This window comes from Populus euphratica, unplaced genomic scaffold (genome assembly GCF_000495115.2).
Source record: "Populus euphratica unplaced genomic scaffold, PopEup_1.0 scaffold10.1, whole genome shotgun sequence".
Classification (NCBI taxonomy): domain Eukaryota; kingdom Viridiplantae; phylum Streptophyta; class Magnoliopsida; order Malpighiales; family Salicaceae; genus Populus; species Populus euphratica.
The window spans coordinates 595552-667640 of NW_011499856.1; the positions used below are offsets into that span (position 1 = coordinate 595552).

At 30.7% G+C, this 72089-nt stretch overlaps 6 protein-coding genes, 2 long non-coding RNA genes and 1 other non-coding gene across 10 annotated transcripts in view; 6 read left to right on the forward strand and 3 right to left on the reverse strand.

Moving 5' to 3' along the window:
* Positions 1-20614: 20614 nt before the first annotated feature.
* Positions 20615-24538, forward strand: LOC105123253 (cytochrome P450 85A). Its single transcript, XM_011022765.1, has 9 exons — positions 20615-21478; positions 21998-22319; positions 22421-22570; positions 22663-22908; positions 23018-23104; positions 23203-23281; positions 23895-24001; positions 24123-24247; positions 24340-24538. The coding sequence occupies exons 1-9, from the start codon at positions 21288-21290 to the stop codon at positions 24425-24427; spliced, it is 1395 nt and encodes a 464-aa protein (XP_011021067.1). The 5' UTR covers positions 20615-21287; the 3' UTR covers positions 24428-24538.
* Positions 24539-30922: 6384 nt separating this feature from the next.
* Positions 30923-34039, forward strand: LOC105123254 (UDP-arabinopyranose mutase 1). The gene is made up of 4 exons (XM_011022766.1): positions 30923-31501; positions 32895-33145; positions 33240-33408; positions 33498-34039. Exons 1-4 carry the CDS (start codon positions 31160-31162, stop codon positions 33834-33836), a joined length of 1101 nt encoding a protein of 366 aa, XP_011021068.1. The 5' UTR covers positions 30923-31159; the 3' UTR covers positions 33837-34039.
* An 809-nt stretch (positions 34040-34848) lies between these two features.
* On the reverse strand, positions 34849-42366 carry LOC105123257 (probable tRNA (guanine(26)-N(2))-dimethyltransferase 2). The gene is made up of 12 exons (XM_011022767.1): positions 42021-42366; positions 41289-41588; positions 41068-41155; positions 40719-40840; positions 40429-40568; positions 40272-40344; positions 40001-40089; positions 39802-39907; positions 38985-39197; positions 38213-38407; positions 35549-35626; positions 34849-35358 (listed from the first exon to the last, which is right to left on the reverse strand). The coding sequence occupies exons 1-12, from the start codon at positions 42117-42119 to the stop codon at positions 35113-35115; spliced, it is 1749 nt and encodes a 582-aa protein (XP_011021069.1). The 5' UTR covers positions 42120-42366; the 3' UTR covers positions 34849-35112.
* LOC105123256 (uncharacterized) lies at positions 35877-38014 on the forward strand. Its single transcript, XR_841826.1, has 2 exons — positions 35877-36941; positions 37252-38014. It is a non-coding gene; the product is annotated as an uncharacterized LOC105123256 (long non-coding RNA).
* Positions 42367-44969: 2603 nt separating the features above from the next.
* On the reverse strand, positions 44970-45719 carry LOC105123258 (uncharacterized). The gene is made up of 2 exons (XR_841827.1): positions 45303-45719; positions 44970-45215 (listed from the first exon to the last, which is right to left on the reverse strand). It is a non-coding gene; the product is annotated as an uncharacterized LOC105123258 (long non-coding RNA).
* A 5271-nt stretch (positions 45720-50990) lies between these two features.
* LOC105123503 (transcription factor MYB48-like) lies at positions 50991-52002 on the forward strand. Its single transcript, XM_011023138.1, has 3 exons — positions 50991-51129; positions 51408-51537; positions 51642-52002. The coding sequence occupies exons 1-3, from the start codon at positions 50991-50993 to the stop codon at positions 52000-52002; spliced, it is 630 nt and encodes a 209-aa protein (XP_011021440.1).
* Positions 52003-52675: 673 nt separating this feature from the next.
* Positions 52676-52749, reverse strand: TRNAI-AAU (transfer RNA isoleucine (anticodon AAU)). Its single transcript has one exon. It is a non-coding gene; the product is annotated as a tRNA-Ile (tRNA).
* A 189-nt stretch (positions 52750-52938) lies between these two features.
* LOC105123259 (chaperone) lies at positions 52939-55453 on the forward strand. The gene is made up of 2 exons (XM_011022768.1): positions 52939-53139; positions 54915-55453. Exons 1-2 carry the CDS (start codon positions 53027-53029, stop codon positions 55138-55140), a joined length of 339 nt encoding a protein of 112 aa, XP_011021070.1. The 5' UTR covers positions 52939-53026; the 3' UTR covers positions 55141-55453.
* A 6756-nt stretch (positions 55454-62209) lies between these two features.
* The window catches only part of LOC105123260 (developmental protein SEPALLATA 2-like), a 10812-nt gene continuing 932 nt past the window's right edge, over positions 62210-72089 (forward strand). Inside the window, exons 1-7 of one of the 2 annotated variants that reach the window (XM_011022771.1) lie at positions 62210-62281; positions 62579-62767; positions 69355-69433; positions 70587-70648; positions 70844-70943; positions 71640-71681; positions 71768-71809. In XM_011022771.1, the coding sequence (XP_011021073.1) occupies positions 62583-62767; positions 69355-69433; positions 70587-70648; positions 70844-70943; positions 71640-71681; positions 71768-71809 (510 nt within the window). In that variant the 5' untranslated portion in view covers positions 62210-62281; positions 62579-62582. The other variant, XM_011022770.1, reaches the window with a different exon arrangement.

The window sequence follows — 72089 nt, forward strand, 5'->3', positions numbered from 1 at the left end:
GAAGATTTAATTAAAAGATGTGGAATCTTGGCATCAACAGCAAAGTTTTCTGATTTAAAGACTTCGACGACCAGAAGGAAAGGATTTTTTTTATTTTTTTTTACTTTTTGTCTTTTGTCGGCAGGCTGCTAAAAGTTGTTCCTCAACTAATAAAATTGACAATATTTACTAGTTCAAATGATTGAATTTATTCATCTCTTAATTTCGTAAAATTTCTAAAATACAACTAAATATCTCTTAGTTCTTAAGGTTTCTATAATTCTACGGACAGTATAGTTTTTATCAAGACAAAGTTATTTCAATTTTGTTTTTCAAAATTTCTCTACTTTCATCTGAGCACCCTGCTGGAAAAGAAAAGGTTAAAGAGCAGAGGTAAAAATTAGATATAAAAGGGCAAATATGCTTGTCTTTTAATTTTTTTCAAATTATAAAAAAAGAAAAAAAAACCCAAAATATTACTATATGGCACTCAAAATCCTGAAAAAACAAATTTTATAGAAAATAAACTAGTTTAGAGCGGCACATTACATTGTAACTCAAATTTAAAAAATTAAATATAAAAAATAATATTTAGATTATAAAAAACTATTTGATGTTGTTATTGAACACAAACTAACAAATTTTGTTAATATTGAAACAATGATATATTAAATCAATTCAAATTTAACCTGTCAAATAAATTATCCGAATTATGAACTCCAATGTGTTTAAAGAATATATTTTTTTAAAATTATTTTTTTATTTAATTATATGATAAAAAAATAAATATTTTTAAAATCAAGCAGAAATCAAGAATAAACTAAATGTTAAGATATCTATTTAAAATTATATTAACGTCATAGAAAATAAACTGATATAATTTATAAAAACAAATATAAAAAATGACATAAAACAAGAGGAATAAAAAAAATCACTTCCTTTGCATATGAAGTCTTCTGCCTAACTATTCCCCCCCCTTTTTTTCAACTCTTCAAGATGTAGATCATTTTCTATGTTAAAAAGTTTTCCTCCTGTTATCCACGTTTCGATTCAATATCTTTGGCAAATTTTCAAAAATATGAACCATTATCTTAATGATTGAAAGGCACCAAGAATTTGTTGGCTAAGAATCATCGATTGTGATGGTTCATGAACCAACAATATCCGCACCAGGAAATTCCCATAATTTCAAAGAAATATTTTCCAAAGAAAGAAGACAGATGAGAATGCACGGAACCAGATAATAAGTGATGAGAGGGAAATCTCCCTGTAGAAAAAACCTAGCCAAAAAGAAAGAAGATCAGTCAACCGAATCTGAAAATAAAATAAAATAAAATGTCACTCGTTATGCAGTCTTTCTACAAGTAATCTTTCTCACCCTCTTTCACTATACGTTGGGTGCCCAATACCAGCCATGGAAGATGGATTGGCATGGCTTGTAATTAATACAGTATTTATGAATGTCATAATTCAACATGATAAGAACTTGCTGGAGGAAGAAGACAAGTGAGCGTGCGAGTGGACAAAGACAGGGAAAATCATTTAATATACTATAACATTAATGTCTATTGTATTGATGGAAGAGCACAAATAATAGCATAGTTTTTGTTTGTTCGTTCCGAAAAGGGTTTGGTCTGATCCCTTTGCTCCTTCCAATCAAATTAGTATCTTGATTAAAATAAAACACCTTGATATTTCTTATTAAAATTTCAGAGTTAACACATGGGGTGGGAGAAAAGTGAAAAGAAAAATGTTTAAAGTAAACATTGGAGTTCAAAGTTTGATATCTAGCTAATACCAATCATGGCATCAAATATTAACAAATAAAAAAATAAAAAAATTTGAGCAGTATTAAAAGAATTAGGAATCAAATAAAAAAAATATAACAAGGGACCAAATTAATATTAAAAAATAGGTAATATATGTAATACACGTGTTACTATATCAGAAAAGTCATTATGTTTGGGTAATGCATGTAATCTCTTACGAGTTTCGACAATAATCTTTCTTGATGTCTTTAAAATTAATTTATTAGCGGCTATCTCCCATGGAGGCATGTGGCGACGGCAGAACCTCGACTTAGCTTGAATATCTTTTTTTTTCTTTTGATTTTTTTTTTCTCATCAATTCTCATGAATGTCATGAAAAAAAAAACTATTTTTTCCATACAAATAATTTTAGTTTGCGAGAAAAGCCACACTATTTCTTTTATAGGAATTGAGATTTACAAAAAAAAAAAACTTTAATTTGATTTAATTTTAATAATGAGTAAATTTGCTGACTTTTTTTTATTTGAGTTTAAAATTGAATCCCGATATTATTATCAACATATTATTTATGCTTTCAACTTGTTTTCATGACAAATCACATTACTATTGTGCTCATTATCCATTTACCTTTATACAATAATATACATTTCTTTTTTTAAAAAAAAAAACGCACTCTTGTTTATTCTTATATATTTATATTCTCTCCTCTATATTCTTATGTCATTCTCGGACAAAAATACCTCTACTGCCATCAAAAGAAATTAATTTTGAAACACCTAAAAAGTCGAATTAAAAAAAAATCAGAAAGTCAAGAAACCCAAGATTATATAAATATTAACCAGAAAAAACCCCTCAAAAAAATGAAAAATGAAAAATATTGAATAACTAAACTAACTCTTAAACATCAGATTAAAAAACAATATCTATAAAGCCTTTGGAATAGAAATATTTTTATGTGTACAACAAAATTATTTCTGCAAGACATGGGTGGGTTTTTAAAAATTTCATTAGTTTTCAAATATTATTAATGGGTTATTTCATTTTCTTTTGGAACGTTCCAATGTTTTATCTTTCCAAGTTCATTTTCTTTTTCAAATTCTCAATTTTCAAGGTTTTTCAAGTTTTTTTAAGATTTTGAATTTAATCTTTCATTTGTTATCGTATGAAATTAATTTTTCTTTGAATATTATAGGGGCAATTTTGTGCATATAGCAAATATAAATTACTACCAGAAAATCAATAAATACAAACAAAAATACTAAGAAATATTTTCATCGATAACTTTCAAATGGATTTGACCAACAGACATATACCCTCGATATACACAAGGGAATTACAGTGAAAACAATTTAAACAAAGCAAAAAAAACAATGACATGTTGTTTTTTACTAACAGAATTACCAATAAAATTTATTTCATCAGTAATTCCGTAGGTAAAATGTTAATATTGTTTGTCATGTTAATTACAGACAAAATCACCAATGAAAAGTTTCGTCGATATTTTTCAGAAGGTTCTGAAACTATTCGCTTTCCAATTACATTGTTAATTATTATTTTTTAAAAACAAATTCACCGATGGATTAAAAAATTGTTAGTGTGATTTGATGGGTTTCTGAAATTTTTTGATTAAATTGAAAATTTAAATTAAATATTACAGATGAAATCAGCGATGAATTGAAAAGTCGTTGGTGATATATGATGGTTTCTGAAACTTTTTGATTAAATTAAAAATTAAAATTAAATATTACTGACGGTATCATCAATGAAATATTTAGAAATATTAATATTTAATTATTCGTCAATAAAACATCAAAATAAAAGGGCTCGAATCCCCAATTTCACAACAAATAAGGCTCCTTTCTTCTTCTTTTTCTTCTTCTTCTTCCCCATATTTAAAAAAACATCAATATCCATTTCTTTCTCTTCTCTTTTCTTTACTCCTTAACTCTTTCTCTTCTCCTCCATGCTTAAGTATGTATTTTTCTCCTTCTTTTTTCTTCTTAGTTTTTTTTAATTAATATAATTTATGATTTTTTTTCTTCTTAGCTTCACTTGCAACTATATTAAGGTAATATTTTTTTCTTCTTTTTTTGTGTTTTTTTCACTATATTTGTTTTTTTTTGTTCTTAGTAATTGTATAAATGTTGTTGTAGGATTTTGTTTTCCATATGAGATTAATTTTTAGTTTATTGATTTATAGGATTTTTAAATTTTTAGCAATTGCAACTTTGTTTTTTTCATATGAATTTTTCAGTTGAATTTATTTTTTCTTGTTATTTATTTGTTGAAAATGTGTTTGAGTTGATTTTTTTTTTCTTTTTCAAGTCTTATGAGCATTGTAGAGTGTTGATTTATATTAACTTAATTGTTTTATAGTTTTGTATAATAGATTTTCTTAAATAATTACTGATGGAATTACATACAAACTTATCGAGAGAAATACCGACAGAATGAAGTGGATAATTATTTTTTGCATGCTTTTTTTATTGATAAATTCATCAGTAAAATGATTTTTTATTACCAATGAACAAAAAATTATTGACGAAGGATTCATCAACGGAGCATTTCCATCAATAATTTCGTTGGTAAATTAATTGCCAATAGAATGATAGTGCTAATACCAATAAAAATTATGTTGGTAAATATAAATATTATGGTAGTGGATATATTGAATGTATGAGATTGAAAATCTCTTTAAATTGGAAAAATATTTCAAACATATAAAAATAGATGGATACATAAATTATCCATATGATTTTGAGAAACATCTTTAATTTTAATTAGTATCATTATTGAGATAATTAAGCAAAACAAACTTTGAAATTTATTTTTCTCTCTCTTAATTTAAGATGAAAAATTAAATTGTTATTTCTTATGCAAATAAAATGAAATTATATTTTTTAGCTGGTTTTGATATGTACTTTAATTAGATTTTTTTTTGGCAAGCAATACTATTTTTCATGGTGTTTGCTAATTGTTTTACCGTACGAGAATTCAAATTAATTTGAACATGTTGATCAAGCCATGATTACTAGTTGACCAACCCTCTTGTACTTTGCCATACAATAGTGTAGTACTTGTAATTAATTAATTAATTCAACCCCAAAAGGTATATATATATATTTAATTGCTGAATTTGATTTTTTTTTTATGTGCATCGTTTGTTTTTACTATTATGTGGTTGATAATATCTAAAATATTTTTTAAAAGTGTTTTTTAATTAAAAATATATTAATATATATATATATATTTATAATTTTTTTAAAAATCTTAATATCAATTCTTCAAAAACACTTTAAAAAACTATAAAGTTAATGATTTTTCAAATAAAAAGCAATGTAAGAAGTGGGATAAACAACAAGAAGATCTAGGTGCATTCAAGAGATAAAAACGCACGTGTAAGAAGCATGCACGTGTGAAAGTACACAAATAATACACACATGGAGAGGCAGAATATATAATGTTAAGAGGTAGAAGAAGAAGAGAGGGTACCAAAATTAATGGTGGCAGACCAAAAAAGAAAAGGCCATCGTGCTGGGCTATGAGTGCTTTTTAAATTTAATGCACATCATTTTTGTTAATTATAAATCAATCATATAGTTTGGCATGTGGTTAGATTGTGACATTCCCCTCCCTTGGATGTCCCCATGGTATGGAATGGATCGATGACCTCACCTCATCCCTCCCTTTCACTCTTTTTTCTAAACGTTGACAGACAGTAAGAACAAGATGCATCCTGTTCAAGTTTTAGATTTGAATCTTCTTCCTCTTCTTTTTTACCCCTCAAGAACACAGGCTTACGTGAAGGAGAGGGGGCATTGCCCCCTCCTACTTAGTTCTTACTGCATAAAGATGTTCATTATTGTTGGAGATTTCTGCTTGATGACAGCGAGCATCCGTGCAGATTGCACCCACTTTTTGGTGTTATCCTGCCAAAATGCGAGTTGTTCTTAGCTTCTTGCTCCAATTCCTATCTTCTTTGTGTTCTCTCTACATAATTCATTTTATTTTCTGAGTGTAGACAACATTTTGGTATCATCAATACCCTCCTATTTGTCGGCAATATCTCTCCATTGATGGGATTGATAATTCTCTCCATTATTAATGGTTTATTGGCAACAAATTATTGGCATTCAAAGGTGTTTATCATGCCATTTGTCATTACTTTATGGTGCCCATGTATACTATAATTTCTACCATGTATGTGGGGTATAATTCCCATGTATCATGAATAATTCGACCTTCTGATGCATCAAACATTCTTCCAGAATAAAGATTTTTACTTTGTTTTTCTTTCCCTTTATTTATTCGAGGATAGTCGGCTTTACTGTTTAGCAAAATATATGATAAGAAATCACCGATCGAAACCTTGCGCACGAATGGCTTCACTCGGGAAGAGTTTGTTTTTATATTTTAAAATATTTTTTAGAAAAATTAAGTTTTTTGGTATTTTTATATTGTTTTAAAAATAAATTTTAGAAATTAAAAAAATATCATTTTAATATATATTTTCAAATAAAAAAATTTATTACCGTAATATAAAAAAAATATCTCTAATTAACTTACACCCACAACACGATTGCTCCCATATTCAATCATCTGTTCTATTGCTAATAAAATCTATTTTGGTTTGCAAAGTGGATGCATCTTTTTGTTTACTTACCCTCGCAAAGAGGTGGAAAGCAGAACGCATCTTCTCAAGAAGAGGGAATGCAATTCTTTCGTTGATTTTTAAACCATGAATAGAACATATCCTTTTGGTTGTTGTTATATTTCTGTGGGCACCTCTATCGACGTCCCAAATGCCTAACCCCCCATCACTTTCTTCAATTGAATCCTCCCTTCTCATGAAAAGGATGGGTGAACAAATTTGTCGCTTTTGAAAATTTGTAAAATGGGTTTTTGCAAGATTGTGTCAAATCCTTTTCCAAGGATCCTCCTCTGGATCCACACTTTTCTTCAAGTCGCCATCCTATTCACCTTTAGTCCCACGTCAAGACAAGCTCCATAGGCTTAAATAAAAAAGTCAAAAACCAAATGAAGAGAGTAGCAGACGAAGAAGATAAACAGAAGTTCACAAGACATGCATGCCATGTCTTGTTGCAAACCATTTAACATGTTGAATAGACTGGAGGTCATGTACACCTACTGTACGGAGCCGCCCGTATGATACACGAGTATCCACCATTTGCGATGTAAATAGATGCAGAAACCCCACTTCTATCCATTTATCGAGCGGCTTTGTGGGTGTCCTTTACGTGGTTTTGACAGATATTTCTCTCTTTTGTAGACATTACATTTACTTTGCTCCTCCAGTGCGACTTGTGAGGAGGTCGGGTTTTTTTTCTTCTTTTTTTAACCTCATTGGGCAAACATGAATTGCAAAGTTTAATCCAAAAATGATACTTGAGGTTCAATTTTCTGCTTGCTCAGTGTTTTTTATTCTAAAAATCCGATAACCAATCTTTAATGTTGATGTTCCCATAAAAGGTTCGTTGGAATAGTAAATTAAAGATTCATTCAGCCTCCTGAGAAATTGGAATTGAGTCTTGCCACTAGCTACTTTCTTAAACTTGTGACATATTTAAAATAAAACTAATTTATCCAAATAATAAAATCTTCAATATTTTCACGTACTAAATCATGGAAGGAATCCTACGAAAACCAACAGATAAACTTAATTCAGAAAGAAAATGCGGGGATTACATTTTTGAATTTTTTTGTTCAAACACTAATATTTTAACCAAAATTTTTAGGAGATTGATTGTAGCCTTTAATTATAGATTGTTTAGGTAGAAAAATTGAAGTTTATACTCCTTCAGTGCAATCATGCACTTAGATATCGTTTAGTTACTGTTTTGGAAGAGAAAGAATAAAAACAATGAAGATAGAAATGTGTTTTGTTGAACAGATAAAAATAAATATATTTTTGGAATAATTTTAAAGTGAATATAATATCTTTTAAAACATGTGGTACAAAAAGTATACTTTCTAGAGATAATATTTATTATTTTTTATTTTTAAAATATCCTTATAAAAAATTCTTAATTTCACAATTATCGACCTATGACATATAAGAATAAAAATAATTATCATCATAGTTTTAATATTTAACTTGATTGGGACAAAACCCGGGTCGCTGGTCGAGGCATGGGTCACTAGTTAAGGTTCAGGTCACGAGTTAGTTTACTCGAGGCAGCTTAAGAATAAAAATAATTATTATCATAATTTTAAAACTTGATTTAGAAGTCAACTTGGGGCATGGCCGGGCCACAACTAGTTTTGACTTTTGACCTAAATCAACACAAAAATAAAAGTGCTTATTATTATTGTTTTAAAATTTAACTCGTTGGTCGACTTAAGGCAAGACCCAAGTCATGTGTTAAGAGGATTAATCTCTGTTGACCCAAATCAACACAAGAATAAAAATAATTATAATTATAGTTTTAAAACTCAATTCGGTAGGTCAACCCGAGCAAGGCCCAAGTCATGAATTTAGATGGTCAGTTCGAGTTCACTTGAGTCAATAAAAATTATTATTATCATAGTTTTAAAACTCGATTTGATAATCAAATAAGGTAAGTTTTAAGTCACAGGTTGAGATGGTCAATATGGGTTGATCTGGGTTAGATTATGGATAAAAGTGATTATTATTATTATTATTATGGTTTTAAAATCTGACAAGGGAGTTTACCTAAGATAATTTTTAGATCACGAGTTGAGAAGGTCAACTTGGTTAACCCAAAAAAATTAAAAATAATCAAAGCAATCTTGTTTTGACCAAAATTATTTTCAAAAGAGTCAACGTATTTTTTAATTATATTTTATCTTGGGTTAACTTGAATTTTTAATCGGGTCAGGTCAAGTCAATTCTTCCTTTATATTTTTTTTATACATGGACCAGTTTAGGCCCCAGGTCGGCTCAGTTTTGGGTCAATCCGCTAGGCTAATCCTAGTTTTATTAGCAGGGTTATTATAATATTATTAATTTCAACACTTAATATAAACTAAAGTGAAAAAAAAAACATCCATTTTCTTTTAAAAATATGTACTTTTAAAAATATGTAATTTTGACAATAATTCATATTAAGGGTAAAATAATTTTTTTATATATTTTATTTGATCTTTTCCATTTTAACCAACCATGATGCAAAAGAAAGTCACTTTATCTTATATACCACTACCAAATATATTTTTGTTTGTTTTCTTTATCTCCATTGTCTTTATCTTTTTTATCCTAAGATTGTAGTTAAACACTAACTTAAAGATGGGACACTTCTGTTGAAATGAGTTTATCTATTTAATAAAAAAATATTGAAAAACATTAAAATATGAAAATAATTATTTACAACAAAATGCTTTCTAATCTATATTTAATTGGTAAATAATTTATCAAAAAATAAAATATTCTTCTATAAAAGAATCTAGATTTCATTAATATAGCAAGTGTGAAGTAAATATATCAAATTTATTGTAAGTGTAGTTATGGTTATTTTTTTAAAGTGATTTTTTATTAGAGATATATCAAAATAATATTTTTTTATTTTTAAAAAATTTATTTTTAATATTAATATATAAAAATAATTTTAAAATACCAAAAAATTTTAGCAAGAGTGAAATAAATATATCAAATTCCATTTTACCATGTTGTTTCCACTTGACACTATTGAGCGGCGGCTTGAATTGTAGCACAACAGTTCATACAGGAAAAGTAAGCGTGTTTAAATTTCTTCGAAAAGTGGTCTTGGTAATAAAGGACAATGATAGGTTATCTTTGACTATTTCTACAATAATGGATTTGGCAAATATTGTTCCTTTATTTTATTTTTATTGAAAAGGTTTGGGATTACAGCAAAAAAAAAAAAAACAATATATATATATATAGAGAGGGGGGGTGATTATCTCATTAGTTGATGACTTGTATTAAGTTAAAAGTTTGATAATATTTTTAAATTTGATCAACTGAGTCACTCATGAAATTTCTTAACTCAGCTTTTATTTAAATTAAATATTTAATTAAACCATATAAAAAAGTTATTTAGTTATTAATTAATTAACTTAATAATTTAAAAATAATTTAAATAATCAGTTAAAATATAGCTTAGCTTTAAAAAAAATTAAGATAACAACTTTTAAATATTCAAATAATAACGTATTAAACCTTGATCACCCACAATACGTGTCATAAACTCTACTAGATTTAATAATTTTGTTTTTCAAAATTATTTTTGTTTATTTATATGATAAAGAAAATTAATATTTGTAAAATTAAGTATTAAGTCAATGCCTAGATACTTATGTGAGTCCGTAATAGCTTTATAGAAAATATACCAAAATAAATAATAAAATTTATTTTTTAATAAACTCAATATTAAATGATAAAATAAAAATCTAATTAAAGAATTAAAGAATAAAAAATTACACATCAAGTTTGATTAGTAAATCTAACAAATTTGTAAACCGAGTCACTCTGGTCATTTTGCCAACTAGGTCATGGACTCTATGGGATTAACAACTTGATTTTTTTAAATAATATTTTATTTAACTGTATGATAACAAAAATAAATAATCATAAAAATTAAGCATTAATTCAATATTAAAACATGTTTGATATCGTAACAACTTAATAGAAAGATAAATTATAAATTTTAATTACTAACAAAGTCAATGTTAAAAAATAAAAAAAAAATATAAAAAAAAATATAAGTAATAAAAGTTTAACTTATAAAGCATAATCTCAATTAACCTAAAATTAATATGCAAGGAAGTTTGCAGACTTTAAACAGTACATAAGAAGTCATCCAATTTTTTACTGGTGTCATGTTTGATGTCGTTGGAACCATCATCGAGTCCTTGTTCGTATATTGTGGTATGTGTTGCCTTGGAAATTTCAGTGTGGCTCCAACAACCCCCTCTGCTTTAATTTTTGCCACATGTTCACTGTGATTCTTTAAAACAATTTTATTTCATTTATTCTCAATCTTTAGAAAAATAAAGAATGCGTCCAATATTTTATAAAATCAATCACAATCCGATGTCAGGACAATTACTTGATACAATTGTGAATACAAAAAAAACATATTGGAACAAGTTATTAACAAAAAAACTCAATCAACATATAATAAAATGACAAAATTGAAATCAAAATAATTTGATGACTAAAGAAAACATAAAAGATAAAGGATTAAATATGGAAGCACCTTTTCTTTTTCTTTCTTTTTTTTTAAAAAATAGGTTGCCCTTTTGTTTCCTTTTTAATTTTAATCTCTTGATTTTTATTTTTATTGAGGCAACAAAATCAAAATTTTATTTTGTGAAATCAAGAATTAATCCAATGCTGAGAAGTTTTTATGCTATCATGATAATTATATAAAAAATAAATTCAAATAAATTATCAATTCAAATCCCAACAAACAAATTATCCAAGGATTAAATAAAAAATAAAAAAAATTAATAACTAAGGAAAAAAAGGAACCAAAATGCAAAAAAAAAAATAATAACGAAAAGCATTGAAATACCTTTTGTAATCTACAATATAATGGGTATGAGTGAGGAGTGCTTTCCTCACACTCTTTACTCTTTTTTTTTTTTTTCTTAATGCATATGTATAAAGGTTGAAAGTTTGAGTGCAAGAAAATAAAATGACCGTTGAGACTTGAATCTCATACAAATTAATTAATTGATACTTATATTTTCTCTGCGTATTTCTACTTGAGTTTGAGGCCTTATTTGAGTCTCATCTCGTTGCTTATACAATGATCCAATAAATATGGAAAATAAGGTGTTTTCTTGAACTTGCACTGGTGTGCCAAAGATGGATTTTTGGGGTACGTGATATGTGATCTGTTTTAATTTTATTATTTAATTTAAATTTATGGTATATATTTTTTAATTTAATTTTTATTTTTTTTGTTAAATTTATTTTTCTTTTCAATTTCACCTTTCAATTAAAATTTTATAGTTTCTCTTTAATTCATTTTTTATTTCAAATTTTATCCTTATTTTTTAATTTTATTTTTAATTTTTTATAATTAATTTTTTTTAATTTCATATTTGTTAGGGTTGAGTTCTATTATTTTTTTTTATATACGGTGCTTTCATTCTAATAATCCAACTCACGAGTTTGAAAAATTAATGTAAATTTATATTTTTTTTACTTATTTTTTTTTCAACTTTATTGTTAGATATTTTTTAAAAAAATTTCTAGCTTTTGTAGTTTTTTTTTAATTTTTTAATAGTTTATTTCGATCTCATAATTTATATAAAAAATATAGCTCGTTAATCTAAATTCACTCATTTTTTATTACCCAATTTATATTTTTATTCTACTATCTTGAGCTAATTTGTTTTATATTTTTTTATTTAATTTTATCTTTTCTCAGCTTTTCATCATTGTTTCTTATTTTTTGAAAAACCTGGTCCCTTTATTATTATTGTTTATTTTTTTATTATCTAATTAAAATAAAATCAATATATTTAACTTCGTTAAGGCTATAACCAAATCATAAATCTTTCTTTTCTTTTTAAACATTTTTGCGGCACTAAACATCAATTTTACAAAAACGACAAGATAAAAAGGAGAGGAATATTACAGCCCGCGGTGAATCGCGTGCCCAGATCCAGAACACCATGAGGAGGCGTTGTTAATTGCACCTCATTAATTGATTCTTCTAATCTAACTGGCAGGAGGACCGTCTGTCTATCCACCCTCCTATTACTAGCAACATTAAATACCAATGGACCATCTTACCACACAAACCAATGTACTACTTTGCCTAAGCTTTCATTTTTATTTTTATTTTTATTTTTATTTTTTTTTTTATTTTTTTGATAGATGATTAATGATTCCCATAAACGAAGAAGATGATTAATAGTTCCCATTAAAGCTTTTCACAGCTCTTTCTTTCCGCGTACAGGAGCAATCAATGGACACCTTCCCCGTCTTTCCTATTAATGTATCTTGGACCATTTATTTAACTTGCCTGCCAAACCATCAATATATGTGTGTGTGGGAATAAGTATTTTTGATGTTTTATGAAAAATCTTAAAAGATCTAATAACAACATGTTAATCTAATATTAATATTGACAAATATATCTGATGAGCTGCTAGCCCAGCATTCTTAAAATTAATTATATATTAAGTTTAAGTAAATATATATCTAGTAATTTATCAAACCCAATATCATTAGTTCAACTAAGTTTTGAACCCCACTAAATGTAAATCTAACGACTTGTCAAACTCAACATATTTAGATTCGATTATATGTTAAGTTTATGTAAACATGAATCTAACAAGTTATCAGTCTAACATTATAGGTTTCAATCACTTGCTAAATCCAAATAAGTATGGTTTGACAAGTTGCCAGACTCTTTTCCTCTAGACTTGGCTACAGGTCAAATCTAAATGGTCTAAAGGTTGTTACATACTCATGTGATATCATAAGACTCTATTTATTTATTCTTAAAACTTTTAACATAAATAATACATATCAAGAATAATTGTCTTCCTATATCTATAGGTGTATAATAAGCCTTCCAAAAGCTACTAAATTTAATCTCATTAATAATGTATAAGGAATATTTGTGTTTTATTAATAAAATATAAATTTTTTTTATCCCTCGTTAATATCATTAAAAGAAAATAATTCTCCAACCCCTTTACTCATTAAAACAACATCTTCATAGATTATAAATACCCTATGAACCACCAAAGTAAAAGGGTTCACATTTTATTTTTTCCAAGCATTCATACTTTAATTCTCAGAGTATTTTTCATATTAAAACAAGAACAAAAACTTTTGTTCTTAGAATTTAAAGTCTTTTCTTTCATTTATTACAATCTTTTATTTAAAATTATGTATTTTAAAGATTTTTAAACCCACCAAAAGAGATTAGCTTTGTAAGTGTTAGAATTTTTACCACTAATCATGCATTTTCTAAACTCTGGAGAAAGGAATATTTACCTGAACACATAATTAACTATTATCCATGCACTAAATAACTTTATTTATAAGCATTTTAGATTGTGGAACATCATTGTATATATATACAGACAACACATTAGTCATATAACCTACACTACATTACATATAGAATTCCAAGTTAATTTTGAATGGAAAATAAAATAGCTTAAATTATAAATGTGTTTTTAGATTTAATAATTTTTTAAATAAAAAACAAAAAAGATATTGTTTATAGTTAATAAAATAAAATAAGAAAAATAAATTGATAAAAACAAAAAACAAATGAACATGCAAATATTTTACACCGATTATTCTTTTTATTTTGTATATTTTTTATTTTATCTTAGAGGTTAATTCTGGTTAATAATAACAAACAATTTTTGTGTTCATAAATGCATCTTGCGAATACAATTAATTATATAAAAGAAAAAAGAAAAAAATTACAAACTTAAAATAATCACTTTGAAGCAATATAAAATTAAAGAAAAAACTAAAAAGATTAATTACTATTTATAAATTAAACTAAATAGTTTAGAAAAATAAGATACATGATATTAATTAATAATTAAAAGAAAAAAATAATCAAAAGAAAAAAAAGAGGTAAAACACTTCTAGCCCTAGCCAACCATAAAAAAGATTGAGGCCTATTTGCCTAATAAGTTTTTGTTTCCATTAATTTTTTCTATTTACATATTAATTGTACCCTTTCTAAACAAAATTTATAAACATGTGACATGCCATTTGTTGTTGCATAGGATTTGTTGTCTATAAGACAACTTTTCAATCATCTTCTATAATTGAAAATTCAAGGTCCTATTTTTAGACCTTAAAAACTCATTTTTTTATTTATTCACATGAAAACACCTTAAAATACCCTAAAAATCTCAACAAATCTATTTCTAACCCCCAAAAGCTCTTTAACCACTTTAAAAGATGAAAATCAAACTAATTAACAAAACTTTATATACCCTTATCTCTTTTTTCCAGTATAGTTAAAAGACAACACCACCTTGATTTAACTCTCTTCAAAATGATGATTCTATTGACACCAAGATCAGTTTTTCAGTGTCATAATATAGCCATTTATGCATTTTCTCTCCTCTAAACGTTGTTCTACCAACCTTTTCTCATCTCAATATCTAAGGACTAAAACAGGAAAAAAATAAAGTTCAAGATCAAAATGTGCATCACTAAAATAACATTTATTCTAAAATCACTGAAAATTTTATTTTTTTAATTATAATATTATGTTTTAGTCTAAATTTTTTTTGAGAGTTTATACTGTTTTTAAAAAAATAACATTTTTAGTTCTGAACTTTCTCAAAATATTCATTTGTTCGTAGTAAATTTTTTTAATTAAGTTGAATTGATCAAAATTTTCAAATACTGGAAATGTTCTAACCAAATCTTTTTATTAAGGGTTCATAACTAATTAAATATGCAGGGTCCCTTTGTCCGCTCACTTCAGTAATAATGCAATATTGTTTTTGTTTTATTTTATTTTTGTTAATCATATCGTTATCTTTCACTAACATATCATTATGGATTCCTAATTAATTAAATATGTCCCTATGTCCACTTTCTTCATATTATAATTAATTATTTTTTTCAACGATTTTTAAAACAAACGGTTTTCAGGAGTTTTCAAAATGTATTTATATACTACCATCCTATGACTGGAAAACTGACTAGGATCAAGCAAAATACCAGGTTAAAGTTGGGTCTAAGTTTTTGTAAGAATATACTAGTTATAAACTCGTGCTATATTGTTGAATTAAGATTTTTTTAAACATGAAAAAAATATTATAGTCACAAAGAATTATTTAGTATTTTTATCAAACTTAATGTAGTAGGTCAACTTTAAAACTTTTTAGCTCAACTTCTTAACTTATATTTAAAATTAACAAGTGTTAAAATTGCATTGATATGACCTAGTTAACTTGGCAGGTTCAAAAGCAACACAAATAATCGGTAAAAAATATAGTATAATTTTATAAAAAAAAATTAAGATGATATCTTTTTTATTTTAACATTGAGAAGACAATTTATTGGATCGAACCCAGGCTTCGCGACTTAATTCGCTTAACATATGACCCTGATTATGGACTCTACTAAATTTAACAAAAAAAACATTTTTTTACTTAATGATATAATAAAAAAAATAAACATTTTTAAAATTAAGCATCAATTAAATACCAGAATATATGAGTTTCTTCTACATGATTTTAAGATTAACCAAAAATTAACCTGTTAAAGTTTCTTCGACATGACTTAGTCAACTCGGAGACTCCAAAAACAACCCAGATGAATAGTAAAAAGCATGGTTTGACTTTAAAAAAGTTTTCAAAATGATATCTTTTTAGTATTGAAGCATTAACATATTAAATTGACTTAGATTTTGTGGCTTAACTTATCGAATCTGCAATCCAAATCATGGACTCCACTGGGTTGAACAACATTTTTTTTTTTCTTTTTAACTACTCTTTACTTAATGATCTGAGTATTGAAGCAGTAACACATTTGATTGACTTAAATTTTATGGCTTAACCTACCAAATCCGCAATCTAAATCATGGACTCTACTGGGTCGAACAACATTTTTTTTTCTTTTTTAACTACTCTTTACTTAATGATATGATAATAAAAATAGATGCTCATAAAATTAAGCACTAACCAAATATTAGGATATTTGTTTAAGACTGTGATAACCTCATAGAAAATAAAACATAAAAAATTATGAAGACCAATTCACAATCAATGTAATATTAAAAAATAAAATTAAAATAGAAAAGTTAGAGGGATTCGATAGCAATAAAAATGAATTGAACCACGTGGGGTTTATCCTAGACCTTTTAATTGAGTAGATAACTCGAGGTACGTGAGAGTGTCCTAATCTTCTCAAACTAGTCAGAGGAATTGAACTAGGACTAAGATTGAGGAACCAAGTTTGCTACTTAGGAACTAAAAATTTGGGTATAAGGTTCTAACTTACAATAAGATATGGGTCAATGAGGGTCTTCCTAGTACTAGGATTTGAGTTCTATGATTTTAACCTAGAATATCAAAAAGTATTATAATATATCTCAAGATTAGACTCGATGTCTTATAAATCTGATTATAACCACAATCTAGGGCACCCAAAGTTAAAGTCAATAATGAATTCAAGAAACTTGGGATTTGGTAAGGACTAGGTTTTAAGACATGAAGAGTGGTCTAAAATCGAGATTTGAGCATTGATGTTTGATTTATCACTAGGTTTGAAGCACTCGAGTTTATAGAATAGGATCAAGTTCAAGGTGTTAAATATCAATCTAGATTTGACTGAATTGTCATGGGTATGCATCTTAATAATGGATCCAAAGTATTAAGGATTCAACCTGGGATTACACTCATTAGTTTCCAATAGGACAACTTCAAGGCTCATATTGTTAAACCCTATAACCACTTCTAAACCACTTAAGGCCACGCTAATGCTTGCGACGGGTTATGGATGCTATAATTCATTTTTAAAACATGGTTAATGAACACATTTGAAACTGAATTAAATAAGGGATTCACTCACTATTTGGATTAAGATTTTATTAAAAAATATTTTCTAACAAAAGTACTTTAACATGGAGTATTCATATGTTTAAAACAATTTATGGGTAAATGAAAAATTGATCTCAAATAATTCTTAGTTAATATATTTTACATGCTCAAACCTTTTAATCCCATATTAAAATAAAACATGATTTTCTTTTAGATTGCACAATAGAAAGTTAAAAGAGTTAAAATTAAACATGTAGAGTACCAAAGCTTTGAGAGAAGATAGGCCCTCTCTTAAGTGGGTTTTCAGCTTAAGCCACACACACTCACTTTGCTCGACTTAGCATGGACGCGGGCATAGGCATATGCTTAGGTTTTCTATAAAAGAGTTGAAGTTGGATTTGTAGAGCACCAAGATTTTAGAGGGGAGAGACCTTAGGCTAAATGAGATTTTGGCTTAATCCATACATGCTCGCTTATTCGGTAGGGCATAGACTCGAGCTTGGACATATGCTAAGGTTTAGATTTTTTATACACTACATCAATAAATTATTTGAAGAATAAATTCAAAGGGAAAACATTTGATTTTTATTAAGACAAATTATAAAGTTTTTTTTAGCAGGTAATTAAGGAAAAGCAACAATAATTAATTTAAGTAATTATTAAAATTAATTATTAATCAATTTCAATTATATAAAAATTAATATAAAAAAGAGTTGAACGAGAGATGTTCTGCACACCAAGTAATAACTCTTATGCCCTCTTCTCCTTGGTTTTTTTTTTTTCATTCTTTTTATTTTGTATTAAACTAGTGTTTAGAATTTCAATCAACTACAAGTAATCTATATTTAGATTGTTCTATACTTTGCCAAGTTTACAAAACTTATAGAATCAAAGTTATTTTTCCTTTTATATTCATGTTCATGCAAATTACATTTATCTAAACCAAACATTGTGATTAAAAAAAAAACCCACAATGGAATTGTGCGGTTCGATGATCATGAGAAGAGACTACCCATACATGCTCTGATAATATGAGCATCAATTATGTTAACTCAAGACAAAACAAGGAAATTAACATTGATTCGGAGCTGTGAATGATTGTTTACAAATGTTTTTGAGGACTGACAAGACTGTTTTATTTTCGATGTAAGAAAACAATAAAAAGTGATTAATCAACGGTCAATCTTGCAAATCCCACTAACTTCGCTACAAAGCAAAATCTTGGCGATCGGTGGTGGCTTGCTCAATGCTCATGACAATCTTTGTCGAATTTGAGAAGCTCAAAAGGTAACGAAAAAAGCAAGGAATGAAGCGAAATATTTGCCAATTAAAGGCAGGAAAACTCCAAAGGCTCCAATTATATGTTATGTCCACTTCATGTGATTAGTATAAAACCATGCATTTATCCCTTTGTGCCGCGAAGGTCCAACCATTAATCAATCATTGTAGCTATTTTCAAATTAATTGGAAAAAAAGTAGGATTTCTTTTCTTTTCCCTTTTGGAGAAAAATAAATCTTTGTTTAGCCTTATTATATTTGTATTTTAATTTTTTTTATTATGATTTCTAAAAATATTAGGGTTTAATAAAAAAAATCACACTTTCACTCTTTATATAAATAGTTACGCAACTTTTTTTTCTTAAAACCCTTTTTTCTTTCAATCGAGTTTTTCTTGGGTCTAATTAGATAGAATTAGGCTTGAAATTATGGTATATACATCAAATTAAAAGACAAAAAATTGAAATGTTAAATATTAAGAAAAAAGATGTCAAATCATACATCATCAAAAAAATTTATTCAAAAAATTTTTTTTGATCCAAAAGTTTATTTTTTCATTTCTCAGTCCTTAGTTTTGAGAGAGGAAAGAGAAAGTTGGGTGAAAACAAAGAGAAGATAAAAAAATTATTGGTTGGACCTTTTTCGATAAAGAAACTCATTATTTTTAGTGTTAATAAGCTCTATTCGATGATAAAAGTTTGATGGTGGTGATTTTTTCTCTAACAATCCTAAAAAAGGAGATCAAGCTTAATCTAGAGATTTTTCATTTGATTGATTTTTTAGGGTTATTATGTGGATTGAAAAGTTTTTTTTTTGTTCTAGATGTTTTAAAGGTGTTTTTAAGATGTAAATGACTTGAAAAATAGATTTTTTTTTTTTATCAAAAACACCTTTCCACTTGTTTGTTTAGTAACACAGTGGTGGTCGGAATCTAGATCAATGACTCAGCATCCAACACATTATTTATTACTTTTTGTAAAAAATAAAAATTAAAAGTCGGTCCACCTTAGGAGAAAAAAGTATGGTCTAAGTGCAGGGGTCTACCTCAATCCCAAGTGTCTAGGATTTTTCATGGCTTAGGCACTCCGAGCCATCCAGACCTATTTTTTTTTAATTATTATTTAATATTTAATTGATTTTAAATTAATATGCATATTTTATTATTATTTATTTAAATAAAAAATAGTGAAGTCTATAACTCATGTCATAGTTTTAAAGAATTATTCATAATTGATCTGGGTTAATATAATATATCTTATCTTAATATTTTAAAAAAATTATCATATTGAGATTTTTTTTGTAAAGTCAAATCATGACTTTACAAATAATCCTGGCTATCTTTGGACTCCTGTGCTTAAATTATTATTTTTTATGTTTTTGGTTATTTTTTCTTTTGATGTATTTTTTTTTCTATCTTTGCACATGAAATTAACTAAGTCGTGTTAATATAATTTTCACATAATTTAATTTAAATCTCAAATTAGATAAGAAATGAAATTAAAAAAAATTCAAGTTTAATATGCAAAACTTAGTTTAACAAGAATGTCAAAATAATTCCACATCACTTCAATATTTTATTTATATTCTATAAATTAAGCTTTAATTGGCAGCTTAGCACTCTAGTTATCTAGTTAGGGCATATTTGATTATTTTAAAAAAAAAATTAATATATTAAAATAATATTTTTTTTAATTTTTTTTTTAACATTAACACATCAAAATAATATAAAATTACTAAAAACTTATTAATTTAGAAAAATAAAAATTAAATTAATTTTTTCTCAAAAGCATACAGGCCCAGTCTTCTATTTCTCCTGTGGACCCCTAATGTTTTACCCGGCTCGATCTTAAACAACCATGTTCAAACTAATGTTATTATAAAAGATTTTTTTTTTTTTTAAATCATACTCGCATAAAGAATAAATGGGCACCTCGAGCATTACAAATTTATTAGAAGTCTGGTTGATAATGCTGTCCAAGTAAAGTCAACTGCACAGTTTGATGGTATTCATGAATTACTGTTCACAACTTCAACCTGCTTCAAGGCGCAGTCTAAGTTTGAAACTTGCAGTTAGAATGGAACCACAAAGACTACAGAAAACAAACTTTCTCTCTCCCCACTTATTCACGAAACCAATGGCTTTTCTTTTATGCAGTTTCCAAGAGCCTGTCCTCTAGTGGTTTTTGTAATTCCATTTTATGCAGATCTTGTTGACAGACATGTGAAGGGCAATGGCTTTTCTTCTGGGTCCAATGGGTGCATGTGGCTCTATATATATCGCCCCTTTTAACTCGGTAGTTACGTCCTTTCCTCCCTAGCAAGGCTAGTTTTTATACTTCTACCATATAAACCAATATATAGTGTGCCCCAATCATTTCTCGAAAACACCAACAACCCATCATAAAGAATTCTCCCCATCCACAAATTGTTGTATTTTTAAATGGAACTTCTGATAATACAGACATTCATGCCTTGATTCTTGAAAGAATTGCCTTCCAAGTCTTTTTTGAGTCAAGTAGTTGGCTCAGTTAAAAGTTTTCAGTTAAAATATTGTTCTTTTAATTTCCTGTGAAGTGCTTTTATTACCTGTGGTTATAGAGAGGAGGGTCCCTTTGCTAGTAGGGTCTTTGCATTTTGTATATAGTTTGAAGGCCTATATATATGTGTGTGCATTCCTCCAGGCAAGCTCAAATTAGAGCATTTCGATAACATTAGCAGCTCTTTCCGAGGTGGGCTTGGAGCTGTTTTTCTTCCTTGGAAGCATCAATGGCTGTTCTCTTAATGGTTCTTGTGGCGGTTCTCTTTTTGTTCTGTATCTCCTCTGCTTTGTTGAGGTGGAACGAGGTGAGATATAGGAAGAAAGGGTTGCCTCCAGGTACTATGGGATGGCCAGTCTTTGGAGAGACCACTGAGTTTCTAAAGCAAGGTCCAAACTTCATGAAGAATCAGAGAGCAAGGTGATGGTTTGCATGAATCTTAATTCATTATGTTGATGATGTTATTGTGTGTTTTTTCTCTGCTTGTGTTCTAGCCAGTATTATTTCTGATGCATGCTCGCAGATTGGAAGGAGTTGTGTTCCTAGCTCTTGTTCATTCGGTGTGTCAACTGTTGATATATTACTTTCAACTGAATTCTTGGTTTAAGCTTTTCACCTCATTTATTTGTATCCCTGCTTATTTTTCTTGTTTATGGTTAGCTGACAATTGCTTCTAAAGTCATCTTTCTTTTTTTCTCTTTCCATTTCAATCAAAAACAAAAGAAAAAGGACTTGTACCTTCTTTTTCCTTTTGGGTGAGGATTGGTCCCTGCTAACCCACAAAAGATACCCATACAGCTAAGGCCAATCTCTTAATGAAGTTATGGCTGTTAGTTAGAACAGTTGTGTTTGGGTTTTCTTGTAAATTTAACTCAAACGTAACATTCTTGATAAATGGATATATCAGCAGGTAACCTTTGTGTCTCTTTAAAATTGCAGGCATGGGAGTATCTTCAAATCCCACATTCTGGGGTGTCCTACCATTGTGTCCATGGATCCAGAGCTCAATCGATACATCCTAATGAACGAGGGAAAGGGCCTTGTTCCTGGTTACCCTCAGTCCATGCTGGATATCTTAGGCAATCGCAACATTGCAGCAGTTCATGGCTCCACTCACAAGTACATGAGAGGGGCATTATTATCCCTCATTAGCCCCACCATGATCAGAGAAAAACTTTTGCCAACAATTGATGAGTTCATGAGAACCCACCTCAGCTACTGGGATACCAAAATTATTGACATTCAACAAATGACCAAGGAGGTACCTACCATCATGCCATACATCAGAATTTAATGAAGCCCTTCAACTTAGGTTTCACTGGATTAATAATAATGTACATTCTGTACCATTATTTTATGCAGATGGCACTTCTCTCTGCACTTAAGCAAATTGCTGGCACTGATTCTTGCTCAATATCTCAAGCATTCATGCCTGAGTTTTTCAGGCTGGTTTTAGGCACTTTGTCGTTGCCAATTGACCTTCCTGGCACAAATTATCGACAAGGAGTCCAGGTAATTGATTTTCTAAAAACATCTAACATTTCTATGTCTAGTTTTTAGTCAAGTCTTTCTCATCACTGTGTCTTTTTCACTATGTCATGCAGGCAAGAAAAAATATTGTAAGCATGTTGAGGCAGCTAATAGATGGGAGGAGGGCATCGAAATTATACCACCAGGACATGCTCGGTCGACTTATGAGAACTGAGGAAAATAAATTTAAACTAACAGATGAAGAGATAATTGATCAAATAATCACAATTTTGTACTCTGGCTACGAAACGGTTTCGACTACATCAATGATGGCAGTCAAGTATCTGCATGATCACCCAAGAGTTCTTCACGAGCTAAGAGTAAGTCTAGACAATAAACAAAATGATGAGACACTAAACGGTTTTCAAGTGTTTGTACATTTTTTGTAACATTCCTGTGTTCTTGACTGAATGCTTCATCTCTGTGTAGAAAGAGCATTTGGCAATTAGAGAAAAGAAAAGGCCTGAAGATCCAATCGATTTAAATGACCTTAAATCGATGCGTTTTACTCGTGCCGTGAGTGAAAAATTTTACTTCTCGATTATCTACTGCCTTTATTTTGCTGATAAGTTGCTGAGGTTAATTTGATCATTTCTCTGTTTCATCTCATGCAGGTGATTTTTGAGACCTCAAGATTGGCTACAATAGTAAATGGGGTTTTGAGGAAGACTACTAAAGAAATGGAACTAAATAGTGAGTGTTATTTATTTTATTTTTACTTTTTTACATAGAATAATGTTTCCTTCCATTATAAGTTTGATCTCGAGTTCGAGTCCAACCCAGACAGAATCTTGCAGTACTAGTCTTGTGCAATACTATAATTTAGGATACCCTGAAGAACCCAAAAAAGAAAAAAGTAAACTCTATTGTTTTTAAGGGCTCAAGAAGCTGTTTTGCAGCTAGCAGCAGCTATGCTTTTAGATCTTTGTTAATAAAAAAGATAATCATGAGCATAATAAGATCATCTCCCTTTGTGGGCCTTACAACTCCTATGATTTACATGGAATACCTACCAATCCAGCTAGGCCATTCTCTTTGCGACCCAAGATCATGTTTAAATTATTTTTGACAAGAAAGGGAGCTTTTTGTCGAAAGGAATTCTTTTGTATAGTAAAATATGTGAAACTAAATCAATCTTTAACTGATGGGTTTGGTTTTTTTTTCTTTTTCTTTTCTTTATGCTGGTGGGCTTGCTTTAGTGTTCATCAAGAAAGAAACATTAGGTTCTAAAATTGCTATTTGCTTATCATGCTTAATGTGGATGATTTAAGGCTAATAACAGCTTTACTCTTTCTATTGTTTTCAGGATTTGTGATTCCAAAAGGATGGAGAATCTACGTTTACACAAGGGAGATAAACTATGATCCATATTTATATCCTGACCCATTCTCCTTTAACCCATGGAGATGGCTGGTGAGTGAATATTAATTTTTTTTTTTGTTTATTTTTCCTTCCTGGACCTGTTTCTGAAACTAAAAGAAGAATCAACAATTTCCTTAAAGGAACTAAACTAATCTGTGTTTGGTAAATGCAGGACAAAAGTTTGGAGTCTCAAAACTATCTGTTCATTTTTGGAGGAGGTACCAGGCAGTGTCCAGGAAAAGAGCTAGGGATAGCTGAGATTTCAACTTTCCTTCATTATTTTGTAACTAGATACAGGTAATTGCAGAAACCCACAAATAAAAATCTATCCTTGAGCAAAAAAACTGATCTTAATTTGCTGATCTTGCTGCCCTGTTGCTTACCTGCAGATGGGAAGAGGTTGGAGGAGACTCATTAATGAAATTTCCTAGAGTTGAAGCACCAAATGGGCTGCACATTAGGGTCTCATCTCACTAACTAATAATAACCTATGCATGTACAGAAGAGAGAGAGATATAGCATATCAGAACTGATAATGATGTTCTAACATGTTAGAAAGTGAATGACATCGAGCTAGTTTTTCCATTTCCTTTTCCTTTTTCTCCCCTCCCGTCTTCAATCATGTAATGGGATACAAATCATAGAGGTAATCAAGCCATGCCACCATGTTTTCTCAAGAAATAAACAAAAACACATTGCCGCCAAATGACATCACCCAACTATAAAGTTTGTTGATTCTAAGAAATAAATGGAAGAACACAAGTATATTATTGTGCAGTTAAAATGAGGTAATAAGCTTTTTACAGATGAAATAGTTTTGTGATCAAAGCAGATCGAAGAACGATTTTTCAGATAACATAGTATCTAGCGATTATGGGCTAAAACGATCAAAATTCTAGGGATGCTTGATGGGCTTAGGAAACATCATGAGCTGATTAAGCATGTTGATACCGCTGGGAGCTTTTCCTATTTGCTTAACAGATGAATTAAAATCTTTCTAGTGCTGAAATGATTGTTTTCTTGTATAAAGATGGAATAAGAATTAATGTTCCAAGTCTTTATTGGACAAAGAGTAGGTCTAAAAAGTAGTATTTAAAAGAGGTATTCACTGTAGTTCTTTTACCTGCCACCTTGATGATGAAAGCTAGTGTTAAGAAAGGAGAAATGAAGAAAAAGGTGGACAACTAGATGGGTCTCGACCCTCTTTTATGGGGGCAGAAGCCCAAAAGACCGGAGAATGGAAGTAAAAAAAAGTGAAAAACTAGCACCATTAATGTTCGAATCTTGAACATCTAGTCCATGAAATATAATGACAGCTTCCCATATGTTCTTGCCCAAAGAGATGGAAGCTCTTGCAACTTCTCATATGTGCATGTTGATCTTTTCTCACAAATCTTCTCTTCCCTAATGTTAGTAAAATTCAATCCTCAGATCATATTTGATATGGTTTTAGATGGCACTAATGATTGTTTAAGTTCTAAACCAGAAGGTAAACCAGAGGATTTGGTTAAAATATATTCAAACAAATTAATGCATATCAATTAAGTCATTAACATATTCAACACAATTCAAAAATAAATAACATGTTAAATTTTATTGGAGATAAATAATAAATTGTGTTAAGGGTTCAAAAATGATGATCGGAAACTGCCGGATTTTGTCCAAACACTGGTGGAAATGGACAGTGTCGGTGCTTGACAGCATTGCCACGATTATGGTGCGTGGGTATTTGCACTGGCTAGAGAGATGGCTAGCTGGATCAGGTGCTATGCTCTCTCCTCTTCGCTTCCACATTGGCAATGCAATCCACAACCATTTGAGAGGGGACGTCAAGCCATGAAATTGTTTGCCTAGCTTTCCTCACTCTCCACTGTGTTCTCTCTCTCTCATTTTTTTTCAGGTGCTACTGCGGCTTTTATTGTTTAGGCTGCTTCCAGGATCACGGAGGGAGAGTTTATATTATTTTTTTTATTAAATAAAAATATTATATATTATAAAATCAAATATCTTAATTTAAAATCTGATGAATATAATTTAATTGGTGATATTCTAGATTTATTAGTTAAAAATTATTAGTTTGAGTTTTATAAACTTTAGTACTATTAAAAACTTATATAATTATTAATTTCAAAATTTATAAAATTAATTATAGTACGTGCAAACTAATATAAATATTTATATTAATAAAAAAATATCTTAATTTATATATATGTCTCTTAATTTTCAGATTTTATTTTTAGGTATTGTTAATAATTTATTTATTTATTTAGTTATTATAACACATAGTTCTTAGTTTATTTAATTATATATGTATATAACCTTTTTTATTTGCATTTAATCTTTTTGAATTATAAAAATATATTAAAAAAAACTTATATATACAAATTCTTTTATTAAAAATAAAAATATCTAACTTATAAAAATTTACAAGAACGGGTCACATGACTATCATGTATCAAAATGGTGTGGCACATGTCACTTTCATACGTAAATGCATTTAGAATTATAAAACTACTGTCGTAATGATCATATAAAGAAATTAAATTAAATTTTAATCCTGCAAATTAAGAAGAAAAGATATCAGTTTCTGCTTCTAAAAAAAGCTTTTTAAAAAAAAATAAAAAAACCCTTCAAGTCAGATTAATGATCGTAACAACACCTTTCGGCTTTTTTTTCACTCTCGCCTCAATTCTATGCATTAGGCAAGATAATTAATGAAACTTCTCCTCTTAATTACAATGAATTCTCACAATGTGAAAGTAAAATAAATAAATATAATGCGAATTTAATTGGATAGATATAAAGACCATATTTATATGTTTGATTGTGTATTTATAAATTAAATTTAAATCCTCTTGTTTGATTGTTGTAAAGTGAATTCCACGGGGAATCATTCTTAAAAAAAAGGAAATTTCTTTTTTATGTTTGATTGTATATTTATATCATGAAAAATGAAAGAAAAATTATTACCATATTTGACCATCTCATAAAAAAATAGTATTTTTTTAATATAGTTATTGACTTTTTTAAAATAATACCATTCAACATCTTCTCATGTTCGGTACACATTGAAAACAACATTTTTTCCCACGGTATCCTATTATTATAATAAAATTTATATAACATAATATGTATATATGATTATTGTATAATATAACTTTTTATTCAACATAATGTATTTTCTAGCATATATGTAGTTTAAAATTAGCATCTATAAAGACAAATCATAATCAATGATTAGTATATTATATTAATATAAGTTCTGATATAAACCCTAACATCTTATTCTCTAATATTTACATGTATACATAAATATTAATAATGTACTCTTTTCCAATAACATTATATTTTCTTATTAATATATATACATAATCATGAAATGGTGGACCGCTCAAGCTCTTAAAACATTCGTAAAAGGTATTCCATTCTGTTAAATGTAGAACCTCTCTTATATTTCTTAGAACTTAACTCGGTTTAGTTTTCCTTCACCTGAAAATGGAATTGCTCTTGTTCTAAAGTAGACATGAAATATGAAAATAATCTAAAGGAAAGGGAGATGAAGCCAATAATTAGCACCATCAAACGCGTAAATTAAACTTTGCTAATGATGAAAGCAACAAGGAGAGGAACCCCGAGTTTCCATACACATGCAACGCTGTTCATCTTTCTAGGGCCACATAATATCCTCCTCCTCCTCCTCCGGCATTCACTCCTTATCAAAAGCGGCAGTGCTTTAAATTTCCCTGTCGGTGCCTGCATGCCTCTCTGTCTTTTCATTTTCCCCCATCCATCTATTCCTTTGTCTGATAGTTCTTGAAAATGTATATTTATATGATTTCAAATTTTGATATTTATGATCTACGCAAATACCTGATAAAAAGAAAGAATGCTTACAAAGCGAATTGAACCAAACCCATGCCTAATTTGACCGGTACTATAAGATTGATTAGATCTTGACTTTCCGTGCCTTACCAAAGTTAGAATTGTATATTTTCACTATATATATATGTTTGCATTTTTTTTATTGCAAGTGTTAACTTAGGAAAGCTTTATTTATTTTTATGTTTTAAAAGTATTTTTTTAAAATTAATTTTTTTTTATTTTTTACTTCAAATTAATAATTTTTTTGATATTTTAAAATCATCTTGGTGCTTTAATATGAAAAATAATTTTTTTAAAATAAAAAAAATATTATTTTAATATATTTATAAATAAAAAATATTTTAAAAAATAATCACAGTTATACTCGCAAACAAAACCATTCTCTAATTTATATATTTTAGAATACCAAGATATTATGCAATTGTTGGTTTATTTTGTGGGAAAAGAAAGATAAGATAATAATTTATGAAAGTAATCTCTTGCGTGTCCGTACTTATGAGTTAATTGTAATTAATAGATAATTATATAAGCATAAACAACGTGTAAGACAAGTTCAGTTCGCTAAATTTCAAAGCAACTTCACATGCAGTTGACCTAATAATGTGTTTTTCTTTTTTACAAGTTGATTTATTTAGAAAATATATTTTACAAGCTGGGTTTAATTTTGTTTGTAGCTACGTAGCCCTCTCACTGAATATAGTCTACGGTCCAATTTAAATGTTTTTCTTTATCGAAATATATATGTAATTATCCGAGGTACATTCTTGAGAAATAATCTTGTATAATAATAAAAAATTAATTATCTTAACCTTTAAGGTAGATTATCTAAAGCCATTGACGTTACCAGAATATATTTTTTCACCTACATTAATGTGCTTCAGTCGACGACAACTAATTAATGATGGATTAATGACCCTCGAGACAATGTTAAGCCGCTTTATCAATAATTAGCAAGCCTTTGATTAGGGACTATTGACCATCTTTAATTAATTAAAAATTGTCAAGCACAATGCTCTCTATTGGGAGATATTTTCGACTCTTTTGTGTGTGTTTTCTTTGAGAAAAAAGTGGGAAATCAAACGTATGCCAACATTTATAAATAAATCATAGTTTTAAAATCTGGTCCGACTCAGCGGGTTGACCCGGGACCTGTCCGACCCGGGGCTGGAACCGGACCGGGTTGATGAAAAAATAAGGTGAGCCATGACCCGGCGTGACTTGGCCGACCCAGCGGGTTGACCCGGAAACCCGGACGACCTAGAAAAACCCGGTTGCAACCCGTTGACTTTTGTTTTTGATTAGGGAATTTTTTTTAAAATAGAAATTGACCTGGCCGACCCGGTCAAAACTTGGAACCCGGGCCGGGTTTAAAAACTATGAAATAAATAAATAAACTTATTTTTAAGAGTAAGTTTCTAATTTTCTTGGTTCAATTAAGGAAAATAAATGAGGGGGTTTGCCAAAAAAAAAAAACAATTGACAGTCAACATGTATGTTACCTTAAAATTAATAGGACGAGGAGATGCTTGTGCCTTGTTTCGTTACTAAAATCTCAATTAAAGTGCATTAATTGATGATTAAGGGAATTTAATTATTTTGATGTTTAACGGTTATTAAATAAAACCATTTTTATTATATATACGTATACTTATTTATTCAACATTTATTTTCCCCATTTTATACCTTCAAGACAATATATTATATATATGTCACTTATTTATTCATGGAATTTAATTATTTTGATTTTAAGAAATTCTTCCAACAATATAATAGTAATTATAATTTATAAAATAAAAATTCCTATATTTATATGTTAATTAACATCACTTAACTTATAAAATCAAGAATATATTTTGATAATATGATAATAATTATTTTTCAAATAACTTTTCATGACATAATACATGTCAATAATATTTTTTATTTTTTAAAAATTATTTTTAATATCAATATATCAAAATAATCTAAAATATATAAATTATATTAAATTTTTTTAAAAATAAAAAATAATTGTTTTAAATTTTTCAAGAATACAAATTAAATTGCATTTCCAAACAACCTTTAAATCCGAATACCTCAATTACGGAGTATTCCTATGCAGCATAACATGTACGTGTAAAAGTGTTTTTTAATTAAAATAATATTTTTGTTTTATTTTATTTTGATATTAATATATTTAAACTAAAAAGTATATTTCACTTTAAATATTTTTTGAAAATTAAAAAACAATAAAAAAAAGTACAGACCCAGATGACCTTTATGACAGATGTCGGAAGTAAAAACACCCTGACCCATGCCAGGCACCGCTAGTACCGCCCCAAGGGACTTTAGACCGTCAAACACCTCTGGGCCAACACATGTAAGGACCCCACACGGAAATCGTACAAAAAATACGTTTGAAATGTGTGATCCTCCGCCAAAAGGAGGGAGGAACCGACACTCCTCGCAGGAGGATTATGCAGTCAAATGGGCTTTAACATTAGTTATTATCTTTAAAAAAAAATTGAATTTTTTTTATCTTTTTTAATTTTTTAAATCATTGTAATATATTAATATAAAAAATAAAAAAATATTTATTAAACACTGATAATATAATTTTTTTATATCAACCTGATGAGCAGTAATAAAATAGATGCTTTAATTTTTTTAAATAATTAAAATAACATGGTTTTTAAAAAAAATCTGATAAAAAAACCAAATTAAGCTAAATTAGATTTCGAATCTCGTACTTGACCACCAAAAAAATCTGATTTTAAATTAATATTTAAATATTTTTTAATTGATATAAAAAATGAATCTAAAAAATAAATATATATTATTTTAAATATATTTAAAAATATAAAAAGATATTTTGAAAATTAATCTTTACAGCTTTGTCAAAGACATCTTTCATTGCCCTTGTTCATCATAAGTACACCACGTGTTGCTACGTGCATGCATCTAAGTGGACGAAGATATTGCATGAGATTACAAGTTGAAAGCGATAGGAGGGCTGAGTTAATTAATTTATGAAACTTGAAGGACCATTCAATGAATTTTACCCATTGGGTGACTGACCCCTAGTCCCCAGCAACCTCGTCTGTGTTTTTGAACTAGTCCCCGCCCCCCTCTCTCTCACATTCCACCCTTGAACCTTCAGACACGTCTCCTACTTCACCTCCATTTCGGCCACATTTCACGGCATTGCACGTGCCAGGCCACACCTCTCCTTATATATACACATTACACACCTCCTTGCTCACATATCCCTCTACGCTCGTCTCCTTCTCTGCACTAAAACTCTCTCCCTCCCTCCCTTCCTCTGTGTCTCTCTTACTCTCCTTAACAATGGTTGAACCTGCAACTGACACAAAAACAGCAACAAAGGTTGTGCCTTTGTTGAAAGATGAGCTTGACATTGTTATACCAACCATAAGGAACTTGGATTTCTTGGAGATGTGGAGGCCATTCTTTGAGCCATACCATCTTATCATCGTTCAAGACGGTGATCCATCCAAGACTATTAAGGTCCCTGAGGGTTTTGATTATGAGCTTTATAATAGGAATGATATCAACAAGATTCTTGGTCCCAAGGCCTCTTGTATCTCTTTCAAGGACTCTGCTTGTCGTTGCTTTGGTTACATGGTTTCTAAGAAGAAGTATATTTTCACTATTGATGATGATTGCTTTGTAAGTTATTTCGATCTCTGATTTTTTCTCTCCTTTTTATTATTTTTTAGGGTGTTCTGCATCTGGATTTTGGTTTTTTTAGGCCAAAGTTTAGATCTTTCTTAATTTAAAGGTAGATTTGATCTGTTCTGTGACTTGGATTTCCTTGATTTTGGATCTGTTTATGTTATGTTTGTTGATAAATTTATATGCCGATTCTGTAACTGTTGCATGTTTTTGATCTACAAAGCTTCTCTGTCGGTGGATTTCTCTTTGTTCGTAAACACATTTGTGAGTGATTTGTACTACATTTTGTTAAGCGATATAAATTGGCATAATCATGTTTAAATCTTCTCCATAAACTTCAATTGACACATCGCAGGTTTATGATTTTTAAATCTCCTTATACTAATTCTGTAACTGTAGTATGTTTTTGATCTGCAAAGCTTCTCTATCAGTGGATTTCTGTATCTTCTTCTTCATAATTGTGAGTGAGTTGTAGTACATTTTATTAAGTGATATACATTGGCATAATCATGTTTTAAACTGTCTTCAGAAAGTTTGAATTGACACACATTACAGATTTATGGTTTGAAGTCCTAATTGAACATGTAAATCAAATAAAAAACTGCAGGATCCTTAGAATTATGTTTTGGTTCTTGCTTCCTTTTTAGTTTGATAGTGGCATTTGTGAAATTGGGGTTTTCAGTCCAATTTACCTAAATATCCTTTTATGTTCTGTTTCTATGATCCTGCCATATTAGATTTGAAGTAATGATGTGAAATCTCTCTAGACATTGTGACATGTTCTTGTAACTTGGGATCTGACTATGTTGGGTTTTGTATTATTTATGACAACTCACATCATTATCTCACACCTAATCAAGTTGGATTTGTTATACAAATTCAAATAAGTGGCCCATGCATGGAAAGCTGAAGCAATGTTTACAACTTTGCACAAAGAGGTATCATAGCAATATGCCATTTGTAATTGACAAATATTTGGTTGCAAATTGCAGTGATGGACAGCTATGAATTCTGATCTGGTATAATTTTGAATTGTCTGTGATTTCACATGTTCTTACTAATTGATAACGGAAGGAAGCTTTACTTTTTCTCTTTTTTGATTGTGGATCCTTGTTTAGAATAAACATCGGATTTGAAAGCTAAATGCTCCGCTTGCCCTCATAAAAAAATAAATCCCCACATGATTAATCAGTTGTTTTATACTAACTCCATGTGCTTAAGTATCCTTTCTAGATGGTTGGTATTCTTTAAAACTATACTTAAAAAAAAACTTCATTTTATTTCACCATGTTTTGATATAAAAATCCTGACTCGTCACAATTTGAATGCATCACTTTATCTATTCAACAAAAAAATATAGATGTTTAACTGTTAACTATGTGGTTAGGTTGCTAAGGATCCATCTGGTAAAGCTATAAATGCACTTGAGCAGCACATCAAGAACATTCTCTCCCCATCAACTCCATTTTTCTTCAACACCCTCTATGATCCTTACAGAGATGGTGCAGATTTTGTTCGTGGATACCCCTTCAGTCTTCGTGAGGGTGTCCCCACTGCTGTTTCTCATGGCCTGTGGCTCAACATCCCTGATTATGATGCACCTACTCAGCTTGTCAAGCCTCTTGAGAGGAACACAAGGTGTGCAATCCATTGATGAGTGCAAAGACTTAATTTGGCCCTCGAAGTGCCTTTGATTTATTTAGTTTTTAATACCATGCTTGCAATTTATTAGGTACGTGGATGCTGTTTTGACCATTCCTAAGGGCACCTTGTTCCCTATGTGTGGTATGAATTTATGTTTTGACCGCGATTTGATTGGCCCCGCCATGTACTTTGGTCTCATGGGTGATGGTCAACCAATTGGTCGCTACGATGATATGTGGGCTGGCTGGTGTACCAAGGTATATATGTGCATCAATTTCATAAAAAGCAAGACATGTTCTATATGTTTTAGAATTGTTATTGGTATTTAATTGATGATTGTTTCCAGGTTATCTGTGATCATTTGGGACTAGGAGTGAAGACTGGTTTGCCATATATCTATCACAGCAAGGCTAGCAACCCATTTGTGAACCTAAAGAAGGAGTACAAAGGCATCTTCTGGCAGGAAGAGATCATTCCCTTCTTCCAAGCTGCCACTCTTTCAAAAGACTGCACCACTGTTCAGAAGTGCTACATTGAGCTGTCCAAGCAGGTTAAGGAAAAGCTTGGAAAGGTTGATCCTTACTTTGATAAGCTTGCTGATGCCATGGTTACTTGGATCGAGGCCTGGGATGAGCTTAACCCCACAGGAGCTTCTGCTAAAGCTACCAATGGCAAGCTTAAGTGAGATTTTGATTAGGTGCATAAACCAGGATGAGAAAAAAGAGTTTAATTATTGAAGTCATTGTATCCTTAATTCTTGCCAGTGTGGCCGATGCTTGGATTATCGTATTGGTGGACGTATTCTATTTCATTTTTAATTTATTAACTTCTTGCTCACATGAATAAGATGCAGATAGTTTAGTAATACAATATGCTTCTTGGATTTGGTAAGGTTAAGACGATTATCTTGAACTTTTACTAGGTGTTAAGAAACAAAAGCTTAGTGGAAGAGGCTTCTTGTTTCATTCCTTGTCTTTTTCCATTCATCAATCAGCTGGGTGCAATAAAAATATTATTTTGATATATTTATAAACACATTATAATATTAAACAAACACAATCACAAATTAATTGTCATGGAGGTTGAAGATGTACACTTATTATATGATGTCCGACGGCATGCTTTATTTGTGACCTTGGCACCATAAATTCTTTCATCATGCCTGGTATGTTCTAAAGTGGCGATGGTACTGTTTAAATTATAATTTAACAGATCAGATTTTAGATTATTTTTTTTTAGAGGTTTTTAGTTTGAATTAAAAATTTATATGATCATTGAGGTAAAGACGTAGTTGAGGTGCATATAGATATCCAATATTAAAAAAAGAAATTAGAGACGGAAGATGAAGATAGATTCCACCAAGACTGAGACCTTGAAGGTGCGAGTTAAGACTTCACGAACAAGAATCGTCAAACGATGCCAGACTTAAGTTTCACGCAAATAACGAGTCAGATGAGCCAAGAAAAATATGCAGTCAATTCCCTTTGAAAATTCTGTGGTCAATTATTGCGAATCATAAGTTGAATCTCAAAAAAAAATCGTCCATAGGCACCCAGCACACTTATGGTCATGCTCCTTTGTTTTTTTGCTGTTAAAAAATAGTTTTATAAAAATTTAAATATCTTTTAGATATTTTGATATATTAATATTAAAAATAAATTTTAAATAATAAAATAATATTGCTCCAATGTATTTCTAAAAATCAAAATGCCTTGCAGGCTCTATACAGTTTCTAAAAAATCTAAACTGTCAGTGGATTAACCAAAGCAAAAGAATATATAATGTAATAAATAGCATCTGACACTAAAAAATGGCAAGCTGTTCTATGGATAAGAAACACAAGATTGCTTCCACATTCACCAAAAATTTTCTCAACTTCTGAGAATTTACTAGTATGTGAAACCACCTGCTATGCAGAGAACATGAAAACAGAACTTCTGTAGCATCAAAAGGCTTAATTCTTAAGAGCTTGAGGTAGGATCACTGATATCAACTGTTTTTGGACGTTTGGCTTTAGGCTCTTCACTGTTTTCATGGTTAAGATGTTCATTCACTGCCTCTGGACCCAAAAGAGAAATGTGCTTGCTGGTAATTTGACGACCTGCCCTTAGTTTTGGCCCCCAATGTCTTTCAGGATTCGGAAGGAAACGTGCGACTTTCTTGGCTTGTGCCTTGCTAAGAGATGCAACTGCTCGGGCAAAGTTGGCCTAGGTAAGAAGAAACAAAAGGTAAGAAAACTCAGCCAGATGATAATCATCCACAACACAGGGAAGTGTGTGTACTGCACATGCAAATTACAAATGTGGGCAATTGTTCAATAATTGGTTTAACATTGAATTAACAACTTAGGTTATAAGGAAAAAAAATCTAGATCTGCAGCTTGGGAAACAAACATACTTGAAGAACTGGTTCTTTTGCAAGTATCACGCTGCCTGGCTGATCAGGGGCTTGAGCTTTCACAGGATGATTTTTCACCTACATGAAGATACATAACCCTTTAATAATCAAGAGTGCTTTCAGCAGCAGGAAAAAGCTGTTGTCTTTTACATGTAGATCATTCCATTTTCCAATACTCCAAACAAGAGAACACAGTTCTAAAAATCATCTTAAGAAGATCACATGCAAAATATTAAGGGAAATGAGAGAACACCAAAAGAAAAATGAAAGAAACTACAGCAATCTAAAACGAATAGCTAATTTATTCAATCTATTTTAACTTTACATGTCTGGAAGGAATGGAAAACTTTTTTATTCTTCAAAAATAAAAATTGCACACGCACACACAGACACATGTATGGAGATGTACTAGTGAAACACCTTTTCTAAGATAAAATGGTGATATTAGCAAGCTCTTTTAGTTATTTGACGCACATGAATCAGATAGCCACCCAAAAAGTCTTTACACAGCATCTCCTTATGTCACCAGGAAGAAAGAAAAGTCCAGGAAGCTCAAACAGAATGCTAATCCTTCTATCTATTCTAAGATTATGCATCTGCAAGAACAGGAAACCCTTTTTAAAAGCGAATGTGTCGGGCGTGCACGCACACATATTCGGAAAGGTACTAGTAAAACACCTTCTCAAACAACAAAAGTTGCTATTGGCAAACTCCCATTTTGTTATTTGCCTCACATGAATCAGATAACCACCAAAAAACTAAACATCTGGGATCACAAAGGCAAAGCAGGAAGATAGGAAAAACAGTGGACACAAGTCCTCACCCGGCATCCCATTATGTCCAAAAGAGGAGAGGGAAAACATCCAGGAAGCTCATGCAAATTGCTAATTCTTCGATGCATTTTAACCTCGTTAGCCAGGAAGAATAGGAAAACTCTTTTTTTTTTAAGGGGAAAAAAAGAAGCCAAAAGCAGGCATTTGTATAGTAAAGCACTAGTAAAACACCTTTCTAAGACCAAAAGGTGCTATCAGAGAATAGCCATTATGTTTTCTGCCTCCCCTAAATCAGATAACCACAAAAACACCCGTATCTGGGATTATGAAGGGGAAAAAGGAAGTAGGATCATAATATGTCCCACAGAAAAAAGAGAAAAACACAGGAAGCTCAAACAAATTGCTTCCTTCATCAATCAATTTTAATTTAAATAACAGGCTTAAGAAAGAAAACCTTTTCTATTTTAGAAAGAACAGTGCACACACACACACATGTACAGTGAGGTACTAGTAAAACCCCTTTCTATTTCCAAAAGGTGCTATCAGCGAACTCCCAATTTGTTATTTGCCTCCCATGAATCAGATAATCATTGATAACAACATTAACTGGGATTATGAAGGCATAACAGGAAGTAAATGAAAACCATGGACATTAGTCCTTATCCAGGATCATATTATGTCAACAAAGAAGAACGAAAATTGCAGGAAACTCAAACAAATTGCCATCATCTTCAATCTATTTGAACTCAATGCAACAGGAAGGAAATTCTTCTGAAAGAGAAGAGAGAAAGCCCGCACATATGCACATGTATGGTAAGGTACTAGTAAAACACCTTTTTAAAAAAGGTGATATCAGCGAACTCCCAATTTGTTCTTTGCCTCCCATGAATCAGATAATCATTGACAACAACATTAACTGGGATTATGAAGGCATAGCAGGAAGCCAAGGAAAACCTCAGACAAGAGTCCTGACACAGCATCTTATTATGTTCCAAAGGAGAAAAGTCCAGGAAGCTCAAACAGGTTGCTATTACTTCAATTTATTTGAACTTTATGCATCAGGAGGGGAAAAAAACCTTATTTTAAAATAATAAACAAAAATACACAAATGCACATGTATGGTGAGGTACTAGTAAAACACCTTTTTAAAAAAGGTGATATCAGCGAACTCCCAATTTGTTATATGCCTCCCATGAATCAGATAATCATTGATAACAACATTAACTGGGATTATGAAGGCATAGCAGGAAGCCAAGGAAAACCTCAGACAAGAGTCCTGACACAGCATCTTATTATGTTCCAAAGGAGAAAAGTCCAGTAAGCTCAAACAGGTTGCTATTACTTCAATTTATTTGAACTTCATGCATCAGGAGGGGAAAAAAACATTTAAAAAAAAAATAAACAAAAATACACAAATGCACATGTATGGTGAGGTACTAGTAAAACACCTTTTCAAAAAAGGTGATATCAGCGAACTCCCAATTTGTTATTTGCCTCCCATGAATCAGATAATCATTGAAAACAACATTAACTGGGATTATGAAGGCATAGCAGGAAGCCAAGTAAAACCTCAGACAAGAGTCCTAACACAGCATCTTATTATGTTCCAAAGGAGAAAAGTCAAGCTCAAACAGGTTGCTATTACTTCAATTTATTTTAGCTTTATGCATCAGGAAGGAAAAAAAAACCTTTTTTTCAATAAAGAAAAATACACAAATGCACATGCATGGTGAGGCCGTAGTAAAACACCTTTCTAAGACAAAAAGGCGCTCGCATCAGTGAACTCCCATTTTGTTATTTGCCTCCCATGAATCAGATAATCTCAAAGAAACAACGTTGTATGGGATTATGATGGCAAAACAAGAAGAAAATCCTTGGACATGTGTCTTACCCAGCATCTCATTATGTCCCAAATGACATCCATGGGGGCATCTGATTTTAGCCCCAGGGGATTTACATGCGTCCCAGAGATACGATATCCTGCATTGATCACAGCAGAACGGAAAATTACTGCAGATGGCGAGGTACATTTTAGTGTTGCACAGAGGTTGTGCAGACTCAAAAAGAGAGGAACATCAGGCAATTCCTGCAAACAGTAAAATTGGAATAAGAACAACTATATCATTAAGACACTGGTAGTAAAGATAAATATATTATGAATTTCCCCTCCGTGTTTAAAGCATAGCAAACTTGAAAAAAGAATATTTAATCATTTCTTTTTCAGAATATAAATTTTTGGAAAGAAAAGTCAATGAATAACACTATTAAATGAAGCAAACATATCTTTTATTTTTTTATTTTTTTTTTGTTTTACTCCTTTCTTTCTTTTGAAAGATTAATGCTACAAATTATAATGACACAAATGCAGCTCACTGAACTGCTAGTTGGAATACAAACACCAATAATCATTTTTCCAGGAGAATCAGGCAAGAACTTAAAGTGCAAAAATGCATATTAAACATTAAAAGCAATAAATCCAACCAATACAGAGCAAAAATGCATCTTAAACATTAAAAGCAATAAATCCAACCAATACATCTCCCGTGCCAAATTTCCAGCACCATTGAAATTATGGCAGTTCAACCCTTTGCCCTGCACTAGCAAAGAAATGGAATAGCTGAAGAAAACTGAAACAAGGCCAAAAAAAGAGCACAGGAACTAACCTCAGATATCATTGTCAGTACAGCTGATATGCGATCATAAGCAGGATATCGGTCCTTCATTGATTTCACACTTTTGAGTATGGAAGTCACCCATTCTTGATCATGAATGGGAGCAGACCATATAGGTCCACCCATATTGTATTTCTTCCCACAGTCACTGCACTCTTGAGGAACAGCAGGACCAAACCCAGGTAGATATCTTACACTGCTATCCTGAAAAGTAAAATCAAATGATATATACAAGTCACTGCAATATTCGATGGTGAACAATTTAAGATTGTTTTTTCATAAATTAGAAAAATTAAGAATATAAAATTGCTTATCCAGAACAGCCAAAAGATTTATAAACTTTCTTCTGTCAACAAAGTTATGAAAGATGTCAAGATATTTTACAACCAATAGAATTCGATACAAACCAACAGGCACAGCTCATTCCATTTTAACTGGGCAGGTCAACACATGCAGCATAGACACTCTCCATGTATTAAAATGTTATTTGTTAGTGCCCAATGATTTTAATTCACGTTTCAAACTCAATTAGATTCCCACCAACAGAGCTCATCAGGTTGGAATGGCACTAAAGGGATTGTTCAAACTTGCCAACCTGTGAGCTCACATCCAAATTGGCCACATAATGCTGGAATGGTCCCCTCACTTAAACTCAACCAATCCTAAACTATTGTCAGCCATGGTAGAAGGAAAAAATGAAGAGAAGCAAGATCACCAATAAAGTGATGGAATGGAAAATTAAATCAATTTGGATGCATCCATGTGTGTAAATAACTAAGCACAAGTGACATTGAAACAGGATGCATACCTTGGAGACAGTCCTCCCAATAGGTTGAAGATGATAAGAATCACAACCAATGCATTGATAAACATACGAGAGCTTAAGAGGAGTGTTTTTCATTGCACTTGCAGAACTGCAGTCAACAATTTCAGTTTCAGTCAGCTAGATATGGAAGTGCCATCTTATATATTTAGCAAACGTTAATGAAAATAAACAGGCTACCTACGTGTACACACGAACAAAAACCCGAACATAAAAGTTCATTTGGACAGACAGAATAGGAACAATGTAGCGCTTGTAGCGATTTGCATGGCTCTGCAGAAGACCAAACAATTAATTATTAAAAAAAAGAATCTCCAGCTCAAGTAGGATACTCTCGGTGCTCATATTACCCACAATTTGTGTGCTGTTTCTTTAGACCAAAAGCATATAAATAGCTTGTCTATGTTCTACAAAAGGAAAAAAGAAATGGGAGATTTTCAAGAGCATGGATGTACCTCAATTGAGGCAAGGAGGATCCTCAAGGCCATTTCATGGCAGTATTTCCCTCTCAATGGGTAAGAACCATACCTAATTCCACAAGTATTTGTTAAAAGGTATGCCACCAGTCTCGGAAAAGAATGGTTAACAAGAAGGTAAAGACTGTAATCTTACTTTGAGTAACAAACCTCGCCATTGCCTCCACAGAGCACTGCCATATCAGTTGCTGTACACATCAGCATTCCACCATCAACAACAGATTGAACTGCAGAGTCCAAAAATACTGAAGGTGATCCGTAAGGATCGAGATCAACCTGAAACAATCTAAACCAATGAGCAGTAGAGTTTTTTCCTTTTTCTGCTTTTACATAAACAGAAAAACTGCTAGGAACTGACAAAAGACATTTTCTATAGGGAAGCAGATTTTCAGAAAGATAAATTAAACAAGTAAATAAAATGCATACCATGTCAAATTCTTTGGGGTGAGTAAGCATATATACACGAGCATCAGCAAGATGTGATTCGACCTTTGAAATTGCCACCGAACCGTTGAACTTAATATTTTTCTGGCAAGCTTCAACTGATGCTGCAGGATGAAAATGACAGAATAAAACTCCTGTTAAGCAGATTATTATTGTGGCCGTATAAAGGTACACAATACACTTATATGTGAGAGAATGTCTACATTAATGGGCATCTGATATAGAAGCAACCTCCTGATCTTTTTCTAGGGCCATTTTGTGCAAGAATGTGTCTTTTCAAAATCAAGGAACAGGTAAAGGCTTCCAGAAGTCAAGCATCCAAAATATTTACCTTTATCATTATCCAAGGCCACTACTTTACCAATCCCTTCTACCTCACAAGCATATCTTAGAGATCTTAACCCAGAAGCTGACAATGCCTGCGTATCCAGAAAGGAAGTACTTGCAAAGTGATTTGATAATCCTATAAAATGATAACAAAGGAACTGATAACAACAAATACTAATTAAGAGAGCATGAAAATATATAGAAATAAGAGATCTGATATTGAACCTCAAGAACTTTGGGTGGCTTCAGCTCTCCTCGATGATTTCCCTCTTCGACCTTCATTGGTTCTTCTGAAATGCTGCAAGGTTCAACCTGAGATATCTCTTTGTGCACTTCGCATTCAACATTAGATTTTTCATTATCCAAAGCAGACCCATTAGATTCTTCTACAGCAAGCTCAGATGCATCCTTGCCAGATGCCTTATCAGCTCTTTTTGTTCTTTTGGACAACTTTGCTTCATGCTCCTCTTTGCGTTTGGAGACAAACGCCCTCAGGACAGCAATAGACAAATCTCTGTTGTTAACCTGGCAATACAGAATCAAATCATGAGGGTCCTCTAATTGCACAATGCACAGAAGCAGTAAAGCAACCACAACAAAATTTTTGAACTCCGGAAAAGAAAAATTAGGAGACTACATTATCATGTGAAAATACCAGTTGTAAATCAGTCACTGAAGAGACAATCAAAACCCCGCATATTGATTTATGATAGAAGGCTTCTTGACTAGTTCTTTGAGAATCTTCTCTTTGACCAATTACACCTTAGTTCCTCTACCTAAGATATTTCCATTAAACAGTAACCAGAGCTCTCCAACTAAAACCAATACCCCATCAAAACTCCAATTCAAAAAACCGGATTTACCATCCAGCAAATCAAAGATTCGAACTTTACATCTCATTTAGACAAATTTACAATAAAACAACCAACAAAAGAACAGAAGACAAGATTTTGGCACCTGGGTTTTGTTGTAAAACACTTGGTTTTTAACATTCATAAGTATCTCAGCCTCTCCTTCTTTAATAATGGTATAATCTTCCAGATCTTCTCCTGCCATTGCTCTTATGCTTTTGTCAACAAAAGACAAACTCTTAAGAAGCGAAAAAAGGAGGTTCTTTTATACGGTTGAGAGCCCTTGCAATCAACAAGAACATGCATCAAAGTTGAGTAAATAGCTTTATTTATACATGTGAGGGTGTGTCATATGTCTGCTCCTCAAAGCTGTTACTGGAATTCCTTAAACCCTAATTTCTGACCCCAGTGCACGTTAGATAATGTTTGGTGTTTTTCGCTAATGTGATCTGGAGGATTGTGTTTTGACTGGGTGGGTTTTGTTTGAAATTTCTTAGGCCTTCTCTTAAAATTCAAAGAATGGATGGGCTAGAGTTTACCTCAATGGGTTTTCCCTCTGCACTGGATGGATAGACAACGATTTTTCTCCAAAACGTAAACTTTTATTTGGAGCCTCGGGGTTCAGCTAGCTAAGGCCCAGATCACATTAACTTAGATTAGTCGAAGTTAATCATTTTTTTATATAAAAATTAAAATGATTTAGATTTAATTTTTTAAAATAAAATATCAGTCATTTTTTATAAGGTAGATTTGTTAACTAGGTTAGAACCAAATCTAACTCTAAATTAACTCTAATTTTACATCAGATTATACTAGAAAATAAATCAATTAAGTTTTGAATCTATGTATCATAAAGCTGGTTTTTTTTTTTTTTTGACTTCTTACATATTAGGCCAGATATTGATCTGCCCAATAAAATATATTGATGCTATGATTTTGAAAAGCTTGCCTATTGTTGCTAATATTATTTCAAAATCAAAGTGATGTGCTCAATAAGCATAGTCTACCCGGCATGGAAAGGATTTTAGATGATCAGACTTGAATCGCTGGGAATGTTTGTTCATTCAAGTAACAATTAGTCTATTGCCTGTCCCTTTTCTATTCAAATGGACCTGATTGAATAATTACTTTTAACTTTAGGGATCAAACTATAACTTTCTCAAAGAGCAAGGAACAAAATGTAATACAAATAACTTTTTCTTAAAAAAAAAAAACTTACTTTCAAGTAAATTCAAATGAAATTATATATCATTGGTAACTCAGCACACTTCTTTTTTAGCTATAAAGAGGGTGTTTGGGCAAACAATAGGTGCTATATTTTTTTTTTACTTAATAAAACTAGTATTTAGTTATAAATAGTAGCTGTGGTTTGGCTTATGAAAACCATTAAAAAAACAATAACCATATATTCTGATGAAGCAATTTTTTCATGCTTCTTGTTGCATTTTTGTTCCAACTGGTAATTAAAAAAAAACAACTATATGGATGTCACAGTCAAGTTTTCTTCGGCCACTTACGAATATTGAATGTTTGGTGTCATCATCAACATAGAGAGAAAAGAAAAATGGTTGCCGTGTTGAAAATCAATATTATTTGTTCATATTCGTAGAAATAAAACTTGAATCTGTGTAAGGTATGATAAACGAAAAAAAAGAGATAAAGAGAGGCATATAATATTTTGGTAAAAGGGAGGGGAGGGGTGTTAACACAAGAGGAAAACACTTGGCTTTTCTTTTCATTGTTTCGCCAAAATTAAATATATTAAATTAAATTTAACTAATTAAAAAAATTAATTTTTTTAATATATTTTATTAAAAAAATAAAAGAAAAACACTTAATAATATATATTTACACAATTTGATCAAACAAAAAGATATCAATATTATATATTTTATAATAATAATTAAATCTATAATATTTAAATTCACTTGGCTTTTCTTTTCATTGTTTCGCCGAACATGATCTAGTTTAAAATTAAATATATTGAATTAAATTTAACTAATTAAAAAAATTAATTTTTTTAATATATTTTATTAAAAAAATAAAAGAAAAACACTTAATAATATATATTTACACAATTTGATCAAACAAAAAGATATCAATATTATATATTTTATAATAATAATTAAATCTATAATATTTAAATTAAAAATTATAATTATATATATATAACTTTAATTTAAAAATCATTCTTTTAATCAAGTATATTAAATTATTTTTTATTTAATTTCAATTTTAACTATAATTTTAATAAAAAATATAGTTTATAAAAAAAATTATAATTAGCTATTACAATACCAAACATATTTAAACAATACCAAACATATTTAAAGTATTTTTTTTTTGTTGTGAAATGCAATGAGGCCAAGTATTTTTTTTGTTGTGAAATGCAATGAGGCCAAGTATTTTTTTTGTTGTGAAATGCAATGAGGCCAAGTATTTTTTTTGTTGTGAAATGCAATGAGGCCAAGTTTTTTTTTTGTTGTGAAATGCAATGAGGCCAAGTATTTTTTTTGTTGTGAAATGCAATGAGACCAAGTTTAAAATTTAATATCATATAAATTACAGTAAATATTTGTAACAATTTAAGAGATTTATATTATAGAGTAAAAAATGCATTTTCAGTCAAAAATTTCTTTTTAACTGCCTTGATTCGTTAGAAAACCTGAACTCATGTTTTACTACGGTGATGCTTAAAGGCTTTGATATAAACATGAATCATCAGATGATAAACTCGTGCAACCAAGCTCTTCAAAAGTTCTGATTATTTTTTTAGTTTTAGATTAATATTTTTATATATATTTTTAATGATTTTAATATACTAATATTAAAAATAAAACATTCTGCCGTGAAGGCATTTTCGGCGTTCGAAATTTCTTATTAACTGTCTTGATTCGTTAGAAAACCATCTTAGTGAATCTTCACCTGAAGTTTCTCAAATCTTCCTTGTCTTCAGAGACTAATATTATATCTAATTGTTTTTTTTTCTTGAAAAGATTGATGTTCAAATCAGACGTGAAGACCACAGCATCAATTTTTTTTTTGATCTTTCAAAGAATTGAAAGAAGAAAGGCAATTAAAATCATTAATTTTCAGTATGAACTTCAGTATACAAGAAGACTCTCTGCAAACTCACTCCCTGTTTCAGAGAGCATGAGCAGGCTAAAATAGCTTTCTTCTAGTTATTCTAGCTAAAACTCTAGCAAAAGGATTCTCCCATGAGGAAGCGGGCATCTCCTCCATGCTACTGTTGCCAAGAACAAACTGGAGAACTTCTGCAGAGAATCGACTGCTCGTATCCCTTCAAATCACAGTAAAATTCTCAAAACATATATATATATATATAAATAAATAAACCATGGTCAGAAAAAATAGATAGCAGAAGAACCTTAGCTAAGAGACTTGGCTATGTACGATATGAGCAAAGCATCAGACTTGACAAGATCTACCTCACAGGACGATAGATCTGGGTGATCCAGAGCTGCTGGAACAGTGAAGATAAGTAAAGGGAGGAACTACTGGAAATCTGCGGTATGGGAGGACTCGGAAAGACTCTTCCAAGTTCTTTTAGAGTCATTCCCGCCTCTCCCATACCGGAAGCTTCCAGTAAAGCAGTCTCCCTTTCCTTTCTAACACGGCGGAGGAAGTTGCCTGCCTCTGTTTCCACTTTATTCTTCTTTATACAGAGAGGAAAGGACAAATCTTGGTGTCCACCGTTCACAGGCCAGTGACAAACTGACCAGTTCTTTTCCACAAGGAAAGATAATGAATTCTCTTGGGAAGGAGTTTTCGGGTTCTTGACGAAGACCTTGTTGATGTGACACTCACCTAACAATCTGGACCCATACTGACCTTTTAATGCGTTCACAACTAATTCTTGCTTTTTTGGTTAAATTTTAATTTTTTATATTTTTAAATTGTTTTAATATATTATATTAAAAATAATTTTATATTATTTTAATATATCTTTAAATAAAATATATTTTAATACCCTCACGAGACCAATAATACTGATTTATTAGGTTTTTTAACTTCGAAAAAGGATGAAAACCTAGCAAACATGATTTTGGAAGGAGCAAATCCAGATTTTTTAAAAAACAAATCCAAAGTTTTTAAGTGTGTCCGTAAGGTAAGACAGCATTGTCTTTTGAATAACAATCTTGAAGGATGAAAACCTAGCAAACATGATTTTGCAACGAGCAAATCCAGATTCTTTTAAAGACAAATCCAAGGTTTTTAAGTGTGTCAGTAAGGTAAGACAGCATTGTCTTTAGAATAACAATCCTAAACCCGTGGAAAATTACTGTAGATATGTCTTTTTTATATGTTCTTGGTTACGGTGGATTATAACTGTTGAATTGCGGTAAAATGGTTTTTGCGGGACGTTAATTTATCATTTTTTATTTATTTAGAGGTAATAATATTTTTTTTATTTTTTTTATAACAATACAATTACTATATTGATCTTAAAAATTAAAAATTATAATTTTTTATCTAAGGATATTATAGTAATTATATTTTACAATGAACAATTTAATTATTTCATTACCCTTGAAATTCTTTAATTTTGTTTTAAAGTACTTTTTTCAAAAAAAAAATTGTTGGTATTTTTTTCTTTTCTATTTATAATATCATTTCAATTTCATGCCTTAAATTATGTGTTGATTTATTGATCAAGAATAATTACTGGGTTTTCTTGATGCTTTTTTTTACTTGATGTTTTTTTTTGTTATCTTATATGTATATATACATATACACTTTCAACTTTTCTTTATAATGGTAGGTGTTCATTTCTTATATTTTAAGTTCGGTCTAAGTTACTTGACCCAGTTGGTTATGTGATATAAAATTTAATTTTTTTTTGAGTTTTTTAAAACACTAACATCTTGTGAAATTTTTTTGCATATGGGATAATTTTTACCTACCTATAATGTAGCGATTAGCCCAGTTTTTAAAGATTCACCTAGTTTTTTATCTTTTATGTTTTTTGGTATTATGCTCCATTTGTTTTTTTATTAATTTTAAAAATAACTCAAGTTATCTCAAAATTTTAAATTCATTGTTTCATCATCAATTAATGTAGTTAATATAAATTTTAGAAATGATTATACATGCCCAATCTTCCAAAACACACTCATAGTTATTATTTTGAACTTTTGTAAATTTAGATATTTTTTTGTAAAATTAGGATTACAAATATTATCATGTAAAAAATAAAAATTTTCTATAAAATTGAATTATGCTAGATTGTTAGAAGAAATTGAATAAAACCAACTGATTTGTGGCATATATGTTGTTTATTTGCAAGTTTAAAAATTTTAGGTAGTCTTTCCATATAGGAGAGGTGTTACTGAATTTTTTTGAAAATGATGAATCATTTATTTTTTAATCTTTTAATTTCTGTAGATGTATATGGGAAAATCTATTGCATGTTATGAGGATAGGATTGCTGCTTGTTCTTTTAATAGCGATGCTGACGACCACGAGTTATTATGTGCCAACTAAAAACATGCAAATGAGGCATAAGCATCGACTCACTACGCGAGCTCATCGAGTGCGATGCTATAATATCAAGGAGGGGTGCCTTTACAGCGGGATCTATTTATTTGCAAGTACAATGCCGAATAAAAGAATAACCTTTCAATGTAAGCTTGTTTTTCTTTCACAACGACATGTATAATAATTTTTGAAAACAAAATTTCATTTATTGAATGCAATTTCAGGTTTATAAACACTGAGGCTGTAAGAACAATAACATTGGCCTTTAAATTGTCCATGAAAATTTTATTGTTTTAATAGAGTTAGGTTTTCAAACATCCTAAATGAAAACCATAGGTCAATTTTCAAACATCCTAAATGAAAATTGTAGGTCAATGCATGGTTTTCAAGGCTCAAGATTAAAAGTTTTTTAAATATTTTTTTATATTAATTTGGTTAGTTTATTGAAATTAAAGAAAAATTTCTTTTATAAATTTTTACTTCAAAGAAATCTTGAATGAGAGAGAGATGATAATAATACTGCAAGATGGTTTAACCAATCCAATTGAGCATAAATTTACTTTTCAAATAGTAAGTAACAATAAAAAAAATTGTAGTCCGATAAATGTTGGCTTTTACAACAAAAAAGATCATGAGTTCTATTAAAAATTAGGTGGGGACCTAGATTAGTAGACCAAGTGAGAACTCCCAAGTTGAATCTGTACCCTTTCAGTATTCTTGAAAAATCTCCTTTCTTCTTTCCTAACCTAAGCTAACCTTTTATTTTTAATGGGCTAAACAACTATTTTCTTTTTTATTTATAACTTTTCTTATTTACCTTACCTTTAAATCATCTTATTCTTTGTTTTTAGTCTCTTTTGTTTTGGAATTGTCTTCTTTTAATAAAAAAATTCGCCTTTATTCTTCCCTCTTTTTATGATCTTGACTTGCAAAGTGATTCCCGAAAGCTCCTGCTATGATTAAAAAGCTCCTAGGAGGCCATGCAACCTCTTATAACTAAGTAGGAAGGAGTGAAAGCTATTTGACCAAATAGGAGAGGTAACCAAAGAAAGTTGGTTCACAAGATTTAGGAGAATCATGCTGCAATTAATTTATATCATATAGAATGCAGATTTTTGGTACAAGGTACAAAAAAAACTAAAAAAATATATGAAAGAAAGAGAGCTTCCAAGTTAGAATAATATGGCGCTTTAGAAGGATTTCAAACCACCATACGTTTCAAAGGTTATTTGGGTGAAACATATATATTTAGCATGTGATGTCTGCGTGTTTCACGTGATGGTTACATTCTGGTATGAAAAATCAGAACTGGCATGTTTAAGGTTCCATTACCACATATAGCAGCAAGTCCTTTCTATTCATTTCACATGTAAAGTAGATGGTAGGATTTTTTTTATTACATCTATTTTTTTATTAGTTTTTTTATAAATATATTTAATTGATAATATTTTTATCTTGCAGGCTATGGTTCTTGGATGCGAGCCAAGCTTGATGAAGCTTTTTATTGAAATTCATGTATGAAGTGATGACCGCCTAAAAGGGGTATAGTAATTCGTGAATAACCGAGCTTAACAGTTTATGATAAGTTGGTTTTCAATCATTTTTTTCTTAAGTTATTATTATCTTGAATTTGATGAATTTATTTTTCATCCTAAGATATATATAATAGCTGGTTGAATGAGAGATACAAGTATAATCCTTCAACGCATCCAGATATCGATCTGGATTTGTGGTTGGAGGTAGGATAATTTGATGGCCTCGATAAAAATCAAGTGTACGGATTTTTTAACATTATGACTGAAAACTTGCGAACGACCCATAGTATTTCAACCATTGGATGCTCATAATTAATTTTGAGCACTCAAACTTTAAAGTTCAACGATGCTAGACCAATGAGTGCTTGGACAACTCATTTTAACAAACAATATGAACAACTCACTACTGATAATGAAAAGTTCTGTTGATTAATGGTGAAGATAAAATCACATATGAGTGGTACATGTGCATCTCCTGATTGGCCCACGGTTTCAATGACAACCAACCTTCTCATTCTCCTCTTCTTTCGGCGCTGCCTCTATTTTAAATTTATTGTATGTGAATGTAAAAATATTTAAATATTTAATAATTATTTGATTTTTATATTATTTTAATTATTTTTCTATTTTTTTTCAATATATATATTTTTTAAAATATTATTGATAGAGTTATAAATTGTATTCTGTTAATGATATGTTATATTTATAGATAAATATACTGAAAAACAAATAAAAACACCGATGATATTATATATGATTTTTCTGTTGATGATATGTAAAATTTACTCATAGAAATACTAATAGAATGAAAAGAGTAATTTTTTAATGTGCTTTATTTGTTTATAAATTTATTAATATATTATTTATTACTGATAGACTCACTAATAAATCTAAATTATTGACAAAAATTTTTTTAACATATTATTTTTATTCATGAGCTAATTAATAATATATGTATCGATAAGCTAATAAGTAAAAATACCAATAAAAATTTATATCATTAAAATTGTTAAATCCGATGATTATCATTTTGAAGTTCAAACTTGGCTTTCTTCGAATCATTATGGAACACATGGATGGTTCACTTTGTGTTAAAGAAAAGTAGGTGCTTTGGTCGTAATATGGAGAGGTTATGTTCAAAGAATATTATTGCGTAAGAGAAGACCATGCTTTCCACTTCCGTTTCGCACTAGCAAATCAAGCTTGCTTAGCAGGACATAATCTTCACGTTCTTTAACAAGATCTCGAATACTGTACCTCTATATTAATTAATGAAATAATTTCTCTTAACCATCAATACCTAGGCATTTACCACATAAAATATTAAGTCTAACAAATTATTTTTGCCCTAACACTCTATAAAAATGGTACTTGTAGTCATCCCAGAGGCAGATATAGCTTAGGTGACTCATCTATGGCGACTGTACTTTTGGGCATATTTAAATACCCCATTACCTTAATTATATGGCATCCTAGAAGCTTCATTAACTAATAAAATATACTTTATTAACATTAAACAATTTCTTAGGCATGGATTTAAGGATAGTTTATGTCAACACATGGTGCCATGGCATTGGAGCACAAGCTGTTTTCGAGGAAATAACAACCCACTAATGTTTTTTTTGGCTAAATCAAGATCATGCTGTCTCTACAATCTCATTATCCTAGACAACAAGCTGTCTATCTTGAATTAAGACATGGAATCAATGATGTTGAAGTCTGGATTTATGCTGGTGATATGCAGTACGACAGCAAAGATTTAGTAAAGATAACTGTGCCATGCTGATTGGGTAAGCGATAGTGAGCTGGTAAGTTTATAGAAACACTTGGATTCAGATTAGAGGAGGGAAGGAATGATTGCACCGCCTGAAGCAAAAATAATGGAGAAAGATATTTGTGCTTATCAGTTCATCATTGCAATATGTTAAATAACTTTAAGGATTCAAGCTGCATGTCTGATTGAGGGGGGTATATATATGGGAAGCCTGTGTTCATTTGTGTCATGCAAATTGGAGACAACATATAAAACAGTTTAAAGCAACATGGTAGCAAGGATGGGTTGGGGAATTCCTGAGCAAGGGTGGAGGAAAGGTCCTTGGACTCCTGAAGAGGATAAATTGCTTATTGAATACGTGAGCTTGCATGGCGAGGGGAGATGGAGTTCTGTTTCTAGGTGGCCAGGTAAGCTTTCTTGCTAGCTAGCTAGCTTGATGTGGCAATGGCAATCACAGTAAACATTACCACCTACTTGCTATATGAAAGGGAGATACAGATTACAGATAGAAAGAAGAGATATATAGAATTTAGATTTTATCATTCATTAGCAGATAGTGATCGTGTTTTCTGCTTGTGATATTACATTTTAACATGCGCATGCATTAACTGGTTTCCAAGTGTAATTTTCTCGTTGATTGTTTTAGTGCTTAGCTTTGATTACTTACGATTGATTTTCTTACCAGGTTTGAACAGGAATGGGAAGAGCTGCAGGCTGAGGTGGGTGAATTACCTTAGGCCAGGACTTAAGAGAGGCCAAATAACACCTCAAGAGGAAGGCATCATCATTGAACTGCATGCTCTCTTGGGAAACAAGTAATGCAGTTGATCTCACCGTTTATAATATCTTTCCTTTTCTTTTTCCTGTCTGTCTTCGTTCTTTGTAGACTGGTGTTAATATTTCATACATATCGATCTAGGTGGTCAACTATTGCTAGATACTTGCCTGGAAGAACAGACAATGAGATAAAGAACTACTGGAGAACACATTCCAAAAAGAAAGAGACATCCTCTCAGAAACAAGAAAAGAGAAAAGCTCAGATCCTCAAACAGGAAGAGGAACACCAGCAACACCTGCTGCAGCTAGAAGCTGGTGACGTGAAAATGGTCAACACCATTGCTCATGAAAAGATGCCTGAAGCACCAGAGATTATGTACCCCACTTTGGAGGATCAATGCTTGCCTGTGATGTCTCAAGATGTTGTATCTTGGGCAGATTCTGTGGTAGAGGATTATAATAGACTATGGGGTGGCTTTTGGAACTTAGATGATCATCCATAGGCTCGAATTATTACAGACCATGTGGGAGTTGTAATTGCATGCTCAAAAACTCTGGGAAAAATCAAATCGAAAATGGGTCTAGTGAGATAAGCAAATGACACTACTTGTTCCCTAAACTGAGAACACCTCAAATAAATAATGTTCTTATTCTTCCTTAATTTGATTATAACATCGTATCCATTTTTTTTTCGTTTAATTATACTTATGATCTAGTATTAGTCGCGCCAAAAAGAAACAAATAATTTTTTTAATAATAAATATATGATATGATCATAAAAAAATAATATATCTATGAAATATGAGAAAATAAAAGTAAAAACACTTGAATAACCGAAGAACAAGAATGATAGGAATATGATGCAATCATAGTTTTTTTTTTCCTTTTTCTTCTTTAATTTAGGTTAAGCTCGGGGAATTAATTAAAGAAGTAAAAATAACGAGAAAATAATGTGAACACATGAAAAATCTCAATTTCTGACTGTGTTAGTGACACTCATAGATGAAAATATGTGACGCTATAATATATAATATTAAGATAAAAAATAATAGCTGTATTTTTTAAAGATAAAAAAAGATTATAGGGATAAGTCCCAAGATAAGTGGGCAAAAAGTGTGGGCTTTTCCATGGGCTCGCCCAAATCCAAATAAAAAAAATACAAGCAAAAGTAATAAGTGGCCCATGCAGGTTTCGAACCTGCGACCTTCGCGTTATTAGCACGACGCTCTAACCAACTGAGCTAATAGGCCATTTTATTTCCAGGTCAGAATATGCTATATTAATACAATTAGAAAGAAATGATATCCGATACGTTTTCTGTGGTGGGAGAGGAATTGAACAGCTTTGTAGAAAGGAAGGACTCTTCTAACCAACTGAGCTAATAGGCCATTTTGTTTCCGGGTAGGAATATGCTATATGACTACAATAAGTAGCAAATGATATCCGATACGTTTTTTGTGGTGGGAGAGGAATTGAACATCTTAGTAGAAAGGAAGGACTGTGTGAGCGACAGAAGAAGAGGAGGAGATGAATAACTTAACAGCAAGTGAAGTAGCAGGTTTTGGTGTTGGAGCTTTGCTTTTATGTGCAACCATTTCTGCCCCAAAGATTGACTCTTTCATCTCTGCTTCACAAAGAAGGTAAACAAAAATGTCTTCCTTTTGCTGCTATTTCTGGTTTATTATAGTTGCTTAACATGGCACCAAGTTAAGTTACCATTTCTTTGAATTGTTACCTTTGATTGCTACAAGCTTGGAAAATTCGTTTGTACAACGATGCTGTTTTTCTCTGTTTTTGAGTTTTGATAGGTTTATAGTTGTTCCCATTTTGTTTTCGTTGTGTTTTGTCTAATTAGTCTGAGTAAAATGAAACTTGGGTCACTGTATCAATTGGTGAGTATGCAATGGAAGATTGAGAAGAAAAAAGTTCTGGAGAGTAGCTATTGTCTACTTGCTAAAAATCAGCAAAGATTAAGTTCTTAACATAATTTTACAGGTAGTATCTTATGGGACATATTTTGTTGCGCTTACAACTTAACATGGAAAATTGGATCTAGAGTCGTGCAAGAAAGATGGGAGCTTGACTGTGAGGAAAATTCAAGATGTTCAAGTCTTGTTCTTCCTAGCTTGAAGATTTTTTCTACTTCTTTCCTTGGTGCTTTATTCAGCATTGTCGAGTACCTTAGTTTTTACTTAATGTAGAGATTGGTCTTGTCCATTTTAGATTGGTAAATGAACAGTGCTGGCTCGAGCTTTTATAACCATGTTTTATGTATTAGGTCAAGAGGAGCTTGGATTGCAACTATGTTCTAGCTTAGTTCTGTTATCCTTTTTTGGTCTTTGCATTTATAGGATCAACTCAACTGTAGGTTAACTCTTCTTTATACTTACTATTATTTGAGGAGAGGTTCCATTCCCAATGTTGTTACATTCAAGATGTTTTCGTGGTTCTATTAATTTCTAGTGGCTATCAAGTATGTTTAATGTAAATGCTTTAATAGCAATTTGAACTAGCGATTAATGTAGAGAATCAGACTTTGGCAACTCTGAAAAGAAAACATACTGTATTATCCCAGATGCAATTGTGACTTTATTTGTGCATACGGCCATTATAATGATTTCCAATATCACCACCTACAGTCGTGTCTGTTAGTTTTCTTAAGATGGTAGGATACACGTTCTTGCACTTATGGACTTGGAAATTTCAATTATGACAATGTCCATATCCTCGTATTCTTTCTCTCTTGTTGTAACCACTTTGCTTTGTTCCAGGCCTTCTTGTATTCCAGAACCTTGGGGGGCATTGTCCTCACTGTTTGAGAAACCGGAATTACAACCTAGTCAAAGTGCAATATAATGTCTATAAATGCTACAAGGTTTTTTATTATGCAAACCTTTCGCAAATTAAGAAAGATTGTGCTACTTGTTTTCAAACAAGAGAAGTGGTTCTGCTTAATAAAACAGAACGTGCCCCCTGAATTTGGCTGTGATCTGAATCACATAGGACAGTGGTAGAAATGAAGAGGCTAAAATTTATCTTTGCAGATAGAACTTCTATCCGCTTGCTGTGTGTGTTCTGTTGCATAAGTAACACACACACGCAATGTGGCATGCATATGAACGCAGAAAACAGGGCTCAAGCATTGAGGGTAGAAGTTCTTGAAAATCTTCACTTCTCCATTGTTAACTGAATGTTGGTGGGTGGCTAATTGTTTTTTTTTTTTTTTTACTTTACTTTTGCATCCTGGTAGGTGGCATACTGGCATCCTTCTGTGCAATAATATTCAATCAGATTTAGGTCTATAGTGGAAAATGCATAACATTCATTGCTGAGCTGACACAATTTTAGTAATTATGTATCGTTCAATGTAATTCCACTCCTTACTTGTTGTATGTGCAACTCCTTGAATATGCAGTTCTCTGGGGATGTGCAAGAGATGTGGTGATCTAAGGATGATAGCATGCTCAGGATGTAAAGGAACTGGCTTGGTCAAAGAAGGTGGAGCATTGAGTTTTACCTTTATAGATGATATGTACGAGTCACTTGGTGGCGACTCAAAGGTGAAGACCATTAGATGTTCTAAGTGTCAAGCTAGAGGTCGCTTTTGCTGCCCTGATTGCTCCAAAGCACAATCAGTTTAATTACATATTGTTCCAAATTACAATAAGTTTAATATCCTTAAGTCTCTTATCATATCTGTCAGATTCTGACTGATTGTGGATTAGATTGTGAAAAATATATGTTCTTGAGGGGAGAGATGATGGTCCACGAGCATGCCATAACCCTCAAGCTAATCACGTTTCCTACTTTCATGATATTTCAACTTGCTTTCCATTTTCATGTATACGCCCTCTTGCGTGATGGTCTTGAATTATACCTGATGTTTCAACTAGCCCTTCATGGCTTCTTTTGGATCAATGGACCACCTCCTAACAAGGAAATGATATATATAAAGATGCTGTGTAGCCTGTTGAGAATGGAATGTCGTAGGCTTGTGGGTTTGACCTCTTCAAGTTTTAACTCGGTTTTTCTTTATGCAAAGTTGCTGTGTTGTACTGCAAATTCCAGACACTTACATTACCATTAATCATAAATTTTGCAACAAAAGGTTCACGCGTAAATTACTTGCCCTTATTGGAGGATTCCTCGCATACAAACCTTTGGCATCTAAATAAAGACCAGAACCAGAAGACATTCAAAGCAAATGTGACTTTAAACATGTAGTTGGCAGGTAAGTTTTTATTTTGATGGCACCTAGCTAAGTCAGGAAAGCATCATTGCATGAACTGCAATCTTTACCAAAAGCACATATTCATGCTTTGACTACATGAACACGCATGTGCTTTCAAATTTATGTCAAGACATATGCTACTGGAAACTCTTCTTTCCAATGAATGTCTGCCTGCTCTAATCCACAAAACCTAGCAAAATCATTGTTCAGGTTTCTCCATAACCTCAATGTGGGGATCTTGTCATAATTTTATTTGGTTTTTCTTGGTTTCAGACTAGGGAGACTCTAGTTCTAATTATATGGTCCAATTCCATCCCAATTTGCCTTAATTTCACACGGGAAGGAGTGGAAATGTACAATGAATTCATCAATTACTATGCTTAATATATGAAGCTATCAAATCAAACAAGTGACTCTGCTTTGCTCTTTTTACAAACATTTTCTGAAAAAAGAAACCAACTTTTTTATTTAATTAAACTTTATATGCATACGGTTATCACCCAAAATGATGTGTGTCTATATATATACAAAATTACTTCTTTTAGTATATATTATAATTAGAATCATGAATGACAATCTTATAAGCAATAGAAATTACTGAAAGCACATTTAATATTATTATAGAGATTATTTTTAATTTTTTTTTAAATACAAAAATCAACATAGTGTAAGGGGTTGAGGAAAATGAACTTATATGAGTGAAATAATGATGTCATCATTATATTGGATGTGGTATACATTGCTTGCCACTTATTTTTGGACCATATCCTACGTTTGTGTTTATCTTTATTATTGTCTGTTCAAATTTGATCTAGGGATGGTGATCCATAACTGCATAACTTTTTTTGTTGCTAATTAACGTACCATAAAAAAAGATTACTGATTAACCATTGGATGAGTTAGGCCACAAATCCTAGGGATGGGAATTTTGGTAGAGCCATTTCATGTTTTTTTTTTTTAAATATTCTTACATATATCTATCACCATGAATAGTAAGTTCCATGATAAGAAGAGCATGCATAATCAAATTATTCTTGCAAGCGTGATATCATTTTTGTACGAGCAAACATGCCTTTTATTTCTTCTTCTTCTTCTTCCCTTTCTTCTTATTTTCTATTTCTAATTTCTAAATGAGTTGGCTAGCTACAGTGGTGGGGTGGCATTTCCTCGCAAAGGGAAAGGCCTCAGAGAAAAAATTGGTACATAGTATAATCAGATTTAATGTTTTTATATATATATATATATTCATTATTTCTTCTTATAATTAAAAATAAAATTATTAATAATTTTTTATTTTATTTTAAAAAACAGGAAAAAGTGATTAATTTACAACCCAAAAGCACTAAAACAGATCTTAAATTACTTATGATCATGCAAGGAAATATATACATGTATGAAACCACTAATTATAAGTTTGAATCTTGAAAGAAATGGTGGCGTGATCCCTCTAAATATATTTAAAAAAACTTTTATTTTGTAATCACTAATCACATACCTCTTTTGTTTTTCACATATTCTATAAAGAAATTTGCATGCGTTTGTGAATTTGTAATGAGTATAAAAATACATTCTCTCTTTGTTAATTCAATTTATTACTTACGATGGCCAAACATTTAATCCCCAAATAAATATATTTTAGAATCTGCAGTTTATAATACTTCAGCTCTTTGGATTTATATCCTCTCGACTTCATGTGATTTTTCATCGTGTGCTCTAATCTTTGACCAAATTCAGTGTCTTCGTTGCTTCATTTTGGAAAGTGAAAATGTTTTGAGAAAATAGTTACTAAGGTTGTAGGCAATTCTAATGGTTTTAAATAGTCATTTGTCCACTTCACATAATTATACCATGTAGAAAGCCTAGCAAATTTATTTATAGACAAGTGAAATCGAGTTAAGCCTATAAGAGATTTGATTGCACTAAATGAAAAACTCATAGCTTTAGATGTGATTATTGAATTGTGTACAAATCTAGACAATATGTTCTACAAACCAATTCCATAAAGGGTTGGTTGGCTATAACCAATTGAGGTATAAAAAAAATTCAAATTAGGCTTAGATTGTATTGTTTAATTCAATTTCATTATTTTCCTTTTTAGTTTCAAATTTTATATTGTTTTTACTATTTGAATGAGAATTTTGATTTTCCTACCTTGAAAAGTTGATTACCAACCTCTTTAAAGAGTTTTAAACCTTTTTGAAGAGGTAAACTATTATAACGAGAAAATTTAGTAGTAAAAGTTAAATAAGGGTTCTTGTATTTGGACCCTTTTTTCAATAAAATTATCTTCTTGTTTTTTTTTTAGGTTTAGTTGCATTAATCAATATTAGAGCCTAACAATTTTTGATGATTAATTATTATGAGTTATTAAATAAACATATGGCTGGAGAGGTCACATAATAAGACATGCTTATAAAATAAGGGATGAGGAGGTTTCACTTTAAGAAAGAGATTTACATAAACTAATGATGGAAGACTTGTAGAGACATGTTATGGAATTGACCTTTCAATTCGTAAAGAAAGACCTATAAAATTATGATGAGAGAAATCATGGATCTATAGCCAGTCTAAAGAACTTATTTTTAAGATAAGAGTAAAAGAGAAAATCTATTAATTAGAATGATTATCCTGGAAAGTTAGGGTTTTAAATAGAACTTATTGAGTTTTCAAGTACTTTACATGTATAAAAGTTTATTGATTGGTTTGATAAAGTAGAAGAAATTTGTTTTATGCAATTAAGTCTCAAAATAAATGAGGGTAACATATTAAAGAGGTGATTTTTTTTATGAGAACAATTGAAAAGAATTCGAGATAGATAAGACAAGCCAATAATTAGTGATTGAGAAAAGATAAAAAAGAATAAAAAGATGAAAGAATATTTTTTTTTCCTTTTAGATACATCTACATTTTATACTAATTATTCTATATGTTAAGACTAGGGTATGTTAAAGAGTACATATATAATTTTTATTAGTTAATAGCTAAAAGTTAACTTTTAAAATAAAAAAGCAACTACTAGCTATGTATTTGAGGGGATTGCGATAATCCATTTAAGATGTGTTATACTTGTAGTCTTTATAAATAATTTTATAAGTCTATTAGAGGGCTCTAACTATGAAAGAACAATAAGCTACTAGGGTAGCCAATAAAGGGTTTCTATGTGATCAAAATATTAGGGGAATATACATCATTATCAACAAAAAACCAATCAACCTGAACCTAAACTTACTCTCTAACAAACCACAAGTCAATGTTATTATTTTGGTTTTAAATTGTTATGTTACAAATATGGTGAGCATAGACATCATGCCATAATCTAAAAAGTTTGGTATAATCATAAGGTAACTAGATAAAATTAAAATCAAAATAAATATTTTTTATTTTAATCTTAAAATTTTATTTTTCATATATTAACTGGTAATTTATTTTTATCATATAGGTTGCATGATTTTTAGTATGAGATGTAGAAAAAATTAAAACAATGCTAAAGAAAGAGAGCTTTCAGGCTTTCAGGCTAGAAAGATGTGGCAGTTTAAAAAGATTTCATATCTCTATACATCTCGGAGGTTACATGAGTAGATTATATTTAGTACGTGGTGTCCGAGTATTTTGTGTAACAATCACAATCCGATGTAGAAAACTAGAAGATGGAAATTCATTGTTCCATTACCATACACACTAACAAATCCATTTTGTTCTTTTTTCATGCAAAGCAGATGTATATTTTTTTAATTATTACATCTATTTTTAAAAATTGTTGTTTTATATGAATACGTTTATCTAATAATATTTTTCTCTTGCATGCTACAATTATTGGACATGAACCAAGACTGATAAAGCTTTTTAGAGAAACACGTGTATGAAATGATGACTGTTGGAAAAAGGGTGCAATAACTTCTGGATAACCGAGCTTAGAAGCTTATGGTATGCTGGGTTTCAATAAATTTTTTTTAAGTTGTTATTTTTTTAATTTGTTGACCTTTTTTTCTCTAAGAAATATAAAACACTTGGTTGTAAGAGAGATATGAGGATGATCTTTCAACCCATCGGGAACGCGATATGAAAATATAATTAGAGGTGAGATCATCTGGTGGACCTAATAAAAATTGAGTTTACAGTACTTCAAACACTATAACTGAAAACATACAAATAGGCCAAAACATTTTAATCTTTGGATGTTCGTAATCAGTTTCGAGCACTCAAACTTTGAAGTTTGAGGATATTTCAAACCAACAAGTTAATGCTTGGATGACCCATCTTGCTGCCAAGACACAATGACTCAATGCTGAGATGGTTGAACCCTGACCATTATATATGGAGTTGGAATCACACTTGAATGGTACGTGTGCTCCCTTTTATTGCCTCTCCGGTCCTTGTAATGACCCACGTCTTCTAGCCCTTTTTTTTCTAGATGAATTGTATTTGAATTGATAAATTTTTAAATTTATAATAAATATTTGATTTTTATTTTAAATTAATTTCTTTTAACTATTTTCTACTCAATTGATTATTTTTTAATTTTTTTTTACTAAAATTACTAACGTTTTTACTAATAGGTTAAATTTGTTGATATATTTTAGAGAATTAAAAAAGAATTATAAACTCACTGATACCGATATAATAAAGCAAATAAATGTTTCTTGTTTGGTGCGCTTATTCATTCTGTAAATTCAATGTTGATTATTTTACCTACAAAATTACAAACAAAAGAGGAATCACCGAGGAAAGTTTTTCAACAAACAATAATAATCTGTAAGCTTGTTAGTAAAAGTCTTGCAGGCGGAATAAGTTCACAATATTTTTTCAATAAATTGCAAATTTCAAGTAACGTGTAGGATGTAAATAAATGTTTTCTATCGAGTATAAAACAACCAAGGTCATTAAAAAATACAAATCAATAATTATAGCAAAGGGATATACTTAGATGTATGACACAAATTACCAATAGACTATTTTCATTAGTAAAGTTGAATACGGTCTTAGTTACGATATCTTTAGCTATGAATTTAAATTAATTTTTACATCAATTTGATGTAAAAATTATTTCTCCACATAGATCTTGAGAAAGAATTGTAAATGGATATTCTACTTGAATATAGTTACTTGAATACACTATATGCTTGCTTAAGGGAGTAATTTGTTAATCGCAAAAGGAATTACTACGGGTTAAAATATTCACTTCGTGCATAGTCCAGATGGTCCAGTTTAATTATGAAGAAATATAAATTAAGACATAGTAATTCAAATCATTTTTTATTCTTCAAAAATAGATTAAAAAAAAGGTAATAACCTTATATTAATGAAATGATAATTATAAACATAATACAAAATGAATTTCAAGAATTTAATAAAACATAGTAATGTCTGAATTCAAAATAAAAAATCTTGAAAGTTAAAAAATATTTTCTAGAAATTAAATTCCGCAGATCCATCAAACACCCCTTGGTGTTGAAATATAAAGCGAAGGTTTTTTTTATATCCTGGCGCCAAAATCTTCATTTCCACGTAAGAAACGAATTAAGTAGCAAGAAATTAACTTCTATTTGTTGGTGTTTGAAGTTATATATTGCTCTTATTACCATATTATTTTCCCATCCAACGATAATAAATATTTTTAGATTATTTTATGCATTAATTAAAATTAATTTTTTAAAAGGATATTATGGAAACATTAAAATTAATTAATTAATTAATTAAGAACTTAAATTTTCACTCTATATATACTCCAATTAATTTTCTTCAGGACATATTATTAATTGAATTTAATGTATGTAAAAAGGAAATTCAGTTTACTGAATTATCAACGGCCCAAATAGCAACGTTGTAATCAAACAACCTCGTAAGAGTCAAAGTCAAATCAAGAACTTCCGCCAATAGTAAACCAACACGTTAAGATCCATTTTAAGAAAGATGACGTATGAACACCACTGGAAATGACAAACTGGTACCCATAAAATAATTTTGTTTTTCCATATGAAAAGACCGCCCATTTCTACTCACTCCCTTTACATTCACTCACGTCGACTTAATATTTTTTTTGTTAAAATTATTTTTTTATATCATTTTAATATATAAAAATTAAAAATAATTTTTTAAAAATAATAAAAATATTATTTTAATATATATATTTTTAAAAAATATCTGCTATTATACTCCTAAACATCCACTTATCCACCTGCACGATAGTTGAGACGGTGGCGTCTAGATAAGACTCTGCAAACATGAATTGTTTTTAAGGTTTCTAATTTAATGATGTGAATGATCATATACTAACTAGAAGATGCTTAGTACGTGTTTGTCTACGTTACTAAACTGTAATTAATCACGTAATATATATATATATATATATAAACAAAGCTAACTACGTAGACAAACAAGCATTTAATTATGGTATTAATTAAAAGTTATCTAGAAAAACAAATAACCCTAAGCTGTTTTTAATTTCTACAGAATACCTTATATATATATAAAGAGAAGAAAAGACAACCAAAGCAGTTCTTGAAACATAACTCTCTCTTTCTACGGACAAACTCTGTAGTTCTCTATTATTGGTGGGCCTCTCTCTCTCTCTAGGGTTTCTTCAAAATATCCAACTTTCTCTTGTTTTTTCACATTTTTTTTTTGTTATAATCCGGGTTCTGATTCTTAAAGGCAATAATCACCTCCTTGTTCTTAAGAGGAGAACAAGAAACGAGGAAAATAAATACTCAAAAGAAAACGAAAGACTGCTCTAGCCAGTACACATAACAAGTATGTATATCATAAACTTAGATATATGTATTAATTTCAAAGAAAGAAGGGTTTCTGATTGTCTTTTTTTGTTTTAATGGATTGTAATGATATTTAAGGAGTATGGGGAGAGGTAGAGTGGAGCTGAAGAGGATAGAGAACAAGATAAACAGGCAGGTGACGTTTGCGAAGAGAAGAAATGGGTTGTTGAAGAAAGCTTATGAGTTATCTGTGCTCTGTGATGCTGAGGTTGCTCTCATCATCTTCTCTAACCGTGGCAAGCTCTACGAGTTTTGTAGCACATCTAAGTATGACCCTTTTTCCCTTTCCTTCTCACCTCCATCTTTAATGCATTCTTCCCTTTTGTTTTTGATTCATTATATGTTGGATCCGTTTCTTAGCTATCTTGATTTGTTCATGGACTTGATATTTCGTGTGATTCTTGTCCCACAAAGCCAGCATCTTTACACCTTTCTCTATCTAACAAATTTTGAGCATTTACTTTTTCTGGGGACTATTGGAATGGTCACTTTCTAATTTTGATGGTAACTTCGGTTAAGAACTTGGTGAAGTGTGTGTGTTTGTGAAATTTTCTTGTTGTTTTCATTAATTCTTCGTTTACTTTTGTTATAATCCTTGCGATGCTCAAATCAATTATATTTTTGTTTGATCTGCTCTCTGCAATAGTTTCTTCATGGGATCCGAATCAAATTTGAAGTCTTTTTGTTGTTCATCATTGAAATCTCGATGTTTGCTTCTGGGGGAGCTATAGAGTACCTAACTGATTAAGTATTTATTTCAAAAAAGATTCATTAGTGGCACAAAATTCTTCTTGGTGGTGTTGTTTTTTTCCTCTCAAGAAGCTTGAAATTCCTTGATAAAAAAATTCGTTACTGATTCTGTTTTCTCTTTCCCCCAAGTTGAAAAAAAAAAAAAAGAACAAAAGAAATTGATATATCCAGCAGCTGGCAGTTCTTCTGAGTTTGGTTTTTAACTTCTTTTTTGTTTTTTTTTTATGAGAAAAATTTTGGATTGAAAAATGCTAATAAATGAAGTTGATTAGATTATCCTGGGAACCTGTTCTTACCCATGAGACAATTCGGATTAGTTTGAGAGAGCTGCGAGCTGTGAAAAGCCCTATAATTACTTGGCCATGTTCAACTGTTATCTGCTAGGTATAAAAAGCACTTCTCCCTTGTTACATGGTTCTTACAGAAATCCACGTAGGCACTTGTTTCAATAAAGGAACTGTGGTTAATTATTAATTAAACTAAAAAACAAATGAATGATTGATTTGAGAAATGTTCGGGGGGATTCGGGGTTTTATAAAAAAGTGATTTTTATTTTTAAATGGTTTTGATATTTTGATGTTAAATAAAATTTTAAAAATAAAAAAAATATTATTTTAATATATTAAAAAAATATTTTAAAAAATAACTACAACAATTATCCAAAAATCCTCCTGAAACATGAGTTTTGGGTATTTTAATACTATTATTGGGATTAGTAATCAACTCATTCATCATTTACTTTGATTTTAAAAAGAAAACTTATCCAAACATCCTCCTGAAACATGAGTTATGGGTATTTTAATACTCTTATTAGGATTAGTAATCAACTGATTTATCATTTACTTTGATTTTAAAAAGAAAACTTTGGTTAAAATCATAATATTTCGAGGTTGGATTAATTTAGTGCCATTTATTAGCAATCCATTGTAGCTTCTTGAGTGTTTCAATCATTAATCTTGTGATCTTTGAGTGCAAACATGCATTTGTTTGTTGCTGTTAATTAACTTCTCCTTATAATATAGGCAAGAAAGTCTAGAGACAGGCATTAAGATTGTAAAACTGACATTTGCTAGGGTTTTTGTCTTATAACTCCAGCTCTAGGGCAAATTAATAGATTTCAAACTTTCATAACTGACGATAGTTAATTAACATAACGGCAAACACAATTACCCTCTTCACAATCAATCATAGAAGTTAATCAATGTGTGAAGTAAGTAATCATCATCGATTGTAGTCTGTTTGCTATTTGGCTTGATAATCTCAAGGAGTAAATTCTTTTTAGTATGCAAAATTCACATATTTAGAACTTGGACATACAAAATCTTTGGAAAGAAAATGGGAAAGAAGAAGGGAAATAGAATACAAAGTCCATGCATCCACTTTAATTTAAACTCCCTAATAAACTCCCTAAGACTTGGTGCATGAAATTTATACAAATTAAATGTATAAATTTTATAAATCAAAATTCAAAAACTAGTTACAATCAACTGCAGGATTCTTAAATTTAGTGCAATGCTTCCCCTAATAAATAATATTAATAATAAAAAAACACATTCAATCTCCACTATTGTGTATGAATCTTTCTTGTTGATTTAGAAGCTAATAGCCATTCTAATTCCATAACATTTATTATAATTTTATTGCATCCTCAGCAATTAAGGGGTCATTTGTTTTTGGGGCTAGTTTTCATTTATTTGGGCTAGAGAGAATATATCATGTTGTTAAAACCAAAAAATTATCTAATTATTCAATATATAAACTTTGTTCCTAATCTACTTGGGTTGTTTAAGACATCATTATTTGTGTCATGTACGGAAAAAATGATAAAAAAGCTGTCAGTTTTTTTCTAATGACATTTCAAAGTCTTCATATGGCATACATCATGACACATTTGGGCTAGAACGCTTGATGAATTTACTAATTATCACGAGCAATTTTGCTCATCTAAACTTCCAACAACTCATCAACCACGTATAACCTGTCACTTGGGCTGTGTTGGTTGCTTATCGGTAAAATTAAGTTTTGTTACCTCAAAATTTTTTGGCACTTGTGGCATCCCCACTTTTGAAAGGGATTGGCCATGAATCTCTCTAGTGCAATAACACCATTCTTCAAAGAATGGATCAGAAGACTCCTTAAAGTCCAATAAGTCACCTTATGATATATTATCCTTGATAGGATATAAGTTTGTTTTTAAATTAAAATAATTGTCTCTGAAATACACTTTCTACTTACAGATCTTTAACGGAAGCTTTTGAACTCTTGCACACTCTTCTTAAAAGGGGTTTTTCTTAGTGTAATTACACATTTTTTTTATAAGGGGTTCTCTCTAGTGCTATTGCATAACATCTTTGAAAAGGATTCTTTCTAGTGCAATTGCACTCTCCTTGGAAAGGATTCTCCTTAGTATATGTTGCATAATCTCATTGGAAGTGATTTTTCATAATGTGATAGCTCTACCCTCCATAACAGCTTAAGATGATAATCTCAACAAAGTAACAAGACCTTCATCCTATGACTAAATATATACCACTAAGACTAACTGGAACCTAAAAAACTAACACAATTATTTAAATAGGCTCTCGAACTTTATGTTATCTCTAGGGATGATCTCGAATCTCTCGCTTTCAAGTGTGGTCTCTCTTTTCAGTGGGAGGCTTTTACGCCGTATAACATGGGGTCTCATCTCTTAAAAAATATAATAACTCTTCAAGAAAGAGATTGACTTGGTATCCTTATTGCAATAACACCATCCTTGGGTTCCCCTCCGCTCCTTAAAAAAATTTCTAAGTATGGGTGTCAACATGGAAATGTCCTCTCTTCCTTGTAAAAATTTTCTAAATATACATGTCGATAAGAATTCATTCCCCCCTCTCTCCCAGTCTTTTATAATATTTTCTAAATATAGACTTACCCTACTTGGTTTCTCTACCTATTAGAAAAATTTTCTAATGATGAATTCCTTTATGGTTTCATCTCACCATCCTAGAAAATTTTCTAGGCATGGGTTCCTCCATAGTTCATCTCAATATACTTAGAAATTCTTTTTTCAAACATAAAGTATACCTTTACATATAGACTCTTTGTTATATTAATTGGGGATTTAACCCGCTTCTTATATAAAGAATCAACAAACTCTTTGTACTAGTTATTTTTACAAGTTTTTGCATATAAATACCACAATGACTTGAAAAACTATTAATAAATCCAGATTTAAAAGCCCAAATAATCACCATAAAACCCAACTTTCCTTGGGCACAGCTAAAGAAAGGATTCACACTCCATTGGCCTTAGCTAGAAGAAGGACCCACTTTCTTTAGACACAATTACATTTTGGATCTTATTCTCTCTATACCTATTAATTATATAAAAGTCCTCTAAGGACCTGCTATATTTCAATTGATATTATTGTTGTGCAAGAGATAATGTGTAAAAGTCCATGAAAAGCCTACCATATTTTCATTTATATTAATATATATGTTAAAGATATTTTCTCTCATCAATACACAACTAAAGAAAGGATTCACACTCCATTGGCCTTAGCTAGAAGAAGGACCCACCTTTTTAGACAAAATTACATTTTGGATCCTACTTTTTTTATACCCATTAATTATATAAAAGTCCTCTAAGAACCTACTATATTTCAATTGATATTATTGTTGTGCAAGAGATAATGTGTAAAAGTCCATGAAAAGCTTACCATATTTTCATTCACATTAATACATATGTTAAGGATATTTTCTCTCATTAATACATATGTCAATGATATTTTTAATCAACATTAATATATATGAGAGATATTTTATCTCTTTAATACTAACAAAACAATATTACACTTTAGTCCCCCTCTCCATAAAAAAACTCATGGGCTATAAATAGATTACTAATCCTTTAAACAAAAGGTTTGAAATCTTCATTCTCTATTGTATATTTATTTCTCAAGTATCTTTTTGTAATATTATTATATTTTCTCTCAGAAATTCATTTAATCATTAGAGAGTTCTCTCAAGTTCACCAAAAAAGTTTAAAATCTTCATTTTCTAATTTATATTTATTTTAAAAGTATCTTTATGTAATATTATTATATTTTCTTTTAAAAAATTATTGACTTAATTATTAGAAAGTTCTCAAATTTATCAGAGAGGACCTTTTTAGTATCAGGCACCCGTCTTCAACCATTTTGGCTAGAAAGAATAAATGAGATTATCAGAACCAAAAGATTAATTGATTATTCAAGATACAAACTTTATCCTCAAACTACTTGGAGTTTTTTGTTTTTTATATCATCACATCCTTTTTTTAAAAAAATTTGTTTTGATGAGTTTTTCCCCTCGGAAACTACTATGCAAACACATATAAACATGTTATCTATATATCTCAAAATGAAAACTAAAATTAATAACAAAAGTCAAATGTAAGTAACGGTTAATAATGTTAGAGATTAATAGGCAAAGTTAAATAGCATCGTCTCAAATAACTTAACATTATATTAAGAGACACTAAGAGCATATATATTTTTAAAATTTTTATATCTATTTTTTCAAAAAAATATATTTTACAAAAAATTCTATCAATTTAAAATACCTTATAATTAATTTACTAAAAAATATTTCAACTTGTGAACTTTCATAAAAAAATTTTATATACAATAATTAACTCATCAGTGTCATTACATCCACCACCTTCACGACCACTATCACTTCACTCCGTCACTGTAACAACTACCATCTATATCCTATATTTTATTATTACCATCACGAATCACTGCTTTTCAAGTAAATTATTTGTCAACCATAAAATATTCTTACGTATCCAAAATAAATGCCTTCGTTGAGATAATTACAATGAAAATTAGTGCACCGGCCATAAAAGAAAGAAGAGAGAGAGAAATAAACGACAGAAGTCACTTTGTTTTCACGTTTAAAACATGGCCAAATAATTGAATTGGAAAGACGTGGTTGCGAAGTAGAACCAGAAGTGTGAATGGGAGTTCGAGACATGATGTCTTAAATACCGAAATTGAGAATTATAAAGTTTTTATGGGAAATGAAGTTCAAACTTAGTTGATTTCACTTTTTTAGAGCTTAAAGATCACATCGCAAGAGATGCATGTGGAGGCTGTAAATGAAAAAAATAATAATCGTAAAGCAATCAAACTGTGTAACTTCAAAGTTGGGTTTCAATATTGGTTTTGACTGGTTTACTGGTTATTGACCTGGTGTAACCAGTTTTGAATCAACTGAATCAGTTTTGAAATTGTTCGATGAGTACACTACGTTTAGAAATATTGAGGGGATCCACAATGCTTTAAATAAATATATGTTTTTTCAATTATATCCTTGCATAAATTAATTTTTTTATACAAGATTACCATATTGAAAAATATGTTATAAAATTACGTTGATTGGTTTGTCCCGAAATATTTATACATATGAAAACCCTATATTTATGATACAGTAGACAGTACTACTCACATGGATTACTCCCTTCATGCATCACTACTATATATGTAGGTTAAACCAGGCCTCTCTTCTCGTGGTAGATCGAGGGTTGGCATTTGTCACATTCATGGAATATATCATGGAGATGGAAAGAAAGAAATGTACATCTTGAGGTCAATATGAACATTCATTCATTTGTTCCACAGCGTTGAAGGGCATGGAGAAATTCTTGCACTATGATTGGATGGATAAAACATCACCAGATCTTATAATTTACTGTACCTCTCGATCTCTTGTAGGAAATTAGTGAGTTAGGGTCATAGAAAAAAGGGGGTTATGGCTTATTTCTAGTAGTATAGTTAAAAGCCAAATTATATATTTATTCAAGATTTTAAAGAGGGTAAAATAACATACATGTGGTTTCCAGATCGATGCTGAAACAGGTCTTTTGTTTTTTATACAAGGCTTCACTGCCATTGTTATGGTTAGATTACGAATGTTTGCGTAACAGTTACCACTTAACACCCTCTTGCGTAAGCTCCCGACTAATATAATGTTCTCGTTTTAATGAAAACAAGAACAAATTTCATTTTTGCATATCTGATTTTCCAATAATCAGACTGTGGTTTGGTTAGACTTATTTCATGCTTTTCCCTTTTACAGCATGCTCAAGACCCTGGAAAGGTATCAGAAGTGCAGCTATGGGGCAGACGAAGTCAACAAACCAGCCAAGGAGCTCGAGGTAAGCTTAGTTTTATTCTTTTTACAACAATGTAGATAACTACAGTGTAATACAATTTTTAGATGAAGTATAGAGTATTCATTATTCTTTTCTCATAATCTTACAAAATTCGTTGAAACATTTCGATATTAAATGAGAGGTTTTAATTAGAATTTTGCTCTTTGACTACTTTGAACATACGGTAACACAAAATTAAATGCATCAGGTTGTGCTCTCATTATTTACATAGGTAAATTACAAAATTTAATGAACTCTGAAGTTACAAAATCTTCTTAGTTATAAATACTCATGTATGCAAGTTGTATGATGTATTGAAAGAAATTAACAAAAACAAAAGTGAAGTATTTTCTCATATTATTTTCAGGTGGGAATTTTATTGGCCAACAGGTATGTAGAGCTTTAGGCTTTACCCTTTATAGAGAGAATGTACCCCCACACGAAGATTTATTTGGAATTTTTTTTTATCAGAAACAAGTTACAGAGAAAGTCTGTCTGTTGTTTCAGTTTTTTAAGGCTTTGCCAAATCGCATAGGCTTGAATGATCTTATGACTAGCAATCGAGGTGTTCGTACCTTTTTGCCTGGTCTATTTTATTAATTATATATTAGTGTTTTATAGTTCTTTTGGTTGTAAAAGGAAGGTTTGAACTGTAGGACCTCTTAGTAAGAATATCAGTTGAATTACTTTGGTTCCGTACTCCTTTATAATAGATGATAGTTGAGGAAACAAATCAATTTTGAGGCATGTACATCTTGATTTCTTTTAAGGAGATTCAAGTCCTTTACAATTTAGAAAATCCTTGAAAAACTTGTGCAACAATTTAGATGGGTTATCGTACCATAACGGGCACAAATGAAAGAGACTGCTCATTCAATATAGAAAATGATTCGATTACAAGGATGGTGAAAGGTTATGCTGTTGTTCCCACAATACATAAAAAGGTTAGGTATATTAATTAAGAAAGGAAGAAGAATTACGGTTAAGTGTTCATTATGCTCTACTTAATATCTGACTTCATGGGTGCTATGGTTTTCTAACCAAGCCTGAGACATATCATGTTTTGTTCATTTATGAGATGACTTGCGTTAGAATTAATAACTTCAGTTATAATTCTTGGTTTGTAGTTTCATATGACTTGGGTTTATGATTGCAGAGCAGCTACAGGGAGTACCTGAAAGTGAAAGCAAAATTTGAGACCCTACAAAGAACTCAGAGGTAACCACAATAACAAGCATCCGGGAGATATTGTTTAGCAACTTTTACTTTTTAAGTTATTTAGTTGCGCCATGCGCCTGGAGATGTGGTTAAAGCTGAAGTTTCTTGCGAAACTGTAAAAGTTTGGTGAACGCTGCCTTGTTATCAAATATATGCTGATTTCATATCCTTGATAAATTTCCTTTTGTACTGCAGGAACCTTCTTGGAGAGGACCTCGGACCTCTGAATACAAAAGAACTCGAGCAGCTCGAGCGTCATTTGGAGTCGTCATTGAAGCAAGTTCGGTCAACTAAGGTAATCTAAGTTTTTATTGTTATATTTTTCTTTCTATCATCAAGGAAAAATCAACTTCATATTTCACATTAAGACGATTTTCCGGGTATCAATTACTAGCATTAATCTTCTATGATGTTAAAATTTCATGGACTACAAATCAAGACAAGGGTACTTGGAAGATAGATGCAACAAGGTGTTCTAGCGACAAAACTAATTCTTGTATTAGGATTTTTTTTTCTTAATTCAGTTATTGTTGAGTTGTAGCTTTCTTTTGCTATTTCTTTCCTATCGTTTCCTGGTTTTCCTTTACGGCCTTAAGATAGGCGTAAAATGGCTATCTTCCTTTCAACCATTTGTTTGTGCCGCCTGTTCTAGCTGTATAGTAGTGAATTTGATGTTCCCGTCTTTGTTAGGAAAGATCAATGGTACCTTGATTCTGCAGCTCCTGCTAGGACGGGCTGATAGAATCCTTCCATATAGTTCTGCAATTACAATCGGCTGTGAGTTTACTGTAGAAAATGATAGACTAAGAGATTGTCTCTTGGCTTGGCTTTCATAGGCTAAGAGCCTGCTGGTCTTATCTTTTGAGAAAAGCATGGAGAGTTCATAGTGCTTTGTGTATCTTGTTTCTTAATGTTTATTTGCTGAAAAGAAAATACTAGTTCTTCTATATTGTGTTTGTTGATATTATTATCATTCCATGCCACTTTGCAGACCCAGTATATGCTCGACCAACTTGGTGATCTTCAAAATAAGGTATATGAAAGTGACAGTTAGTGTATAACTAGTGCAACTCACTTTATGTAACTTCCAATGCTAACTGAAAAGTATTTTGAGTACAGGAACATATGTTGCTGGAAGCAAACAGAGCTTTGACAATGAAGGTAATATTTCACCTTGTTATATCCAAATTGATTTTATACTGGATGAGAGGCTACTTGCTGGTGGTGACTTGTTAGCCCCAGGTATATAGAAACTTGTTTTCTGCAAGGTTGTCAGGAGTTATTCTTAAATTTTCTTAAAGGCCCTGTATCTCTCATGCTAATCAGGATATTATAAAGAACCCATCTACAGAGATCCTTAAAACCATTCTCATGATTAAGAAACAGCATTGTTCATTATTTCATGAATGTTTTCAAAAGTTACAAGTATTTCTTCTTACAT

Excerpts from the sequence above, each read along its gene's own strand:
- LOC105123253 (XM_011022765.1), top strand. The coding sequence starts at position 21,288 with ATGGCTGTTCTCTTAATGGTTCTTGTGGCGGTTCTCTTTTTGTTCTGT. Across the intron at positions 22,909-23,017 it reads GAGTTCTTCACGAGCTAAGA|AAAGAGCATTTGGCAATTAG; the intron begins GTAAGTCTAGAC and ends ATCTCTGTGTAG. Across the intron at positions 24,248-24,339 it reads TATTTTGTAACTAGATACAG|ATGGGAAGAGGTTGGAGGAG; the intron begins GTAATTGCAGAA and ends GCTTACCTGCAG.
- LOC105123254 (XM_011022766.1), top strand. The coding sequence starts at position 31,160 with ATGGTTGAACCTGCAACTGACACAAAAACAGCAACAAAGGTTGTGCCT. Across the intron at positions 33,146-33,239 it reads CCTCTTGAGAGGAACACAAG|GTACGTGGATGCTGTTTTGA; the intron begins GTGTGCAATCCA and ends GCAATTTATTAG. Across the intron at positions 33,409-33,497 it reads GGGCTGGCTGGTGTACCAAG|GTTATCTGTGATCATTTGGG; the intron begins GTATATATGTGC and ends GATTGTTTCCAG.
- LOC105123257 (XM_011022767.1), bottom strand. The coding sequence starts at position 42,119 with ATGGCAGGAGAAGATCTGGAAGATTATACCATTATTAAAGAAGGAGAG. Across the intron at positions 41,156-41,288 it reads AGCCACCCAAAGTTCTTGAG|GCATTGTCAGCTTCTGGGTT; the intron begins GTTCAATATCAG and ends CTGGATACGCAG. Across the intron at positions 40,090-40,271 it reads TCCTCCTTGCCTCAATTGAG|AGCCATGCAAATCGCTACAA; the intron begins GTACATCCATGC and ends GGTCTTCTGCAG.
- LOC105123503 (XM_011023138.1), top strand. The coding sequence starts at position 50,991 with ATGGTAGCAAGGATGGGTTGGGGAATTCCTGAGCAAGGGTGGAGGAAA. Across the intron at positions 51,130-51,407 it reads TTCTGTTTCTAGGTGGCCAG|GTTTGAACAGGAATGGGAAG; the intron begins GTAAGCTTTCTT and ends TTTTCTTACCAG. Across the intron at positions 51,538-51,641 it reads CATGCTCTCTTGGGAAACAA|GTGGTCAACTATTGCTAGAT; the intron begins GTAATGCAGTTG and ends ATATCGATCTAG.
- LOC105123259 (XM_011022768.1), top strand. The coding sequence starts at position 53,027 with ATGAATAACTTAACAGCAAGTGAAGTAGCAGGTTTTGGTGTTGGAGCT. Across the intron at positions 53,140-54,914 it reads ATCTCTGCTTCACAAAGAAG|TTCTCTGGGGATGTGCAAGA; the intron begins GTAAACAAAAAT and ends TTGAATATGCAG.